This window comes from Lethenteron reissneri, chromosome 2, assembly GCF_015708825.2.
Source record: "Lethenteron reissneri isolate LAM-NWPU_2019-01 chromosome 2, ASM1570882v1, whole genome shotgun sequence".
NCBI classification, from domain to species: Eukaryota; Metazoa; Chordata; class Hyperoartia; order Petromyzontiformes; family Petromyzontidae; genus Lethenteron; species Lethenteron reissneri.
In genome coordinates this window covers 11,837,820-11,909,908 of record NC_083780.1, presented here as the reverse complement: position 1 = coordinate 11,909,908, position 72,089 = coordinate 11,837,820, and the positions used below count along the sequence as shown (strand labels likewise).

The 72,089-nt window shown below is 50.4% G+C and overlaps 1 protein-coding gene across 1 annotated transcript; it reads left to right on the top strand.

Moving 5' to 3' along the window:
• The first annotated feature begins 32,914 nt into the window (after nucleotides 1-32,914).
• LOC133343713 (fibroblast growth factor 4A-like) lies at nucleotides 32,915-59,843 on the top strand. The gene is made up of 3 exons (XM_061553476.1): nucleotides 32,915-33,951; nucleotides 55,803-55,906; nucleotides 58,864-59,843. Exons 1-3 carry the CDS (start codon nucleotides 33,423-33,425, stop codon nucleotides 59,038-59,040), a joined length of 810 nt encoding a protein of 269 aa, XP_061409460.1. The 5' UTR covers nucleotides 32,915-33,422; the 3' UTR covers nucleotides 59,041-59,843.
• Nucleotides 59,844-72,089: the final 12,246 nt, after the last annotated feature.

Here is a 72,089-nt window from a genome sequence, read left to right as displayed (position 1 = left end):
TCGCTCTTGCGCGGCGTGTCCACATGAAATTTCGGCAAGCGTCCGTGAAACTGCCCGTGGCCGTGAACATCGGTTGCTCGGCGCAAGTTCGTCCGGGTTGTTGGACAATCCTGCTGCTGTTCACATCTGGGATGGAGCGTCCCGGTTCATGACTCGCTGCTGCGCCGGATAGAAGCTCAGAGCGAAGCACCGTCGGTCGGTCCTTTCCCTGTCAATTTTTAATCGCTACCACCATCACCGAGCTCTTGAACGTATTGCTGCTGCTGTAGCTGCTGCTGTAGCTGCTGTTGTAGCTGCTGCTGTAGCTGCTGCTGTAGCTGCTGCGGTAGCTGCTGCTGTAGCTACTGCTGTAGCTGTAGCTGCCGCTGCTGTAGCTGCTGCTCCCATCATGCGCCAGAAGAAAATCGTAGCTTTCATAAATCCCAGGGAGCACGCGGCCGAGTTGAACCGCTACAACCGCGCACCACTCCGATCACACCGGCCGAGTAGTCTCGCCAGGGACGGGATTCACGAACTCCACCATCACCACCACCACCACCACGCCGCCTCTTACCTCGTTTACACATTTACTGCTCTCTCCACTCGATAAACAAATGAACTCGTGCCACGCTGTACGCGCCCGATGATTGATAAGCGCGTGCGTGGTGTGCTAAGCGATTCACGCTGTCCGCGTCAATAGAGCCGATCCAAATTAAGATCGAGATCTCGGTGTACGGGTACACGTGTCCATGTGTGCGTGCACACGAGTTTTGTGCGCGCGCGCGTTTGTACGTGCACCACGTGACGCAGACAGCGCTAATTACTATGCGTGTAACTTAAATTACAAACTAAACATTTTCATTTTTTATTTCACCGGGGTAATGCCCGCTGAGCTTACACAGCTCGTTTTCAGAAGCGACCTGCCCACCAATGATAGCCCAAAGGAAGTGGCTTATCGCGTGTAAATGTATCGTAGCCAGATGCCCGAAACGTGTGTTTGCAACTGCGGAGGACCCGGATAAAAAAAATGTCACGGGGCCACGGGAACAGAGACGGCGCAAACTCCAAATAGCACAGCAGGGCATCGTCAGGGTTGAGGTGGAACCCACGGCCTCCTGTGCACCAGGCGACGGGGTTAACATTTTGTAACCGCTGGGACAATGGTTAACAAGAATAACACTGGTCAACACACTTTTTCTGGCATAAGGTACTACAACGGTTTTAAGGTAATTTTGGGTGCTGATTCCAAATTTGGCATCAGTTTTGTCTATCACATCAGGTTTTTGAGATATCAAATATTGCATTTTCAATAAAAACTGCAGAAGAAAAGTATTAAATAAATGTGGATATCTACATAAAATGATAGTATAAACACACTATCCTAAAAATACAGCACCATATTTTAACACTAAAGCAGTCACTGACTCGCAACAACTTGCAATCATAAGTGACAGAGTTAATTTCGGGTAAAATCAATGAAAATGGGGTATGCCGATAGCATCAAAATGAGATGTGATAGAGCAAATCTGAGATCAGATTTGGAATCAGCACCCTGAAATTAGTCTAAAACAGCTGCAAAAGTCCAGGCCAGAAAAAATGTATTTTTTTTTGTTGACCAGTGTTATCGGCCACCGCTCCTAGAGGACTTCCCTAACCGCCGTTTGTGAGTCAAGGCACCTATTTTTTTCGTCTCCGGAAGGGGTCACTCTGTACGCCGGGCTCATAAATAATCGCCGCTTATCGTCCGCCACCTGAGTATTGATTTTGCTCGCGGTGCGGCGGGAGTAGCCAGGGCCTTGTTCCGTTCTCCACGTGGCCTCGGTCAACAGCGGAACAACGTAAACAGTGTACAGAGGTCATTTTCCGATCGGCCGGTCACCCGCGCCGCTGTTTCGTGGCAGAACTATAATGACCTCCCCAACCGCCCTCGTCACTCGGATGGCTAAACCGGTGGGGCTGTTGGGGCAATTGCAAATATGGAAAGCACGAAAAGCCGGGGGGGTTACGCCGTTGCTTTGGACATGCGCCGCGCACTGCGCCGGGCCGAGGCAAAACCCGAGGAAGAAATTCGCTTTGGTGTTCAGCGGGAATCGAATCTTGGCCGGCTGCGTTTGCAGCAGTTTCGGTTGCGCGAATCGCTGCGCCACCACTCGCCAACGAACTCCCTTCGCCGCAAAATGTGGCGGTGACGTCACCACGGCGCCTGTGCCAAGCTAGGTGCACCTTGAGGCCACGTGAAGTGTCGATGACTGAGATGACTGGCAGATGCACCACCCGCGTCACCCTACTATGCCACCTCCCCTGCGTTTTATCGGCCCGGCACAGGCCCATTGTTGTGAGCGTCGCTCCTCCTGCCCTCCGTTGGTGTTGGAGGGCGACTGCCTCCAACTGCCCAGTAGCGTCATTCACGAGCCTCCTCCACAGAGGCCGATCTTGACACAGCTCGTAACAGTCATCGGCAAGTCCACTCAGCTCCACATCCATCTGCACCGCATGAATGCATCTCTTCTCCAGCCCGTGCCGCGCCCGTTTAGCCCCCTCTAGTCGAAGAAACAGAAGCTGCTTGGGGCATGCGGTGGCTGAGCATGCTGGTTACGCGACCCAGCCAACGCAGCCTCGCCTGCCGGAGGAGTTCACTGCTGATGGGACTGGGCCCAGAACACCGCTCCCCCACACACCCGCTCTCTTCAGTTCAATTTATTTGTTTAGTAGGTATATAACCCTGTGAGCCATGCGGCTCTTGACTCGGGTGCGACCGCAACAAACAAAAACATGAACGAGAAAACAATCCTCGGAAAAAAACAGCAAAGTCTTCCAGAAAAAAACACACCGCATTTCAACGCTGCGTGCAAAAAAATCCCAGTGGGATGTAAGTCGTTCCCAACATCGACCCCACAATCCACGACTCGAGCGTGGGCAGCGTAAAACCACTCACTCGTTCCGTTAACTGAGATTTCGTCCGCCCGTTCTCAAGACCAGGTCTTACCCGATCTTAAATAAACACACACAACACTGTGTATTTGACAGACGTGAAGGCACGCGTGTGCTCATTTACGGTGGACATTCGTCAATGACACTTCTTTTACACTGCCCAACCTTCATAGCATATGCATGTGCTCTGGATGAGGGCCTTTGCTCGGAACGTCACCCATTATATTTCTATCGTTTTTTTCAGGTCGCGGCTTGGTTACCGTCGACAGTGTTCAGATGTTGCGTTGTTAGCTGTGCTTGTGCACCAGTGCGCACTCGTGATGACCGAGGTTATAACCTCAGTTAACACATTCCTGCGGAGGGAGCTGGTAGGAACGTTGGGTTGTTCGGTCAATGGCCAGGGTCAACGGCGGCGTGGTGTATTCCGCAAATATGGCCGACTGTGAGGGCGAGCACAAGCCGGCGTGAGTAGGTTAAACGTTGAGTTTTATAAGGGCACCACGGGGTGACCAGCCCCTTCCCACCCAGCCCCACCCCACCCTCTCCACCCAGCCCCACCCTCCCCACCCAGCCCCTCCCCAACCTCCCCACCCAGCCCCTCTCCACCCTCCCCTCCCCACCCAGCCCTCCCTGCACGACGGACTGACGGACACAATAATCCCCTGTGGGCTGGTGGAACCAGGTGGTTCCCACCAGTTATCACGAGTGTACATGGGCTACTCGATTGTCTCTGTTGCATCGCGTGACCGTGAGAGGTGGCAACTGCCTGGCAAAGGATTCCCTCGTCCAGCAGCAGGACAGACCGCGGCTGATGATGCTCCCTCGACAGATCATGTTGCGCTCCCACCGCCAGCGAATGTTCAATCGCCGCCACACCTCGTGTTGCCACCGTTCCGGAATTGACCCCGGGACGGTGCGGAAATGTGGCGCGTCGAACATTCTCGCAGTCTCACCGCTGCGGCGTTTTCTGGCACGACCGAGACATTGATCCCGTTTGGTCTTGCGGGCGAGGTGGCAACCATAAGCCACAGCTCCCCACTGCTGCTGTCGCTGCTGCTGAATGTGGTGGAGAGTGAGAGAGAGAGAGGGAGAAGAGACAGGCAATGAAAGGCATTTTACAGCCCACTCTATCTCGCGGCTACCAAGAGGACAGTGCTCTGCTAGGTGTTCAGTCTAGACGTCGGATCCTCGGAGTATACTGCGTCTAACAGCGGGACTTTGTGATCGAGTACAATGGCCCATGTTGCCACGCGGCCACCAGCACGACTGGACGTGGCACGGATGAGGGGCCAAAAATGTCGTTGGGATGGAGCAAAATTAGAATCGTCACGTGGAGACGATGGGAAGGAATTACCAACGGGGCATTGAAGGAGCGCCGAGTGAGTGCGATGTTGTGACATGCAGTGTGTTGAGTGAGTGGCTGAGTGGCTGGGTGGATGACTGGGTGGGTGAGTGGGTGAGTGAGTAGCTGGGTGGGTGAGTGAGTGGGTGAGTGATTGGCTGGGTGAGTGACTGGGTGGGTGAGTGAGCGGGTGGGTGGCTGGGTGAGTGAGCGGGGTGAGTGACTAGGTGGGTGAGTGACTGGGGTGAGTGGGTGGGGTTGAGTGACTGGGTGGGTGAGTGAGCGGGTGAGTGGGTGGCTGGGTGAGTGAGCGGGGTGAGTGACTGTGTGGGTAACTGAGCGGGGTGAGTGAGTTAGCGGGGTATTTTAGTGAGTGAGTGGGTGAGTGAGTGACTGTGTGGGTGAGTGACTGGGTGGGTGAGTGACTGGGGTGAGTGAGTGGGGTGAGTGACTGGGTGGGTGAGTGACTGGGTGGGTGAGTGAGCGGGTGGGTGGCTGGGTGAGTGAGTGAGCGGGGTGAGTGACTGTGTGGGTAACTGAGCGGGGTGAGTGAGTTAGCGGGGTATTTGAGTGAGTGGGTGAGTGAGTGACTGTGTGGGTGAGTGAGCGGGTGAGTGAGTGGGTGAGTGACTGGAAGGGTGAGTGCGCGGGGTATTTGAGTGAGTGGGGTGGGTGAGTGAGTGGGTGAGTGAGCGGGTTGAGTGAGTGGCTGGGTGAGTGACTTGGGTGGGTGAGTGACTGGGTGAGTGTGTTGCTGGGTGACTGGGTGGATGAGTGACTAGGTGAGTGAGTGGCTGGGTGAGTGACTGGGTGGGTGAGTGAGTGACTGGGTGAGTGGGTGGGTGGGTGAGTGACTGGGGTGGGTGGGTGAGTGAGCGGGGTGAGTGAGTGGCTGGGTGAGTGACTGTGTGGGTGAGTAAGTGACTGTGTGGGTGAGTGAGTGACTGGGTGAGTGGGGTGAGTGACTGGGTGAGTGAGTGGTGGTGGTGGCGGTGGCGGTGGTGGTGGCGGTGGTGGTGGAGCCGGCGGCGGTGGCGGTGGTGGTGGTGGTGGCGGTGGTGGTGTAATGTTAATCAATACAGAGGGTTTGATTAAACAAAGCAATTGCGCTTAACGTGCCCATGTTTAAGTTGTGCTCTCGATTATTTACCTTCTAAACAAAATAGGTCTGGCCACGTCTCGCCACCCACCCATAGAAGAAAAGGGGGCATCTCATGCCGCCCCAGGGTTTGGCATGCACTCCAGGGCAAGAACCACAGCCTCCGCCGTGGCCTGCCTGCCTCCCTCGCCACGGCAAACTCTCTGCGTTTTTCTCTCTCCAAGGCTTCGTAAGCTCAGACCGCCGAACAAACCCCACCACCAACCCCCCCCCCCCCAAAGTTTTGAGACAAATCTCATTGCCCGAGCGGACACTGACCCCACGCAACACCCACACACACACCACCCCCCCCCCCCCTCCGAGCAAAGCAGGGGCCGGCAATGGGACACGTGGCTTCACGCGCCTGGAAATAAATTTGAAAGAAACTCTCAAGATCGCGCGTTTCAACATCGCATCTTTGATGTCGTCATGCACCGATAACGGGAGCTGGAGGAGGATGATGGTGGTGGTGTCTGGCAGCAGCCGCAATCGTGGTCGGGTTATATTCTACGAACGTCATTCGGCGCACACGCAGCGCACAAAAACCCCGGGATGACTCCGCGGCTTCCGAAGAAATCGCAAAGAGCGAAGTGGTGGGGGGGGGGGGGTGAGTAAATAAATCATCCACCACCTCGTGAGAGTGGGGAAATGGTACGGTGTGCGTAGATTACACAACGCACGCAGCTCGAAGACATCACAGCTACACACACACACAGCACTAAACCAACCACCCCCAATCAACCCACCCTCAAAGCGCCAACAAGCCAAGCAGAGCAACAGCAAACGCCATTATTGAAGGTGTACGTAGATTAGAGCGTGGCACGCGTCCTACATTGAACAAGGTTATTGTTGTAAGAGCGTGGGGGGATGATGGCAGGAGGGAATTCACACGTGGATCAACGCGAGGGAAGAAGCAGACAGGGAATTGGTGTGCCCTGCTGTGTGGTTAGTGGGTTGATGGGTGGGTGAGTGGGTGAGTTGATGGGTGAGTGAGTGGACGAGTGTGTGAGTGAATGGGTGGGTGAGTGAGTGAGTATGTGAATGAATGGGTGGGTGGGTGAGTGGGTGAGTTGATGGGTGAGTGAGTATGTGAGTGAATGGGTGGGTAGATGAGTGAGTGGGTGAATGGGTGAGTTTATGGGTGAGTGAGTGAATGAGTATGTGAATTAATGGGTGGGTGAGTGGGTGAATAAGTGAGTTGATGGATGAGTGAGTGAATGGGTGGGTGAGTGAGTGGATGGGTGAGTGGGTGTATGACTGGGTGGGTAAATCGAGTGGTTGGGTGAGCGAGTGGTTGGGTGGGTGAGCGAGTGGTTGGTGAATGGGTGGGTGAGTGGTTGGGTGGGTGAGTGAGTGGGTGGGTGAGTGGGTGTGTGACTGGTTGGGCGAGCGAGTGGATGGGTGGGTGAGTGGTTGGTGAGTGGGTGGATGAGTGGGTGTGTGAGTGGTTGGTGAGTGGGTGTGTGAGTGGGTGTGTGAGTGGTTGGGTGATCGAGTGGTTGGGTGGGTGAGTGAGTGGTTGGTGAGTGGGTGTGTGAGTGAGCGAGCGAGTGAGTGTGTTGTTATGACCTGCAGAGAGCGCGGTGGTTGAACACGCTCCGTGTCTGTTTAGACCCACGTCCACGACACGGGTAGACTAATATACACAGAGGTGACTGACCGCCGGTGAGCGATGAACTGGAGTGACCCTTTGAGTGCTGGATCACCACTCACCCGGCCTGCCGCTGTCCCTCGGCTGAATCGCACGAACTGCACAACGGAATCACCCACGGGCTGCGCTGGGCAGCTGGAGACGAGACGCTCGTCGCGAGAGGGGGCTGATGGCAAGCGGTCGAGACGAGCGACGGCGTGGCAGACCAAACGTAAAAACGAAATACGCACTGCGATTTCTAATAAATAAAGACGCGTGTTACATTACTTTAGACCCGAGTGAGTGTGCGTGGAGTATTAACAGCTGTGCTGCGATTTGAATGGTGGTGATGATGATGCGGCGGTGATGGTGGTGACGATAAAGGCGATGATGGGACTGATAAAGATGATGATGATGCTGATGATGATACATTGGGCCGTGATGACCTCTCGACCTCGACACGCAGGGCCCGCTACAAGAGTCATTCCGTATCCCGACTCCCGCCTGCTGTTGTGTGTGCCGAGGTTGACGTCTCGCTACGACGGTGGTGATGATGGTGATGATGGTGATGATGGTGATGGTGGTGATGATGGTGATGATGGTGATGGTGGTGATGATGGTGATGATGGTGATGATGGTGATGGTGATGATGGTGATGATGATGGTGATGATGGTGATGATGGTGATGATGATGATGGTGGTGATGATGATTATGATTGTGATGATGGTGATGATGATGATGGTGATGATGGTGATGATGGTGATGGTGATGATGGTGATGATGGTGATGATGGTTGGTGATGGTGATGATGGTGATGATGGTGATTATGATGGTGATGATGGTGATGATGATGATGGTGATGAAGGTTGGTGATGATGATGGTGATGATGGTGATGATGATGATGGTTGGTGACCATCTGGTCTCTTCCTCGTTTGGGCTCCACGCTGTGGAATTCAACTCCTCTGCTAAATCAACCCCGCCACCCCCCACCTCGTTTAATTCAAATCGCGCCTTTTTTTAAAAAGAATTTTTCTATATCTTGCGTACTTTTGTTTCGCGGTTGGATTCTATTGGTGTGAGCCTGTGTGTGTGTGGGGAGCGGTAGCGTAGCCGCGCTACGAACCCGGCTACCCGGGTTCAATTCCCACTCACGACCAACACCAGGGACCATTATCTGAACCGGTCCTGGGCTTCCCCTATAGGTCGACTCAGCCTCAATTGAGTACCTGGTGCGGCGTGTAAACATCGCCACTGGGGAGACAAAGGCAGCCGGGTGTGGTGCTGGCCACCCACCTCCTCGTGTGCCGTGCCGGCCTTCATATGTGCTCGCAAACAGCACTTGCCCCTACAGCCTGTTAAGGCTACACGGGGGGATCGTTGTCTTGTGTGTTGATACATCGCCTTGTGATCTCCGAGTGAAAGGCGCTTTAGTAGTCTAAATCATTATGATGATGACCATCATGATGCGAGGTGGCGAGTGTGAGAGTCGCGGTAGATTGTACGGCGACTTCCAAAAGGAGCGAATTCACTTCCCGTGTTCAGCACCAGGGAGAGCCCTCGTAGGCCACGTCAATCCACCACGCGTGGTTGACATCACAACACCGCGTGAAGAATTACATGAAACACACACACACGTCTCGTGTCTATATACATATAAACTATATATACATTTGCATATCATTTGTGTTGGGAGGGCGTATGGAATGCTGCCATGCTGTAGTGGTTAGCAGAAATCCAGTGGTCGTCGGTTCTATTTCTTTCTCCCGGCGCGGCAGCTGTAACCCATTTAAAATTGTGTAACTCTATGAGTCTCTATGTATGTCCATGTGTCTCTGTGGGTTCAATATATGAGTATATAGTTGAAGTTGCATGTCCATAATCGCACTATCGTGGCTTGTGCATTGAGTTTCCAGAAATCGATTTTAATTTGTTCTAACATCTCCAAAGTGCGTGAATTCGATGACCAACATCGACGCGTTCGCTGTGGCGGTTGCTTCGTCCGTTCGTGCAAATTATTTTTTAGTTCAACAAACAAACAGACAGACGGAAAAAAAAGAAGACTCCAAAACGGAAACGTGGTGACGAAAGTTCGTCTCGGGCGAACGAAGAAGAGGTCAACGACCCGCGGCCAATAGCAACGTTCCGATCTCAGACTTTCACGAGTGAACCCACGTGAACCCGGGCCGACGCATCGCTCCGTCACCCAGTGGTGTTATTATTATTAAGGGACGCGGTTAATCTTTAACTCGTTCCGCCTCGCGAGAGTTGTTTACTCATATTTATTGGAGGCGCGCGCGATCGTTGATCCGATGTATTTTTGTTTGAGAGTCATCACCACAAAAAAGCCACTCTGCGTGTCCGCAATGATTTGCGGGGAGGGGAGGAGGGAGAGGATCGGTGGTGGTGGGGAGGGTGCGGAGTTCACTGACCGGATGGATTTACGAAAGTGGAAAAATGCGTTTGTCATTGCCCACGATTGCGAATGAGTGTGTGGCAGGGGGTTGGTTGGTACAGTCATAGACGGTGACGCTCATCATCTCGGAACTTGCGAGGGGGTCAAACTTCCGGTGGTGGATAGAGTCCTGGCTCCCATCGCGAACCACGACCAACGTCATCATCGATCATCAATCGATCGTCGATGCCATCGTCGCCTTCACCGACTGGCTGGAATCATACTTACGACTTACATCCCACTGGGATTTGTTGCACGCAGCGTTGAAATGCGGTGGGTTTTTTCTGGAAGACTTTGCTGTTTTTTTTCCAGGATTTTTTTCTGTTGCGCGTCGTCGCTTTAAGACAGGGGTCGGGAACCTTTTTGACTGGGAGAGCCATAAAAGCCAAATATTTCTAAATATATTTCATTGAGAGCCATATAGTATTTTTAACGTATAATTTATTAAATATGTCTTACTTTTAATGCGACTTCTGGTGCTGCATGGTTTTGCTGATGGCCTTGTAGTCTGGTTCATACGTGGTGAGGTTGAGCTTCGTGCAGGCGTGACCCGTGAAATTTATCTTCAAAACTAATTTCTGTTTACTTTAAAATGACACAGTATTATTAAGCAATATCACAAGTATTTTAAAATCAGTTCCAAACTGATTTTTTATTTTTTTATTATTATTATTATTTTTTTCAACTCAAAATTGTCTGGGAGCCATATGCCGTCACTGGAAGAGCCATATATGGCTCGCGAGCCATAGGTTCCCGACCGCTGCTTTAAGATGTTCTCTGTTCATATTTTGTTTGTCGCGGTTGCACCCGACTCGAGATACCGCATGGCTCATGGGGCTATACCGAATGAATTTAACTTAAAGTGAATAAAAATGAAACTTGAAACGGTGATGAGTTTCAGGGGGTCGTCCATAAATGACGTCATGCGATTTTGTACGATTTTTGACCCCCCCCCCCTACCGAGTCACACGGCGTCACAAAAAGTCAGACCCCCCCCCCCTCAAATCTCGCCAAATAGTCAAGAGTCCAGGTTCGTCTTCTTGGTTCTTTCGGTAAAGTCACGTAGAAGGGAAATAATAAAATAATAAAAATAAAACATAATGAAATAATTCTCACTATTTCATGTTTTACTTTTATTATTTTATTATTTCCCTTCTACGTGACTTTACCGAAAGAACCAAGAAGATGAATCCCTGCAGTCACGAAAGCTTTAAATCAAAACTAAACATGTGTTAAGTTTAGATTTAAAGCTTTCGTGACTGCAGGGATTAATCTTCTTGGTTCTTTCGGTAAAGTCACGTAGAAGGGAAATAATACAATAATAAAAATATAACATAATAAAATACAATTCTCACTATTTTATTATGTTAAATTTTTATTATTTTATTATTTCCCTTCTACGTGACTTTACCGAAAGAGCCAAGAAGATGAATCCCTGCTGCAGTCACGAAAGAAGCTTTCAATCGACAAGTCCAGGTTCGCTTCGAGCGAGCGAGCGAGCGAGCGCTTGTGAGCGGCGCGATGACCGCAGCTGAGCAACACGTGTTGGTCACGCGCCCCCCACCCACCCCCCCACCCCACCCACCCCACCCCCCCCACCCCCGGCTCTAGGGCGGCTGACTCAGAGCTCGGTGTGTTTTTGTTTTAAGTTCGATGCCCGACCCTGGCGCGTGGGGTCGGTCGTTTACGCGTGGCGGTAATTACGGTGATGAGTTTCAGGGGCCGTCCATAAATGATGTCACGCGATGTTGGATGATTTTTGACCCCCCCCACCTACCTAGTCACACGGCGTCAGAAAATGTCAAACCCCCCCCCCTCAAATATGACGTCACAAAATTCAGCCCCCCCCCCCCAAAAAAAAAAATTAAACATGCTTCAAATCGCTTTAAACTATTGTCATTGTAGTGCGTTATTTAATGCGGCGCTACACTCTGATGTTGTAGGAGAAAACATTTATTAAAACGTCTATTTAATCAAGTAGAACGTGTTGTCTATGTTTATTTAAAGTCGCGCATTTTGATGTGACGTCACATTTCTCAAACCCCGCCACCCCCCCATCGTCACACATCGTCACAAATGTCTGACACCCCCCTCCCCCCCCTTAGGTGCGTGACGTCATTTATGGACGGCCCCTAAGGGCTCCCGTGCCTGGGTCCTGCTGGTACTGAGCGAGTGAGAGCCAATGAGGGGAGCGAGCGAGCGAGTGAAGTGACACTCGTGACTCTGACTTTTTGTTAAATTGTAAAAAATGTGCGGCGGCTAAAAAAATATAAAAGTCCCGCAGCGTCAACTTGCGCACGACGGGGTTGGGGCGGTTCGTCCTGGTCGCGTCGGTGAGATCTAAGACCATTCTAGATTTGAAGCTTTCGTGACTGCAAGGATTCACATTCTTAGGCTTTTTTCGGTAAAGTCACGTAGGTAAAAAATTTTAATTAATAAAAGTAAAATAAAATAAAAATAAAATAAAAATCACGACGTTTCGGAGGCAACACAAGCTTCCGTCTTCCACTCGAAGGAAGCTTGCGTTGCCTCCGAAACGTCGTGATTTCTATATGACCGCACCTCTGCAATGGCACAGCAGGTGTGAAAGTGCTGCCCTCTACAGTTGCCGGGCCACGGCGACGAGCTCTCGGCGGTAGCTCTTCGATGTCCACTTCCGCGGAGCGTTCTCTCGACCTCGAGGGCGTTGCGTTGCCCTGCGAGGTGTTTTGACCGCTTGGCAGCGACAATACGAAGATGAACGTCGCTCCTAAGGTCGCCAGCGTCACACGAGGCCTGAGCAAGATCGACACTGGATTCTGAGGAACGCGCGTACGGAAGAATAGAAGCGAACGAGTGGCGTTTTATTTTTTACTCTCTGAGGGCGGGGACTGATGGGATGAGTGAAATAGTGTTTAGAATTGAAAATGTGCGTGTGTCCGTGTGTGTGTGTGATGGTCGACTAAGCCTCAAATGAGTACCTGGTGCGGTGTGTAAACATCGCCACTAGGGAGACAAAGGCGGTCGGGCGTGGTGCTGGCCACCCACCCCCTCGTGTACCGTTCCGGCCTTCATAGGTGCTCGATAACAGCACTTGCCCCTACAGTCTGTTAAGGCTATACGGGGGATCTTTGTGTGTGTGATGGTGGTGGTGCATCAGCCAGTCATCTCGGTCATCTCAGTCAGTCGACCCGTGGCACCTGCTGGGTCTGCCCCGTGACCTCCTGCCAGCGGGCGTTCGACACTTCACGTGGCCTCAAGGTGCACATGGCCTGGCACAAGCGTCGTGGTGACGTCGCCGCCACTTAGTGGCGAATGGCGGTTGTTGTTGTTGTGTGTGATGCTGCATGGGAGAGCGGTGGTGTAGCGGTTTGCGTCGCTGCGCTACGAACCCGGCGACCCGAGTTCGATTCCCGCTCACGGCCAACACCCAGTGACGATTATCTGAACTGGTACTGGGCTATCCCAAGGTCTACTCAGCCTCAAATGAGTACCTGGTGCGGTGTGTAAACATCGCCACTGGGGAGACAAAGGCGGTCGGGCGTGGTGCTGGCCACCCACCCCCTCGTGTGCCGTGCCGGCCTTCATAGGTGCTCGCTAACAGCACTTGCCCCGACAGTCTGTTAGAGGCTATATGGGGGAACTTTTGCTTTGTTTTGTGATACTGCATACAAATAGGGCGACACGAGTTTGATTCCCGCTCACAACCAAGGGCCCGTCCATAAATGACGTCACACACCTGGGGGGGGGGGGGGCGGGGGTCAGATATTTGTGACGATGTGTGACGAGGGGGGGGGGGTGAGAAATGTGACGTCACATAAAAATGTAGATCATTATTGTTTTGAGGTTTTTGTTGTTGTTGTGTGTGCGTGTTCCTATCGGTTGACCGTCCTCGACCTGAGTTGTGGACTCTGTCGATTTCTTCTCTAACGAGAGCTTTGTTCTGTTCTCATTTTTACGTTGGGTATTGCCAGCGCTCTGAATTATATTTGCTTACAAAGTGAGAACCGATCACCTGCTTTAACAAAATTAACTTTTACCATTTTTAACCTCAGCTCTCCCATGCGTTTTTTTGGGGGGTTGCATAGCGAATGCCACACCAACCAGCCTGCCCGCATTTGATTCCTGTGTGACACCACCTGACGGTTCCTGAATTTATCCTCAAACCGTCTTCATCCCTATTCTAGATTTGAAGCTTTCGTGACTGCAAGGATTCATTTTCTTAGGTTTTTTCGGTAAAGTCACGTAGGTAAAAAACTTAAAATTAATAAAAGTAAAATGGAAATAGAATTAAAAAATAAAAATCACGACGTTTCGGAAGCAACACAAGCTTCCGTCTTCAGGTGGAACAGTCACAGCACGATAGCTGTATCAAGTGAGATAATTTTTTATTTATTTTTTATTTTATTTTACTTTTATTAATTTAAATGTATTACCTACGTGACTTTACCGAAAAAAACCTAAGAATACGTCTTCGTCCCACTGAACCACTACGCTCCACGTGTCGCCCTTTTCCAATGCGCTACACCGTGTGACGTTATTAGCGACAGAACTGGTGGGGGGGGGGGGGGGGGCACACACTGAGCCTTGCAACAAAAATTAAAAGTGACTGTGAATGCGACGTGGGATTAAGCGGAGTTATTTCTGGGGGGTGGAGTCGCTGGCCCGATGAAGAATTCCTTGCGAGAAGCCGTCGTTCGCTGGAACTATCGAGCGTGCGCTCGCGACGCGGCGAATGCGTTTTATTTATAAAGGGGGTTCCGATGGACCGTCGTGGTTCATGACTGATTATTATTATTACAAGTAACAGCTCTTTAGCCTTCTTGGTTCTTTCGGTAAAGTCACGTAGAAGGGAAATAATAAAATAATAAAACATAAAGCATACTAATAAATTAATATTATTTATTATGCTTTAGAAGGGAAATAATAAAATAAGAAAAATAACGCATAATAAAATAATTATTTTAAAACGCTTAATTATTATAATTTTATTATTTCCCTTCTAATAAAATAATCGAAATAAAGCATATTAAAATATTTATTTTATTATGCTTTATTGTTATTATTTTATTATTTCCCTTCTACGTGACTTTACCGAAAGAACCAAGAAGATGAATCCCTGCAGTCACGAAAGCTTTCAATCAAAAAGCTCTTTAGCCCTTCCTTTCGCACGCTCCGTGCGCGCCACCGGAACGAATTCGGGCTCAACGGCCGGGAAAGCGGCGCCGCCAAACAATCGGTTGCCCAAGCTCTGCGGGCCTATACTGGGGTGTTTGGCCAACTCCCAAACAGGTCTGGAATAATGACCCAATTAAAGACGCTCCCCCTCCCCTCCACCCGCCTGCCCCGTTTGCATTAAAATACTCGCAGCTGCGCTCTCTGATTGATCGGCAGAAGCAAGTGTTGGATTTCGACGGCGAATTTTCAGTGGTAGGAGGAGGATTTCTGTTTTTATTTCGGTTGCGGTGGCTAAATGAAGGCTGTGGTCTTGCTGCTAAGAATACAGATTGAACTTATTGGTGACCGCCAACATATTTCTATCAAGGGGGGGGGGGGGGGCAAAGGATTAAAGTGCCCTAAAATGAACGGAGAACAATCAGGCGCACGCGTGGATTCCGTGCATCCCTTTCGTTGAGGTGCGTTGGCGCCCTCGGAAGTAATTTGATCGGCAAGAACGACAACACCGGTGGCTCACACGCCAGGTGCGCAGAGACCTGTGGGTCTGACGAGCGAGAGAGCGAGAGAGAGAGAGATGTTGGGGTACATAAAGGAAAGCATAAAAAAAAACTGAAATGATGAACGAAGCAAAGTGCCGACTACACGGAGCATCTTCTTGTTTCCTCTGATCGTAAAAAATAAAATAAAAATAGAGAGAGTTCATTCGTCAGGACGCATATAGCAGGAGAGGTTCACATCACGCACAGTTTTATAGGGCAATGGTGAGATACGCGTTGTTGTTTTCGGATTGTTGCTTCCGAAACGTCGTGATTCAATTGTATTTGTTTCCCTTTTTATTTATTTTATTTTCACCTACGTGACTTTACCGAAACAACCAAAGAGTGTGGATCCTTGCAGTCACGAAAACTTCAAATCTAGAATCAGTGGCGGGATATTTACGGGGACCCTTTTTGGCAATATCAAGGCGAAGTTGAACCAGAATAGGCTTCAGCCCTTCCGGCAAAACAAAAAACCAAAATCTACTGGGGGGTGTTGACATGGTTGAGACACCAAAGAGCGATGAGGCTTCGCGGGACTTTTCTGTCTGCCTTGATAGACGTTCAAACTTAATTTGGATATTTCGTGACTGCAGGAATTACTCTTTGGTTATTTCGGTAAAGTCACGTGTAAAGAGAAAATAATAAATTAAATACTAGCACACGACGTTTCGATTGCAACACAAGCAATCATCATCAGGTATAAATGAAATAGAAACACAAACCTAGTATACTTAGAAATGTAATGTAATACAACAGAGAGTCGGATAACATAACAGTCAACATCCTACCTGGTGGATTACGTTCTTCCTGAGAATGCTAAATTTGAGAGAGAGAGAGATAAAACACAGACCCAGAGACATATAGACAGACATATAAGCAGAGACATATATCACAGTGATACATAGAGAGAGAGACACACACATACATATTTCTAGATTTGAAGCTTTCGTGACTGCAAGGATTCATATTCTTAGGTTTTTTCGGTAAAGTCACGTAGGTAATTTTTTTTTTAATAAAATAAAAATAAAATAAAAATCACGACGTTTCGGAGGCAACACAAGCTTCCGTCTTCAGGTGGAACAGTCACAGACGGAAGTTTGTGTTGCCTCCGAAACGTCGTGATTTCTATTTTATTGTTATTTTATTTTAATTTTATTAATTAAATTGTTTTACTTACGTGACTTTACCGAAAAAAACCGAAGAATATGAGACACATACATAGGCACACGTACATAGACGTTGTCAGTGGCGGTGTAGGCCACGACGAGACGATGGCTGTGGCCGGGAGGACCTCTGGAGGGCTGCCGCGATCAGCGCTGCCCAGAGGTCGCAAACGGCTTTTGATTCCTTACCCGTACCCGTACCCGGCCGCACCAGGGTCGCAAACGGGGACCTCTGGGATGAAGCCATGTTGCAGGCGCGGGTGGGTTGATTCTAGGAACTTGAATTGTGAGAAGAGACAAGACGTTGGGAAATGAGTGACAAACGGTGACTCACCAGTGACTCACGGCCTACCCGTACCCGTACCCGGCCGCACCAGGGTCGCAAACGGGCACCCGTACCCGGCCGGGTACGGGTAGCCGGGTATCGGGTAGGGTACGGGTATCGGGTACCTGGTTGCGACCTCTGGCGCTGCCGTTTTTCTCTCGGGCTCCCCCCTGCCCCCCCCCCCCCCATGTCCCAACAGCGACTCAGCTCGAGACGGGAATTCGGCCCATGTTGGAGCGTCGTCGTTGCCGGACGCGCATCGCGACGTCCCCGCGTGACGGGCGGACCGAAAGCTTCTATAGTCTTAGTTCTTTCGGTAAAGTCACGTGGGTAAATGTCACTTCTATCCTATGGGAACCTCATTTGCCAGTAAAAATATGATAATTGGTTTTTTACCCTTCTATCTGGCAACAAAACTGACACTTTTTTACAAGGAGTCATGTTTGCATAGACCGCAATACCTGCAGTCGTAATACAAACAAAAGAACATAACTCACATTATAATGTGCACATTATCAGAGTTATGTTCTTTTGTTTGTATTATGACTGCAGGTATTGCGGTCTATGCAAACATGACTCCTTGTAAAAAGGTGTCAGTTTTGTTGCCAGATAGAAGGGTAAAAAACCAATTATTAAATGTCACTTGATGCAGCTAACCTGGCTGTGACGGTCCCACCTGATGACGGAGACTTGTGTTGCCTCCGAAACGTCGTGATTTTTATTATTATTTTATTTTTATTAATTGAAATTTTTTACCTACGTGACTTTACCGAAAAAAACTAAGAGTATGAATCCTTGCAGTCAAGAAAGGTTCAAATCTAGAACGAAAGCTTCTAAACCGCAGATGAAAAGCGCTTCTACGAAGAGGCCGTCGAGAGAATTTGTCGCCGTTTGAGTGACAGGGAGAGAGAGAGAGAGGGGGACGAGGCGACGTCTGTCTGGCTCGAGCGAGCTGCCTACGGGGTGGTCACGTCCCCTCTGAAAAGCGGTGGCGGAAATTCCACATTCCTATGGCGGAGGTCAGTCTATCCATAGGATGACCGCTGGCTGCCGACTTCCAGCAGAGTGGCAACTCGTTTCGGCCGCCGCGGAGTAATGTGCCTGTAACGGTTCAGGATGCAAAATGCGAAATATTTGAAGTGCTTAAATGCTGTACTAAGTTTGGGAAGCCATTATTATTTCTGGTAATAGAGATTCATTTGCCGAATGCTTTAATCATGCACAGAGTGGAGTACACAAATATCGTCTGTGACACAACTCATTTTAAAAAGCTCAATGAGAGGAGGGGGGGGGGGGGGTGGGAGGGTGGCTCAGAGGTCAGAGGACTCAGAACCTGGCACCGCTGAGATGCCTGGGTTCAAATCGTAGGTGTCAGTCGTTGGCCGGTGATTGAACCGGGCTCTCGAAGTATCGTGAGTTGAGCCGAGTCACCAGTGAGTTACACCGAGACGCAGACGTAAGTGCAGACCCGTTGGCTCACGCAGAGACAAGGGACCCATACATTAATGCAGAGTCGTCACGTGCAGTGTTGTGATACTTGATGGCATAGGCCCGGTCACTATTGACCGCACTTAAACAAAAAAAGCATCTCACACTTAATTCGACAATATTGCAACTCTCAACGGTCGGAGTGATTTCACCCTCCCCCCCCCCCCTTGAGCCGCTGGTGTTCATCACCTGCAGAGCCAGTGGTGGAAATTCCACGTTCCCATGGCATGGGCCAGTCTCTCCAAAGGTCAACCACTATTGAGTGGTAACACAGTTAGTACTCGTTTTATACCAGCTGGAAGGGATGATGGGCCGGGGCTGCCACCCCCCTTCTCCGACGTCGCTCTCCGATGACAGGATATTGTAGTTCCCATTTTTGTCTAAGTTAAGCCGCTGACATCAATGGATCGTGCCCTCCGCTGCTATTTTTAGCCACGTTGGGAGAGGGCTTTTTTTTTTCTTCTTCTTCTGTTTTGCTGGCAGCCGGGGGGACCTGCTTTACGCGACGCTGCCGCGCTTGCGATCCCGGGAACTCCGCCGGTCCATTTGTATCTCCAGGCGCGGCACCCCACTGCCCCCCCCCCTACCACCCCCGGCCGCACCCCTGCCCCCCCCCCCCAGAAGTAGAAGTTTTTTTGGTTATTTTCTTTGAACCAATTCTACGTAACTTTACTAGTGAGAGACCCACAGAATGTTAATTCCTGCAGTCACGAAAGCTTTCAGTCAAGATTTCTAATAATAAATGGGTGAACCACACTGAGTCATCAGAAGGCTGCAGATTCGAAGCCTCGTTGGAGGGTGGGGAGGGAGGGATTCTCCATCATCCCCTCCCTCCGAGGTGAATAAACTGAGTACCGCGTCGTGCGGAAGTAGCCAGCGGTTGTCCTATGGATAGACTCGGCCCCGCAATAGGAACGTGGATCTTCTAGCACCGGTTCGCGGGCCGTGTAAACAGGAAAAAGATTAATCCGTTAAAAACAAGGTTTTTCACTATAAATCCTTTATATGCGTGGCGGCTAGAGTCCTCTCGTCCTCTGGCTTGAGATGGCTGCCACCTATGGGTCAGATGATTGCCTGCCACCATTAAGCAATTGGTAATTAAATATAATTTATTTTTTCCTAAAAAGTGTAAAATTTAGGAAAAAAAATTTCACGAACATTAATTGTCACGCACAACGAGTCTATGTGCAAAATATCAGCTCGATTGGATCACGGGAAGTGGGTTAAAAAACGACCGAAAGATTTGCACGGTCGTAAGCGCGCAAGCAAGCAAGCAAGTGAACTTAATATGAAGGATTTAATGAGCGCCAAATGGCTCAATGCTCATTTGAGACGGGGGGGGGGGGGGGGGAAACGTTGACGTTCTTCGTTGAGCGGCAGGTCGCGACTGATCGGGTTAAGCGTTGGGTACACCCACGTCGTCAAAGCACGTCCGGTGAACGTGGAAGAGTAGGCCGAATACGCCATCCAGAGTTCGCCCGCGGTGGGTGGATGCCCTCCCCGCCAGCGGCGGCGAACGTGAGCAGTCGCTCTCCGATCTGTTCCGACGTTCCGCTCCGCGTGCCGTGGTTCCTGAGGAATTTCGGAGGGCTCCGAGGTTTTAGAGGTGTAAATAGCATCAGCTCCAGATTTGAAGTTTCCGTGGCTGCAAGGATCCATATACTCTTTGGTTCTTTCGGTAAAGTCACGTGGGTGAAAATTTGTAATAAATTAAAAAATACCTAATCACGACGTTTCGGAGGCAACACAAGCTTCCGTCATCAGGTGGGACAACTACTACAGTAATATTTTTGTGTTGCCTCCGAAACGTCGTTGATTTTTATTTTCTATTTTATTTTCACCAAAGTGAACTTTACCGAAAGAAGGCATCAGCTCCGTCTGTCGGCTCGGTCGCTCGCTCGCCCGCCCGCCTTGTCCGCAAGGTGTGGGGCCGCGACAACGTGAAGATGAGAATTCGAATCTGGATTTGAAGCTTTCGTGACTGCAGGAATCCATACTCTTTGGTTCTTTCGGTAAAGTCACATCAGTGAAAAAAAAATAAAAAATAAATCACGACGTTTCGGAGGCAACACAAGCGAACTTCATCACGTGGGACAACCACAGCAAGAAAAAATGCTGAGGTCGGCGGGAGAGCTGCCGTTGGCAGCTTGTGTTGCGATCGAAACGTCGTGATCTGTTTGATTTGATTTCTACCTACGTGACTTTACCGAAAGAACCAAAGAGTATGTGAAGTCGAATTGGCGTTCGGGACTCACTCGAGAGAAAAAGCGTACACATTGCACACAAGGGTTCACGGATTAGCTCAGTCCGTCTGTGTGTCACGCTCGTGAAGGGGATCCCACGCGAATGAAATCTTCAGGACAAGTCTAGTTGGTGTTCGGGGCTCACCCGAAGCACAAAGCAGACACGTCTACGCAATGGTTGTGTAAAACATGGAGGCACAATTTCGCGATGAATGAAACAAAAAACCGATTTGCAAATGTTGACGGACGAAAACAAAACAAAACACGAACACATTCGCCAATAACGCCGCTGGCCTTGAAGGAGATATTCGAGGCGATTTTTCGGGCAATGGTCCATCTTCATGGCAACATGCATGCGGCCCTTTGATTATGCGAATATGCAAATGGAATTAGTGGAAGGCACCACACGAATAAATGTAAATTATCATGATTTTTTAAAATTAATCGCTTGCTGCCTTGCGGTGGAAGCCATCAGCTTCCGTGCTGCCAATTCAAGGCCCGTTCGAAGAGCCACGCGATCTAAGCGTGAGCACGATTTGCTCTCACCCCCCCCCCCCCCACCTTAACCCCGGCTTATAAATCACAGCGGCTGAACTCTGTGCCAAGGGACGTGCATCGCGGGGCGGCGACCCACGCACGGAACCACGAAGCGATGAATTGCAACGCGGAGCTTTTCGCGGCCAACATTTGCGATTCACAATTTACGTCTTTGTTTTTGGTGGGGGGGGGGGGGCAGATCGCGTAAAAGTAACAATGCCTTTCGTCCACCCTCCTCATGCCTGACACAGCCTGGGTTTAAACCCGGGTTTCGGCCCAGCCTACCCACAGCGATGGAATAATTCACAAATCGCGAGTGTGCGTGTGTATGTATGCTGAACTACCAAACTTTGCAGCCAGCTATGGCTGCAGAGTTTGGTGGTACATGTTGTTTACGTAGTTTATTGTGAAAATTCGGTCACAGTTCCTATGACCTGCACTGTTTCATTGCTTTTATAGCTTTATTTTGGTGATTTTCGATAAGTTTTTTGGTTTGGCCATGTTTGTTTGTTGTAGTACAGAGTTAGACTAATGGCCTTAATCTAAGTTGTCTTGTGAGTGTTGTTGTTTGACTTGCATCCCACTGGGATTTATGCACATTTTGTGTACGGTGCTTTTTCTGCAATGGTTTGCTGTCTTTTCTTGGATTTTCTGTTTGCACTTAGTCACATAGTCACTTTAAGATGTTTTTTGTTCATGTTTTTGTTTTTTGTTTGTTGCGGTTGCACCCGATTCAAGAGCCGAATGGCTCACAGGGCTATACCTAATCAATGAACTTGAACTTGAAACTTGAACTTCTTTCACGCCGTACACAGCCAAGCGTGCTCATAGGGAGGTGCGGGAGTGTACGCGTTCACCCGTATCGAGGGGCAGAAGGAGGAGCCACGTGGGGTCGAGAACAACACGTGGGTCGATGACATCGTCCGAAGTTTCGATTTAAAGCTATCGTGACTGCCCGAGATTCATCTTCTTGGTTCTTTCGGTAAAGTCACGTAGAAGGGAAATAATAAAATAATAAAAATACAATATTATAAAATAATTCTCACGACGTTTCGGCCACAACGCAAGCAGCCGTCCTCAGGTGAAGAACAGGTCTGTCGGGAAGAGAGCGTCTGATTCAGACGCTGTCTTTCCGACAGACCTGTTCTTCACCTGAGGACGGCTGCTTGCGTTGTGGCCGAAACGTCGTGAGAATTATTTTATTATGTTTTATTTTATTTTTTTATTTCCCTTCTACCTGACTTTACCGAAAGAACCAAGAAGATCGTCCGAAGTGTTGAGCAAAGTGGCGCTTTGGGAGGCGGAACGCGTCGTGGCCTTGATGGGACGATGTCCCATGAAGTCGTGCCGTGAATGCACGTGACCAACTGATTGCTGATCCGCAACAAGATTGAACGACCGGGCATCAGATTCACCACCAACTGCCTGATGATGCCGGTCGTAACCACCGGCGAAACGTCGCGCCGTCTAACGGCTAAACGCACGTGCGCGGATTACTCTGCAACAGTGGCGGTAAAGGGTGAGCGTGCGTCTTATAATCCGGTACACGTGTGCGTGTGTGCGTGTGTTTGTGTGTGGACGTGACCAGATCAAACTGCATCGATACTGGGCGCGCGTGTTTTCTTTTTTTTGGGGGGGTGTCCTGCCGATCATCCGTTGAATGCAGTAAATTATTGGCGAATAACAGACGTGACCCTTCCCTTTGGAGCTGAGTTTACCATTTCCTCCTTCCTCCTCCCTCCTCCTCCCTGTGGCCACACATTTCACTCACATCCGCCTCGAGTTGTGACTTACGCCAGATAGCAGCAGCAGGAGCAGTGGCGGCAGCGCTGAGGTCAGCGGAGAGACGCTGAGGAGCCGGCTTCGCTCAGAGCCTGGGTTTGAATCCGGGTCTCAGATGAGTCCGGGTGGGTCAAAGGTCAGACACGCTGAGCCGGCTCCGCTCAGAGTCTGGGTTTGAATCCGGGTCTCAGATGAGGCCGGGTGGGTCAAAGGTCAGACACGCTGAGGAGCCGGCTCCGCTCAGAGCCTGGGTTTGAATCCGGGTCTCAGATGAGGCCGGGTGGGTCAAAGGTCAGAGACGCTGAGCCGGCTCTGCTCAAAGCCTGGGTTTGAATCCGGGTCTCAGATGAGGCCGGGTGGGTCAAAGGTCAGAAACTGTGAGCCGGCTCCGCTCAGAGCCTGGGTTTGAATCCGGGTCTCAGATGAGGCCGGGTGGGTCAGAGGTCAGAGCCGGCTCCGCTGAACGCCTCGGTTCCGCTCCGGGTCTCAGCCACGTAGCCCCAGCGATGAAATAATTTCTAAATCGTGAGTGCACGCCTGGAAATGTCGGTGAAAGGCAGAGCAATAAAACGCTTGGATTAATGACATCCATCCCAGCTATTAGAAAATTGGGCCTGGGCAGGGCATGTTGCGACGATGATGGGTCAAGGTGAATAACGGAGGACGACGCCTTGGAGCCACGCTCGGTGTGCAAGCGCTGGGTGGATCCGTTTCATCTCAGGATCGCGGCCAGTGGCGGCGGCTTGGGGAAGAGGAGGCCTTCCTTTCCGCGGCGGCTTAACCGTGGCTAATGACGACGACGGCGACGATCGCGATGACCTTGAGTGCGTTTCCCTAATTCACGTAAGATCATAACAAAACAAAACACCCGTTGACCTCGACGACCTTATGTTCGCCGACACTGGCTTCGTGCGTAGGCGCGATGCGGTGTTTGCCAATTGGTTTCGTGGGATTTCCGATTGAGCTGCGAAGTGCGCGGGTGTAAGCGTGCGTCACCAGCCGTTCCTGACATAATATCAGCCGCCCTGTGTGTCTGTGTGTGTCTGTGTGTGTGTGTCTGTGTGTGTCTGTGTGTCTGTGTGTGTCTGTGTGTCTGTGTGTGTCTGTGTGTGTCTGTGTGTCTGTGTGTGTCTGTGTGTCTGTGTGTGTCTGTGTGTCTGTGTGTGTCTGTGTGTCTGTGTGTGTCTGTGTGTGTCTGTGTGTCTGTGCGTGTTCACTTACTTGGCGAGCGGTAGTGTAGCGGTTAGCGCGCTGCACTACGAACCTGGCGACCCGGGTTCGATTCCCGCTCACGGCAAACACCAGTGACGATTATCTGAACCGGTTCTGAGCCTCCCCTAGGTCGACTCAGCCTTAAATGAGTACCTGGTGTGATGTGTAAACATCGCCGCTAGGGAGACAAAGGCGGCCGGGCGTGGTGTTGGCCACCCACCCCCTCGTGTGTCGTGCCGGCCTTTATAGGTGCTCGCTAACAGCACTTGCCCCAACAATCTGTTAAGGCTACACGGGGGATCTTTGTCTTTGTGTCCACCCACCCAAGTGGGGAGCGGTAGTGTAGTGGTTAGTGCTTGGTCCTACGAACCCGGCGACCCGAGTTCGAATCCCGCTCACGACCAACACCAGTGACGATTATCTAAACCGGACCTAGGGCCTCCCCTAGGTCGACTCAACCTTAAATGAGTACGAAATGCCCCTACGACGTTCCAAAGACTGATGAATGCGGTACTATGGGGTCTAATTGGAACATATTGCTACGTGTACATCGATGATATCATAATATTTGAAAAGTTTTTTGACCAACATTTGGAACACCTGCATTTAGTTTTTGCCAGTTTGCGGCAATATGAATTAACTTGTAAGCTACAAAAAATGCTCATATTGGACGAAATAAGTGGAATACCTAGGGCCATATCTTGACTCTGCAAGGAATCCATACGGATCCTGCAAAGGTTCAGGGGGTGCAAGACTTCCCCAAACCTACAAATCTAAAATAATTGCAGATTCGAAGGGCTGTGCCAATGGTTTTGTGCAGCACTTTACCCGGATCTGTGCCCCGATGAATGGGTTGCAGAAGAAAGGAGCCAAATGGGGTTTGGACGGAGGAGTGCGAGCGCGCATTTGTCCGGGCTAAGCGGGAGATGTGTGATCGGACGCAGCTGCACTACCCTCGCCCAGAAATTCAACTAGTCGTGCAAACGGATGCTAGTCAAATTGGGCTGGCTCCATGCTCTATCAGGAGGAAGGGTCAGACCCTGGTAGTGATAACGTTTGATCGTCGGTCTGTCAATGATACAGAGCGATCGTTATCATATCAACGATTTGGAATGCTACATCATGGGATCTCCTTTGCCAGTACCAAAATATACTAATAGGGGTTTCTCCCTTTTTTTCTGGCAACAAAACTGACACCTTTTGCAAGGCATCATGCTTACATTAACCACAATACTTGCAGTCAAACGCAAACAAAATTATCAGAGTGTTGTTTTTTGTTTGCATTTGACTGCAAGTATTGTGGTTAATGTAAGCATGATTCCTTGCAAAAGGTGTCAGTTTTGTTGCCAGAAATAAGGGGAAAACCCCTATTAGTAGATTTGGAATGCCTCGCAATCGTATGGGCCCTACGCAAGTTGAGCGGTTAATCTTGATTTGAAGCTTTTGTGACTGTAGGAATCCAAACTCTTTCGTTCTTTTGGTAAAGTCACGTGGGGGTTATTTGGAGGGCCAAACCTTCAAATTGCGAACCTGACAGCATGGCTTTACAATGGCTGCACACAATGAAAACCCGTGCTGCAAAACTGCTCCGCTGGTCGTTGCAGTTGCAAAGTTTTAATTTTGAAGTGGAACATCTATCAGGGAAACAGAATAATTTTGTAGATTGCCTGTCAAGGGCAACATGGGACTTACCTGTTGATGAGCCTGGGTGATCAGGATGAAGTACTATTGCACGGCCCATGACCAACCACACAGTGGACATTTTGGGTGCCCGAAAAACATTGGCTAGGATTAAACAAAGATTTACGTGGAAGAGGATGAATACAGATGTGAAGAAATACATACAAAACTTGTGAATGTTGTCAACGAGCGAAATACAGTAATTTATCACCGAATGGGAAAATGCAGTCCACGCCGTTGTCCAGACCTTGGCACCGAATCTGTTTGGATTTAAAGGGGCCTTTGTCAAGGAGCGTGCAAGGATTTGAATATTTGTTGGTCGTTGTTGACCATTTTCGCAAGTGGTGTGACATTTTTCCGATGCGCCAAATTTCCTCTCGATCTGTTCAAACAGTCTTGGAAAAGGAAATCCTTTGGCGGTGGTGCACTCCCACCTTCCTCAATACAGATAATGGGCCTCAATTCACCAAATGATGTGGGGACCGTGGCATTCAACATGTTAGGACGCCACCGTATCATCCACAAGCGAATTGAACGGAAATAATACATCGCGACATACGTGGCTTTTTGAAGATGTTTTGCCATGACCATCGAAAGAGCTGGGAGAAATGTATCCCTAAACTTGCATGGTCCGTGCAAACAGCCGTTCAGGAAACCACTATCTCTTCGGTGTACCACATTGTCCTGGGCCAGGACCCAACCTCTCCTCTGGAGGTAGATTCCCAGGGAAAGGGTCCTACAGACATCCCTGGGAAACTAGGTAAGCATCAGGCCATTTGGGAAAAGGTGACATTGAAGAGGAAACGTGCGACCGAACAACAAAAAGCTAAATACGATTACAAACACAGAGAAGTTGCCTATCAAGTGGGAGATAGAGTTCGTTTGAGGACAGCTCGGGGGAAAGGAAAAGTGGTTGGACATCTCGTTTATGGGCATTTTGATGTAACTGTTGTGGCTTGGCTCTCCAACACACCGGTGTGCTGGTACTAGTGACGAATTGGCTATGTCGGGTGGTGGCGGGTTTAACGACACATTTACGCAATCTAACCCCCCCGCCACCCACCCTCCCTGTATTATGGATGATATTGGTCGCGAATTCCCCTACGACGTGGTAAACGTGACGATGACGGCCACGCGGGCGCTGCTGCGAGCCGGGATCGGCAGACGAGGCGATATTTACGAATCGAGATCGGGTTTCGCTCCGCATGCGGGCGGCTCTCCTTTGCCACCGAGAGCGAGAAGAAGATGATGGAGATGATGGAGTGCTCGACTGGAGTGGAGTGGAGTTCGGCGTGCGGTGCTGGTCGCAGCAGGTTCCAAGCGCGTTGATGTTCATCGACTTTTTTCTTCCGATGTCTGACGTTTGATTGTTGAGCGACGGCTGTAGTTGTACATTGAGGATGCGTAATCTTAGTTCTTTCGGTAAAGTCACGTAGGTAAAAAATGAAATTTAAATTAATAAAAAATAAAATAACAAAAAATCACGACGGAGACTTGTGTTGCCTCCGAAACGTCGTGATTTTTATTATTATTTTATTTTTTATTAACTTCAATTTCATTTTTTACCCACGTGACTTTACCGAAAGAACTAAGATTATGAATCCTTGCAGTCACGAAAGCTTCAAATCTAGAATTGAGGATGAGGTTGATGAGCCGGGTGATTGCTTCGGTGGAGTAGCGCAGTGGTCGAATCGTCGTGACGATGCCGCCTCCTGCAATTACCAAGGAGCCCTGGGGATGACTTTGGAGGCTCCTCCTGGAACCGCAGACCCGCGCGCAAAACAAAACGTTGCAGACGACGTTGTCTCTCTCCATTCTCGCTCTCCCCTCTCTCTCTGCCTCATCTCCTGCCGCTTCTCTCCCTTCCCCTCGGAGCGGCCTCGCTGCCCGATGGAGGCATCCACACCGTCGGTGTTCCTGAGATGCGATCTCAAGGAGTCTCTCTCTGTAGCGTATCGTCTGGCCACCACCACTATCACTATCATCATCACCATCATTATCATTACCATCATCATCACCACCATCATCATCATCACCATCATCACGACCATCATCATCACCATCATCACCATCACCATAATCCTGCAGTCCCTCGCCCAAGGACGAAGACGTCTCTCGCATATGGAGGAGTCCGGTGATCCTTGGGGCCTCCGCACGCGGTAGATGTGTTTGCTTCCTGTGAGTTCGCTTGTGACCGAGCGAGACCGGGTGCTTGAATGACACCCGCCCTGCCGCAGAGATCACGCGCACAGCGGGCTGCAGGGTAGCTGCCGATATTCAGCATCACCGGACGACGCTGCGAGCCACCGCTTCTCACCCTCGTCTCCTGCCTTCTTGTTGTTGTTGTTTCTCCGTGTCTTCAAGACACGCAGTATTTTGTTTAACGGTTAATATCACACCGCAGGATTAACCAGTGCGGGCTACCGGGTTTGAACCGCGAACCTCGGCAACGAGCGACAAATGCGCTACCGCTGGCTCGCGTGAACAACATGGGGATGATGATGAGGATGGGGGTGATGGTGATACGATGCTTGCAATCGTGATGATGATGATGTGCATTCTGCTGGCAATGATGACGACATTAATGACGATGGTGGTTCTGCCAGGTGATGGTGCTAGAAATGATGATTGTGACACAAATAGGAATACTGATGGTGGTCATGATGATGACGACACTCGGCATGATGCTGATAATTATCTTGATGATCCTGACAGGCCATCGCGACGCAAGTGGTCATCGTGATGCTGACAATGATACCCGTGGCCCCGCGGCTTGCCACACGTGAAGGGTGTCGAGTCGCTAAATCTGGCACGCGTCTGCCCGAGTGAATGCGCGGCCTCTAATTTATTGGCCACGAGTAAATATATCTGTTCGCGGGCCCCTCTATGAGCTCATGGCTCGAGTCGGGGTGGCTGGCTGACGCGCCCGGAGCGCGCGCAGCCATCAACACGTTCACTCGCACATCAAGCAGATGGAATCAGCAGCAGCAGAAACAGCAGCAGCAGCAGAAGCAGCAGCAGCAGAAGCAGCAGCGAGCAGCAGCAGCAGCACCACACTCGGACACACAATGCAGAGATTTCGCCGCCGATTACACAATGGTGCAAATCCTCCAACGGCCCCCTACACTCACCCACACAGCCCGCCGCTCCTCTGTGCACAGCAGCAGCAGCGGCGGCGTTAAGGGTAACACATCGGTTGAGTTCTAATGATCGGGCAAATCGCGCGTGCGGTGGAGGTAGCGCGTGTGGGAGACTCCTACACCGTTCCAACACGACGCACCGGCCACCGTGCACGGCTGCTCCCACAGCGCTGCCTACCCTTGCAGGCTCTCCTCTCGAGCTCGTCTCGAGCCGAGCAGCGTGCAGGCCCCGCGTGCTCCCCCCCTTTGCCTCGTGCACGGCGAGTGACCGGCGGAAAAGCCCTGGGCTCCGAGAGACGCCGCGCGGGTTTTGCGTCGGCGCTAAGCGCGGCGGTTCCCGGATGAACGGTGCGGCGCTGCGACTGGGTCGACGCCGTTGGGATGATGGTGCACGGGGGGGACGACTCGGTGTCCACAATTACGCAGGGCGGCAGCGAGGATGTGCAGGAGCCGAGGTGCCGATGTCGAGGCCTGCTGTTGGTCACGACGAGAGGGCTTCAGGAGAGGAGGGGAGAGTTGGTGTCGTTTTGCTGTTCCCCCTACGACGGAGGAGCGCAGACTGCTGCTGCTGCTGCTACCACAGTGGTTTGCTGTGCGGTCCACAGCATACGTTGCATGGCCACAGTGGCACCACTGCAGCTTGTCTTTAATGTGTCTCGGTGTATCTGCATGAGTCTCTGTGTGTCTCTGGGTCTCCATGTGTCTCGGTGTATCTGCATGAGTATCTATGCATCTTTATGGGTCTCCATGGGTTTGCGATGTGGCCCCATAGTTTTGGTTGATTGGCCACAGTCACACCACTGAAGCCTGTCTTTAATGTGTCTCGGTGTATCTCCACGAGTCTTTATGGGTCTCCATGTGTCTCGGTGTATCTCCACGAGTCTCTGTGTCTCTATGGGTCTCCATGTGTCTCGGTGTATCTGCATGAGTCTCTGTGTGTCTCTGGGTTTCCATGTGTCTCGGTGTATCTCCACGAGTCTCTGTGTCTCTGGGTCTCCATGTGTCTCGGTGTATCTGCATGAGTCTCTGTGTCTCTATGGGTCTCCATGTGTCTCGGTGTATCTGCATGAGTCTCTGTGTGTATCTGGGTCTCCATTTGTTTACGATGTGGCCCATAGTTTGGGCTGTATCGCCACAGTGGCACCACTGCGGCTTGCCTCATCGAGGCGACGTGGACGCCGTTAATAGGTCACGGTTGTTGACGGCGATCTAAATAATGTATGCGCGAGTATAAATAAAAAGTATCTTCCGTTACCGTGCCTCCTCCATACGTCTCTAATTACACACGTAAGAAGATTAGGCATATTTAGAAAGAGGCGGTGTTAGATTAAATGGGTCGTGAAATGATAGCAACAAGGGAGTTCGTATAGATACGCGGGGGGTAAGACTTGGCACATTGCAGGAGCCACACGCAACCGGTAAGAGAGAGCGAATCGACTTCCACGAGCGATGCGAACGATCGGAGTTCACTGGTGATGCTGGACTGTTGAGCAAATATCCTCAGAGCCGAGTGGGTTGCAGGCAGCGGTCGCCATCGTCTCTGGGAAAGGACGCGGCTTGGGGAGAGACAGCGAGAGAGAGACACGTGCGTTCTAGCGGAGCGCGCACAACGCACGCACGCACCCCCCCCCCCCCTCTCTCTCTCCAACTCAGCACCACGAGACGGAGAGAATTTATTCGGAAAACTCGCAAGAATGAGACGGAGCGAACCCACCCACCACCCCCGAATCTTCACGCGATGCTTCGGTCCGCAGGGAGAGGGAGGAAGGGGCGGCTCTCCCACAGCCGTTCTGCCCAGCACGAGAGAAAAATGTTCGCAGTCGCATAAATGTTCAAACTAATATTGGAGCTCGACTTGAAGTTTTCGTGACTGCAGGAATTCATATTCTTTGGGTCTTTTGCTAAAGCCACGTAGATATATTTAAAATATATCAATATCACGACGATCGCAACACAAGCAATCGTGAGAATATGGGTTTCTCCTTTTATCTGGCAACAAAACAGGTGTTAAGGTGTGAAAACACCAAACTGCATTAACCACAATACTTGTGGTCGAAATGCAAACCAAAAAAAATATACTCTGATAATGATGCATTGTCCTTGAAACTGATTGGTCCGCACCAGAGACAGCTTTCTTTTGAGCCTCGTCTCAAACGGTGTTAGACCAGAGGACGCCAAAAGGCGTACAGACCAAAAACAATGCACTATCAGAGTAACGAGAGCTCGGGGTGAGCATCTACATCATGGGACCTCCTTTGCCACTACCAAAATTAGAGAATATATGTTTTCCCCTTTTATCTGGCAACAAAACAGGTGTGTTAAGTTGTTAAAACACCAAACTGGAACCTTTTAACAAGGAATCATGTCTGCATCAACCACAATACTTGTGGTCAAAATGCAAACGAAAAAACATATGCATTGTCTTTGAAACTGATTGGTCCACACCAGAGACAGCTTTCTTTTGAGCCTCCTCTCACACGGTGTCAGACCAGAGGGCGCCACAAGGCTGTACAACCCTCGTCTTCGTTCACCTGAAGACGACTGCTTGTGTCGCGATCGAAACGTCGCGATATTGTTATTATCTTGATTTTTTTTCCTATCCACGTGGCTTTACCGAAAGACCCAAAGAATATAATATTGTAACTCTCAGAGCTGAAATGTATCCAAGGTAAGGCGAGGAGGGTGGAGGAACACATTTAATGACATTGGATTTTATATGTCCGGTGTCAATAAAGTTACACAAATCTGATCACACACACAGACACACGCGCGCCTACTGAAACTATACACGCACCCCCCAAAGTTTGATTTAAATACTGCCGGGGGGCGAGCGTGAGACTTGTTATCATGGCAGTATCAGCATCATATTGGCACTCGTCACAGAGAGCAAACCCGATAAGAGGCTGTTCTTGGCCTACTCTTCCGTGCTTGTCAGGAAGTTGTGGAAGGGGTGGGAGTACACAGAAGATACCCCCACCACACGCCACCGTAGACGCACGTGGTGGTGGTTTATGGCGGTGGTGGTGGCGGTGGTGGTGGTGGTTGGTGGTGGTTGGCGGTGGTGGTGGTGGCGGTGGGTGGTGGTGGTTGGTGGCTGTGGTTGGTGGTGGGTGGTGGCGGTGGTTGGTGGTGGTTGCTGATGGTGGTGTCGATGGTGGTTGGTGGTTGCTGATGGTGGTGTCGGTGGTGGTTGGTGGTGGTGGTGGTTGGTGATGGTGGTGGCGGCGGCGGTGGTGGTGGTTGGTGGTGGCGGTAGTGGTGGTGGTTGGTGGTGGTTGGTGGCTGTGGTTGGTGGTGGTCGGTGGTGGTGGCGGTGGTGGCGGTGGCGTTGGCGGTGGTGGCTGTGGTGGTGGTGGTGGCGGTAGTGGTAGTGGCGGTGGTGGTGGCGGTGGTAGCGGTGGTTGGCGGTGGTGGTGGTAGTGGCGGTAGGTGGTGGCGGCGGCGTACCCAAGTCGTTTAGACCGCTGCAGGGTGACAAGACGCGTCGTGGAGGTGTTCGAGACATCTGGTGACCGCAGCAGAATCTCCCTGCCGCGCCTGGAGACCGAACGTAACGGCGCTGGCCGCATGGAGTCTCTCCAGGCGTGAGCGCGTTATAACAGACGGATTTGAATATTAATAGCCGCTTCTTGCGTGGGGCTTCGAGGCGGCTGCGGGTATTTTTAGAGAGGAGGGTGGCGAGTAGGAGGAGGGTGGTGGTGGTCGTGGGAAGACACTCGCGCTTGCGACAACTCAGCTGCCGGTCACAGCTCTGAGCGCCCTGAGTTCAGTGTTTGGTCGCCTACGCACACACACACACGCGCGTGTACTTGCGTACACACACGCGTGTACTTACATACACACACGCGTGTACTTACACACACGTACACACACGCGTACACACACACACGTGTGTACCTACACACACGTGTACTCACACACGCACGTCTACACACACGCGTACCTACACACACACACTTGTAATTACACACGCACGTCTACACACACACGTGTACCTACACACACACACGTCTACACACACACACGTGTACCTACACGCGTACGCGCTCACTGGACACCCGCGGGATGTGACACTGAGGCCACGTGCGGCTGTGGTGGCGGTGGTGGTGGCGGCGGTGGTGGCGGTGGCGGCGGTGGTGGTGGTGGCGGTGGTGGTGGCGGCGGTGGTGCTGGGCACGGGAGGGGCCTCCCATTCGCACCCGGTGGGATGCGCCGTGTGCCCCATGACGAGGCTGAGCGAGGAGGTTCTTCGCGCGCGAGGTTCGATCCCGAGGTCGCTGCGAGTGGAGGAGGGAGACGGATCCTCATCATGACCGCTCGGAGATAACCCGCCTGCCATTTGAACTGCTTCGAGATAAGGGCGCCTTATCCATCTTCATCATCATCAGCAGCAGCAACAAATAATAATAAGAATACTAAGAGCAAAGAAGAGTCTTGGAGGTTTTTGTTTTTGGATAACAGAAGATACTGAAAATCCAAGTTGATTCGTTGATTGTTCATTGTTACACGTTATACGTCTAATTTATTTCAGATATAATTATTAATAGCACGTGGTCAACGAATGACATTTACCAGGGCGTAATAACCCACCGTCATAAGTTTTAAACAGCAGCAGCAGCAACAGGCGGCGAGCGAGGGACAGCTTTTGGAGACTGGATCACAGAAGGGTGGCGGTGCTGGTGATGGCGATGATGGCGGTTGTAGCGGCGGCGACGATGATGATGATGGCCGTGATGGTGACGATGCCATCACGCTGCCGCTCGCTGGAGCGATGGTGGCTCATCCTGCAGGTCTTGCTGCTGGCTTCTTCCGAGGGCCTTCCCAGAAGACCCCCGTCGACCCCGGTGCTGGTCCGTCGCCTCCACGTGGCCCCGCCAGAGCGAGCCAGACCATGGAATCCCACGGGGCAGCAGCAGCAGCAGCAGGCAGCCTCCTCGAGGTCGCTATCCCAGCAGCCTGGTGGATTCTGGGGGACCCCGGTGGCCAGGAGCGGCCAGGGAGTCGGCCTCGGGGGTCTGGGACCGTTCGGGGGTCTCGGCCTGGCGTTTGGACTTCACGTGACACCCCTGAGGTCACGGGAGAGTGGAGCGGCCTACCTGGGCGGGGTCATCAAGAGGTTGAGGAGGCTCTATTGCAACGTGGGTATCGGCTTCCACCTGCAGGTCACGGCCGAAGGCAAAATCAGCGGCGTGCACAGCGAGAGCCCATACAGTGAGTGGCGGGCGCGTGGTGCACGTGGATGGTGGCCATTGTGGTGGTGGTGGTGGTGATGGTCGAGGTGGTGATTGTTGTGGTTATTGTGATGGTGGTGGTCGTGATTGAGGTGGTGATTGATGTGACCATTGTGATGGTGATTGAGGGGGTGATTGAGGTGGTGATTGTGGTGGTGAATGATGTGGTTATTGTGATGGTGGTGGTGATTGAGGTGGTGATTGTGGTGGTGAATGATGTGGTTATTGTGATGGTGGTGGTGATGGTCGAGGTGGTGATTGTTGTGGTTATTGTGATGGTGGTGGTGATTGAGGTGGTGATTGTGGTGGTGAATGATGTGGTTATTGTGATGGTGAAGGTGGTGATTGGTATGGTTGTTGTGATGGTGGTGGTGATTGAGGTGGTGATTGATGTGGTCATTGTGATGGTGGTAGTGGTGATTGAGGTATTGACTGTGGTGAATGATGTGGTGCTGTTGATAGTAGTGATCATTGTGATGGTCATGGTGATGGTAATGGCGGTGATGGTGGTGATTGTGGTGGTGGTGATTGAGGTGGCGCTGGCGATAGTAGTGATGCTCATTGAGATGGTCATTGTGGTGGTGGTGGTGATGATGGTAGTGGTGATGGTTTAGGTGGTTATTGCGGTGGTGATTTGAGGTGGTACTGGCGACAGTGGCGATGGCCATTGAGGTGCTCATTGTTGTTGTGGTGGTGATTGAAGTGGTCATTTTGGTGGTAGTGCTTGGCATTGTTGCTGTTATCGGTTATGCTAGTTGTGGTGATGGTAGCAGTGACGGTGTTGCAGGCAGTGGGGGTATCACAGCAGGTGTCGTCTGCTTTGACACGTGGATCATCAACACGGTCATGGGCAACATATATGGAGCAACAATTGACAAATGCACCAAGGAATTGCGCGGAGACGCACGCTTGGAATGACACGCGGGCGAATGGCATCATCATCACCCGCAGTGCTGATACAACAACAGCAGCGACAATAAACGAGTGGGGCTTGGGCAGGGAGACGCGTCGTCACGTCCAGAAGAGACTCGGGTGGTCGAGAATCATTAACGGAGTGCGGCAGGCGAGGAATGCGGCGTGTCCTGGACGATGTCGGGACCACCGTGGAGGAGTACGGAGCGACGAGGGAACGGAATCGTCGCTCCTCGTGTGTAGAGCGGTGACGGGCGGATCGCCGCGCGAGAGGCGGCGGTGACTTGGGAGGGAGGAAACCTTCATCCAGCAGTGGATTGACCACGGCTGGTAACGGCGATGATGATGATGATGGTGATTCTAAATATGATGGTGGTGGTTGTTATCGCACGGTTAGTGCACTAAACACGGAGCGGTGAGCTTCAATGGCTGTGCCTCTGCATGCCGAGAGTGAGCGGTTCGTGATTAAGGAGGAGGTGATATTGATGATGATGATGATAATATTGATGATGATGTTGCTGATCATGCAACTTGCAAACGTCTGACATGAACAGAAGCAATACTTCTTCTACAAGAACTTGAGCAAGGTGCACTTCGTAAAACACATTGTAGATCAATATAGCGGTCTCTAAATGCGACTGCATTTCAAACATTGCACAAAATTAGTGGCCATGTGCATTTGAGAGTCACTAATTGGGGTCTATGGGTTTCTGTATGAGTCTATGGGTCTCTGTGTCTATGAGTCCCTGTATGAGGCTGTGGGTTTCTGTGTGAGTCTGTGGGTCTCTGTGAGTCTATGGGTCGCTGCGTGAGTCTGTGGGTCGCTGCGTGAGTCTGTGGATTTCTACGTGAGTCTGTGTGTCTCTGTGTCTATGGGTCTCTGTGTCTATGGGGCCTATATCAGGCTGTGGGTTTCTACGTGAGTCTGTGGGTCTCTGTATGAGTCTGGGTTTCTTTGTCTATGGGTCCCTGTACGAGGCTGTGGCTTTCTACGTGAGTCTATGGGTCCCTGCGTGAGGCTATGGGACTCTGTGCGAGTCTATGGGTCGCTGCGTGAGTCTTTGGGTCTCTGTGCGAGTTTATGGGTCTCTGCCAGAGGCTATGGGTCTCAGTGTGAGTCTATGGGTCTCTGTGTGAGTCTATGGGTCTCTGTGCGAGTCTGTGGGTCTCTGCGTGAGTCTGTGGGTCTCTGCGTGAGTCTATGGGTCTCTGTGTGAGTCTATGGGTTTCTGTGTGAGTCTATGGGTCTCTGTGAGTCTATGGGTCTCTGTTCGAGTCTATGGGTCTCTGCTTGAGACCGTGGGTCTTTGTGTGAGTCTATGGGTCTCTGTGTGAGTCTATGGGTCTCTGTGTGAGTCTATGGGTCTCTGTGCGAGTCTATGGGTCTCTGCGTGAGTCTATGTGTCTCTGTGCGAGTCTATGGGTCTCTGCGTGAGTCTATGGGTCTCTGTGTCGGTCGATACTGAAGCGAGCCGGATGCGAGTTCGTAGAGCGATTTGATTCGACCGCGGCTCAGAGCAAAGACCAACCACGCGTCAGTCACCACCGCGAGTGAACCTTTGTCTCGAACTCGAGACGACGGCGTTCGTAGCGCGGCGCGCTAACCGAAGCGCCACCGCTCCCCGTAATTATTTGACAGATTGAATGGCATTTAAAAAAATATTTTATTAGCACGTGCACGCAAAAGCTCAACCCCCCCCCCCCCCATCAAGCCCCGTCTCAAGCGAGCAAGTGGTTATCTCAGTTTTAGCGGTCCCCCTGAACCAGTAGTGGGAACAAATTCCACATTCCCATGCCGGTGACCAGTCCATCCACCGGACGAACTACTTCTTGAAAGACATCGTCGTCGTCATCGTCGTCTGGCAGCCCGAGTTGCCCATGGTGCCAGAAGATGATGCCAGGGTTGCTTGCTGGTCGCAGGCGACTTTCCCCGAGTCGGTGTCACGGCAGATCTCGAGGGTCACGCGATTCACATCGTGGACGGCCTCGAGCCACGGTGGAGTCCACGGATTCGGCCCCCCCTCCCCCCCTAATGCGCGTGTGGGTGTGTGTGGGGGGAGAGGTGGAGGAATGGGAAGAGGCAATAAGGAAACAAATTGGCCACACCAATGCACACAGAGAGAGAGAGAGCGGCGGAGTGGAGTGTTTAGGCGGTAGCTACGAAGATAAAGACAAAGGCCCCCACCATCGATAGCTTTCACAGCATATTGGGGCAAGGGTTGTTGTTGTTTTGCGGGCAAACGATGATTGGATGGATCGGCACGGTGGATGCGTGAGGGCGGCAAACACCACGCCCGGCCGCCTTTGTCTCCCCAGTGCTGATGTTTACTGCACACTGCACCGTGGGGGGGGGGGGGGAGGTTCTCGTGCCACGAGCGGGAGTTGAACTCGGCTGGCCGGGTTCGCAGCGCGGTGCGCTCACCATTGCGCCACCGCTCCCCACAAATACAAAGATTCCCCCCCTCTCCGTGTAGCCTTAAGGGACTGCTGGGGCAAGTGCTGTTAGCGAGCACCTATGAAGTCAACACAAAAACAGACAAAGATCCCCCGTGTAGCCTTAACAGACTTTTGGGGCAAGTGCTGTTAGCGAGCACCTATGAAGTCAACACAAAAACAGACAAAGATCCCCCGTGTAGCCTTAAGGGACTGCTGGGGCAAGTGCTGTATAGCGAGCACCTATTAAGTCAAACACAAAAACAGACAAAGATCCCCCGTATAACCTGAACAGACTGTTTGAGGCAAGTGCTGTTAGCGAGCACCTATGAAGGCCGGCACGGTACACGAGGGGGTGGGGTGGCTAACACCACGCCCGGCCGCCTTTGTCTCCCCAGTGGCGATGTTTACACACCGCACCAGGTACTCATTTGAGGCTGAGTCGACCTAGGGGAGGCCCAGGACCGTTTCAGATAATCGTCACTGGGTGTTGGCCGTGAGCGGGAATCGAACCCGGGTCGCCAGGTTCGTAGCGCAGCGCGCTACCCGCTACCCGCTACACTACTGCTCCCCATGAGGCATACACTCTGACACAAACACATAGTGAACACGTGCACACGGACGCAATGTCGCACACAGACACACGCATATACCTACACGTGGAAGCAAAGATTCCCCGAATAGTCTAAATAGGCTATTGGGGCAAAGTGCACACCCACACATTAACAGACCCACGCACACTTACACACACACACAAAATACTTGCACACACCCCTACACATAGATGTGCGTACACACACACACCTACACACACGCGCACACCTACAAACACACACCCGCGCACACACCTACACTTACACACCCCCACTTACACACACACCCCTACACACGCGCACACACCTACACACACCTATACACACACCTACACACACACCTACACACACGCACACACACATACCTACACACACACACACCTGCACACACGCACACACGAACCTACACACACGCACACACCTACACACACGCACACACACCTACACACACGCACACACACCTACACACACGCACACACCTACACACGCACACACACACCTACACACACACACACACACCTACACACACACACACACACCTACACACACACACCTACACACACACCTACACACACTCCTACACACACACCCCTACACATACACCTACACACACGCACACACACCTACACACACACACCTACACACACGCACACACACCTACACACACAAACACACACCTACACACACGCACACACACCTACACACACGCACACACACACACGAGGCATGTTCAATTTTGGATCCTCAACTCAGCTCTTTGAGACCGCTAAGAATGTCAAGACGCGCTCTCCCTTCCTCCCTCCCTCCCAGCCCCATCTCCAATCTCCGTATCCCCTCTCCTGCCTCTCCTATTCTCATAGCGCACACTCACACCTCCTCCTCCTCCCCCCCTCCCTCCTCCCTCGTCCTCCCTCTCCTCCTCCCTCCTCCTCCTCCCCCTCCCTCCTCCCTCCTCCTCCTTCCTCTCATCCTCCTCCCTTCTCCTCCTCTCTCTTCCCTCCTTCTCCTCCCTCCTCCTCCTCCCCCTCCCTCTCCTCCTCCTCTCTCCTCCTCCTACTCCCTCGTCCTCCCTCCTCCTCCTCCCTCCCGCCTCCTCCTCTCTCCTCCTCCTCCCTCCTCCCTCCTCCCTCCTCCTCCTACTCTCCTCCTCCTCCCTCCTCCTCCCTCCTCCTCCCTCCTCCTCCTTCCCCCTCCCTATCCTCCTCTCCTCCTCCCTCCTCCTCCTCCTCCTCCTCCTCCTCCTCCCTCCTCCTCCTTCCTCCTCCTCCCTCCTCCTCCTTCCTCCTCCCTCCTCCTCCCTCCTTCCTCCTCCTCCCTCTTCATCCTCTCTCCTCCCTCCACCGGTGCACCTGCGCGCACGCGTGCGCACACATCGCGACATCCGATTGCGAGCCGTTAAAAAACAGTGCCGCTCCCGGATTACCAGGAACACGCTCGCAGTGCGTAATCCGATTACAGTAACGAATTACTGCACAACACCGTCTCCCGTTACATCTCCAACCCTCCCCCTCTCCCCTCCCCTCCTCCACCACCAACCCCGCATCTCCCCTTCTCACCACACCCACGGTCACTCTCGCGGTCACAAACCTCAATCACTCTTCTCGCATCGCCCCGACCGTGAATACTGTTCCCCGGTGAACTTCACTCGCTGATTGTCTCTAACACTTGAGCGAGAATTCGGTCTGTGCCTGGCTATTGAATGTGTTCAGCCACCACCGCCACCACCAGACTGCAGGTCACTCACCCACCCAACCACCCACCCAGTCACCCACTCACCACACTTGCAGGTCATCGCACTCGCTACTCCTGCTGCTTCTTCCCTTGCACTGATCCACTCACCTCGTCTTCGTGGTCTCATTTCACCTCCAAGCTCTTGTAACAATAATCAACACCAACCTTGCTTATCCACCCATGTATTCGCTCACCTGCCCTCTCACATGTCAATCTTATGTCCACCTATTCATGAATTCACCCACCCGCTCACTCTACCACTCGCTCACTGTTCTATCCAACCACTCACCCTCGATCGAACTCACCCATCTATCCACCCACCCACTCGCCTAACCACCCGTTTATCCACCCATTCATCCACTCATCCACCTAACCACTCACTCAGCCGCACGCTCACTCTTCTATCCGACCACTCACCCACACACTTTCTCACTCACCTATACTCTTTCACCCTCCCACTAACTTGATCTCTCACCCACGAGCACAGCATTCACGCGCCTACCCACCTACCCACCAAATCACCCACTTACCTACCTACCAAACCACCCACCCACCAACCCGCCCACTCACTTACCCACCAAACCACTCACCCAACAACCCACCAACCCACCCAAACCACCCACCCACCAACCCGCCCATCCACCCACCAACCCAACCCACCCACCAACCCCCCAACCCACCCAAACCACCCAACCACCAACCGACCCAAACCACCCACCCACCAACCCTGTCCACCCACCCACCAACCCAACCCGCCTACCTACCCACCAAACCACCCACCCACCAACCCACCAACCCACCCAAACGACCCACTCACCTACTCACCAAACCACCCACCCACCCACAAACCCAAACCCAACCCGAAACCAACCCCGCCCGCCTCCCCGTCTCTCATCGGCGCGCGCCTCCTCCCCAAGGCCGCTCCGTGTGTGCCCACAAACACGGCTCGGACTGCGCGCCACGTGCCGGGACTCGGGGTGCCCCTCGCCCCCTCGCCACTCGGCCCCGCGTGGGTCGGTCGCTAAACCTCCCACACCACCCGATCACCACCACCCCACCACCACCAACAACACCACCAACATCACCATCACCACACCACCACCACCACCCCACCACTCCTCCACCCCACCACACCACCACCCCACCACCACCCACCACCCACTACACCACGACCACCACCACCGCCACCATCCCACCACCCACCCCACCACCACCACCACCACCACTACCACAACCCCATCACCCCACCACACCACCACCACCACCACCCCACCACCACCACAACCACCCCACCCACACCACCACCGCCACCACCCCCGGAATTTATCGCGTGAGGATCTCTCAGGCGTCACGCGTGCCACCTGTTGGGCCACGGTGAGCTATCGTCATCACCTCCACGGGGAGGTGGCGACTGGGAGCACGCGGGAGGGGACCCCAGTGGGGGGAGAGGTGGTGGGGAGGGGGAGAGGTGGTGGGGGGGGAGGTGGTGGGGAGGGGGAGAGGGGGAGACGCCACTGCTCTGGGATGTCTCAGGTGCGGCGACTTTGATGGCCTCCGCCCGGCCACACGCGTCGCTATCGCGGTGATGGTTGGACGCGGCGACTTGAGTTTGACGCGGGGGACGACCTCGGCGAAGCGGCGATCAAAGAAAGAGTGGGTTCCGATTGTCGCCTACGACTTTGCTTCCCCCACTCGCATAAATATGTGAGTCTACGTGTCTCTATGTGAGTCTATGAGTGTCTATGGGAGTCTATGGGTGTCTATGGGTGTCTGTGAGTCTCTATGTGAGTCTATGAGTCTCTATGTGAGTCTACGTGTCTCTATGTGAGTCTATGGGTATTTATGGGAGTCTATGGGTGTCTATGGGAGTCTGTGGGTCTCTATGTGAGTCTATGAGTCTCTATGTGAGTCTACGTGTCTCTATGTGAGTCTATGGGTGTTTATGGGAGTCTATGGGTCTCTATGTGAGTCTATGGGTGTTTATGGGAGTCTATGACTCTCTATGTGAGTCTATGGGTCTCTATGTGAGTCTATGGGTGTCTATGGGAGTCTGTGGGTCTCTGTGTGAGCACAGTGTAAGTCTACGGGTCTCTATGTGAGTCTATGAGTCTCTATATGAGTCTATGGGTCTATGTTTATTGGTCCCTATGTGAGTCTATGGGTCTCTATGTGAGTATATGAGTTTCCATGTGAGTCTATGGGTCTCTATATGAGTCTATGGGTCTATGTCTATTGGTCTTTATGTGAGTCTATGGGTCTCTATTTGAGTCTATGAGTTCCCATGTGAGTATATGGGTCTCTATATGAGTCTATGGGTCTATGTCTATTGGTCTCTATGTATGTCTATGGGTCTCTACGTCAGTCATTGGCTCCTGTGCTGAGACCACCACCAACTCACGACACAGCTTAATCACAGGCAGTGCCTGAGACCCGAATTGGGACCCATTCTCTCATCCCGCACCAGCCCCCTGCCCTCTGACCTCTGTGCGGCTAGCCGGGCCTCCTCTTTTTATGTTTCTTGTTTAAACTTGTGATTTGAAGCGCATCAATGAATCACTTAATCTAAAGCGGGATCGATGACTCACGCACGATTGACGTTTGTTCGCTTCTCCGCCGCTCTGGCCAATGACTGAGTGGCCGGCGATAAACCTCCATTGGCCGAGGCCGAAGCCGCTGGTGGAAATTCCACGTTCCTACGGTGGGTGCCAAGTAAGGAATACCGCGCGGTAATAATAATGATGATGATAATAATAATAATCGCAGTCCTGTAATAATCCGGGAAAGCCTCAGCCTGAGTCACACGACTGTTTTTAATTCAAGCGAGTGATGAGCAACGCCCTAAGGGAGGGGTGGCGCTGCAGTTGGCGCGCTGCGCTACGAATCCAGCACCCTGAGTTGCATTCCCCGCTCACGGTTGACATCAGTGGCGAGTGCCCTCGAAATAACCGGTCCTGGCACCCACGGCAGAGAGGGCCTCGGACTCACACAGAGAGCCACAGACTCACAGAGACCCACAGACTCACACAGAGAGCCACAGACTCACACAGAGACCCACAGACTCACACAGAGACCCACAGACTCACACAGAGACGCACAGACTCACACACAGAGCCACGGACTCACACAGAGAGCCACAGACTCACACAGAGAGCCACAGACTCACACAGAGACCCACAGACTCACACAGAGAGCCACAGACTGGCACAGAGACCCACAGACTCACACAGAGAGCCACAGACTGACACAGAGACACACAGACACACAGAGACCCACAGACTCACACAGCGACCCACAGACTCATACAAGAGACCCACAGACTCACACAGAGACCCACAGACTCACACAGATACCCACATTCTCACACAAGAGACCCACAGACTCGCACAAGAAACCCACTCACTCGCATAGAGACCCACGCACTCACCATGGTCACATGACCAAGACAGCTCCCGCAGAGAGCAGTGCACCACCCGGTGCGGGGTTCGCTGTTCGCTGTCCCTCACCACGTGACTCGTGACTCAGTGTAGCGTGACTCCACTCACGGTGTGGTCTCGTAACGACAAATAAATAAATGCGAGTACTATTTATTAAACAACTGCGGGAGCAGAGCAGACACGACGTTTCAGTCGGCATGCATGTATGTTGAACTTCTTTCGCACCCTACCTAGGCAACCTTGACAACAACAACAACAACAGCAACAACAACAACACGAGGGGGAGATCCCAGCACCGCTGCTGAGCGCCCCGAGGTGCGGCCTCGCAGGAGCCAGGCGGGTGACCTCTTGACCTTTGACCTCTTGACTTTGACCGCGCGCTCTCGGCGGATTTCGTTCCCGCGGCCCTAGCGAGGTCGCTCGTCCCCCAGCCTCCCCCCCAGCCCCCCCCCCCGCCCGCCCACCCTCTATAATTACCTAATGAGGCGACGGACAGGAAACTCATCCACTCGCCCGTCAATCGGCGGCCACTCGCCCGCCCGCCCGCCCCGTGTATTTAGGGAGCAGCATGTGACATTGCAGCCCGCGTGTCACAATTCGGCCACCACGGAGGGACGAGTCCCAAACCCACGAACCCGGGAGGGCTGCCGCCGCTACGCCGGGGATAGGTAGCCACGAATTACATCGGCGGCGAGGGTTTGGCTTCGTGAGTGGCGAAGGAGGGAAACCCCCCCCGTGCAGAGAGACAACCACAGCGCTGGCGCTGTGCACGAGGGGACACACCCGTTGTAATGATGGAAGTTCCACATTTGTGTGGCGAGGTCGGTCTCTCTGAGCGTAATCGACGGAGGCAGTGGTGCGGTGCAGGGCACCTCTCCTGCCTCCGCGTTCTCTTCGTCGCCTCCCCTCGGGGCCAATCCCGAGTTGTCTTCCCGTGCCTTTGACTGCCACTCCGAGCTGCTCTCGACCACCGGTGCTCCATCATCGTCATCATCATCGACATCATCGACATCATCATCATCTTACGCATGGACTTTCACGATCAGTTAGTCGCGATTCGTAATGAGCTAATGTTGGGTCAAATCGTCGTGTAGAGGATGATGTCAATGTTCATCAGTAGCCCTCCTCCACCACTACCATCGCCATCATCATCACCATCATCGCCATCATCGTCACCATCATCGCCATCATCGCCGAGCCAAGCGAACGTTTTCTCTCAACCCGTCTGCATTTGCCAACAAAAAAAAAGTGTAAAAATAAGTCGTGAAAAATGAGGGTCTGCAAATACACGCACTGGAGCGTCCTTGCCGAGCGGATATTCGGAGGGATGTATAAATACAGCGGTCGATATTCACGCGCAAATTTAGAAATCGCAATATGAATCACGAGGTGGAGCAAACTGGGACGCTGCCCTACAGCGTGGTGGCCAACAGAAGCAGCAGCGCCCGGCCTGGTATGAGAAACGATGGCTCTTGAATCGGCCTCGTGTACAGCTAGTTGAGTTTCTGTGAGTCTACTGGTCTCTGTGTGAGTCTACGGGTCTCTGTGTGAGTCTGTGGGTCTCTGTGTGAGTTTGTGGGTTTCTGTGTAAGTCTGTGGGTCTCTGTGTGAGTTTGTGGGTCTCTGTGTGAGTCTACGGGTCTCTGTGTGAGTCTACGGGCCTCTGTGTGAGTCTACGGGCCTCTGTGTGAGTCTATGGGTCTCTGTGTGAGTCTATGGGTCTCTGTGTGAGTCTGTGGGTCTCTGTGTGAGTCTACGGGTCTCTGTGTGAGTCTGTGGGTCTCTGTGTGAGTCTGTGGGTATCTTTGTGAGTCTATGGATTTGTGTGAGTCTACGGGTCTCTGTGTGAGTCTGTGGGTCTCTGTGTGAGTCTGTGGGTCTCTTTGTGAGTCTATGGATTTGTGTGAGTCTATGGTTCTCTGTGTGAGTCTACGGGTATCTGTGTGAGTCTACGGGCCTCTGTGTGAGTCGATGGATTTGTGTGAGTCTATGGGTCTCTGTATGAGTCTATGGGTCTCTATGTGAGTCTATGGGTCTCTGTGTGAGTCTACGGCTCTCTGTGTGAGTCTACGGGTCTCTGTGTGAGTACATGGATTGTTTAGTAAGTCTATGGGCATCTCTGTAATCAGGGGCAGGCAGTCGACACCTCCACAGCAGCGCACGTGAGAAGCTGCAGTGTCATGTGATGTGGATGAGAGGCAATTGAAGGTGACCTCAGAAGTAGATCTGTGACGTCAACTTCCACGGGCCGTTCTCTTAACACGCGGCGGCACGAGACTTCCACGTTGGGTATTTATTCATCCGACCAGCTTAGGTGAAGTATGGTCAATCGACCTCCATGACCGACATCGAGTGTGGAGGCCTTCATCCAGCAGTGGATTGACAAAGGGGTTTACGCATAACGACCCCCACCACCCACCCCACCCGCCTGCCCGACTTGACCAGACCACAGGCCGCTTCGTGATACAGGGTGGTGCACTACCTTCTACGAGACAGCAAGACGCCAATAATGACCAGGTTGTTAAGTATATTAATTACCAATCTAGATTTGAAGCTTTCGTGACTGCAGGGATCCATAACTCTATGGTTCTTTCGGTAAAGTCACGTGGGTAGAACATAAAATTAATCACGACGTTTCGGGCGCAACACAAGCGTCTGCCATCAGGTGGAAAAGCGTGATCTGCTGCTGATGCAGACTGTTTTAAAAATGGTTTGAAATGGGTGTAAAACAGTCTTAATCAGCAGCAGACCAGAGGTCGCAATCGGGTACCCGATACCCGTACCCTACCCGATACCCGGCTACCCGTACCCGGCCGGGTACGGGTACGGGTAGCCGTTTGCGACCCTGGTGCGGCCGGGTACGGGTACGGGTAGGCCGTGAGTCACTGGTGAGTCACCGTTTGTCACTCATTTCCCAACGTCGTGTCTCTTCTCACAATTCAAGTTCCTAGAATCAACCCACCCGCGCCTGCAACATGGCTTCATCCCAGAGGTCGCAATCGGGTACCCGTACCCTACCCGATACCCGGCCGGGTACGGGTAGCCGGGTATCGGGTAGGGTACGGGAATCGGGTACCCGTTTGCGACCCTGGTGCGGCCGGGTACGGGTAAGGAATCAAAACCCGTTTGCGACCTCTGCAGCAGACCATGCTTTCCCACCTGATGACGGACGCTTGTGTTGCGCCCGAAACGTCGAGATTTATTTTATTATTTTATTTTCTACCCACGTGACTTTACCGAAAGAACCAAAGCGTATGGATTCCTGCAGTCACGAAAGCTTCAAACCAAGGACTCAAGTTACTGCAGTAACCACACACGCGGTGTTTGTAGCGAAAATGCAAACGAACACGCTCTGATTATGTATGGCATTGTCTTTGGGGCCGTCCATAAATGACGTCACGCACCTAGGGGGGTGGGGGGTCAGACATTTGTGACGATGTATGACGAGGGGGGGGGGGGGTTGAGAAATGTGACGTCACATCAAAATGCGCAACTTTAAATAAATATAGACAACACGTTCTAATTAATTAAATAGACGCTTTAATAAATGTTTTCTCCTACAACATCAGAGTGCAGCGCCACATTAAATACGCACTACAATGACAATAGTTTAAAGCGATTTGAAGCATGTTTAATTTTTGGGGGCGGGGGGGCAGAGCTTTGTGACGTCATATTTTAGGGGGGGGCGGTCTGACTTTTTGTGACGAAAGGGGGGGGGGGTCAAAAATCTTACAAAATCGCGTGACGTCATTTATGGACGGCCCCCTAATCTCGCCATCGGTGTCAGCCCAGAGACCAACGGCAAAAGGCGAACAGCCACAAAGCCACAATGCACGTCTCGAAGTGAGCACCTGCATCGTGGGTTACATTTGTGTTTATATTCTTAAGTTTTTTCGGTAAAGTCACGTAGGTAAAACATTAAAATTAATAAAAGTCAAATAAAATAAAAATCACGACGTTTCGGAGGCAACACAAGCTTCAATCTTATTTGACAGACAACTGTTACAGGTTTACTATGTTCAGTTGTTTTCTCCTTGTCACAGGTTGAGTCACAAACCGTACCTCTCCATAACAAAGGCTCACCCTCTTAAGCCTCACCTTACCATATGAATAAAAAGTGTGCTTTACTTGGCCCTTCCTCCCTCTCCAACAATTATATATACGGAGTGGTAGCTCCTGCAATCTCTCATTTACTTGATACAGCTGTCGTGGCTGTGACGGTTCCACCTGAAGACGGAAGCTTGTGTTGCCTCCGAAACGTCGTGATTTTTATTTTATTTTACTTTTATTAATTTTAATGTTTTACCTACGTGACTTTACCGAAAAAACCTAAGAATATGAATCCTTGCAGTCACGAAAGCTTCAAATCTATAAATACATTTGTGTTTGTTTTTCCGCCTGTGTCAGCGGTGACGCTGCGCGCGGTGTCACAATCCAGCCAATTGGAGGAGGCCTCAACCCCACCTGCGAATTCTAGATTTGAAGCTTTCGTGACTGCAAGGATTCTTATTCTTAGGTTTTTTTCGGTAAAGTCACGTAGGTAAAAAAGTTAAATTTTAATTAATAAAAGGAAATATACAAGGACTCATCTTCTTAGTTCTTTCGGTAAAGTCACGTATTTTATAATTTCCATTCTACGTGACTTTACCGAAAGAACCAAGAAGATGAATCCCCGCAGTCACAAAAGCTTTAAATCGAAATATACAAGGACTGTTTTCTTGGAATTTCTCATACTTGATACAGCTATCGTGCTGTGACGGTTCCACCTGAAGACGGAGGCTTGTGTTGCCTCCGAAACGTCGTGATTTTTATTTTATTTTTATTTTACAACGTGACTTTACCGGAAAAAAACTAAGAATACCCACCAGCGAACTCTGTCGAGATTTCACGAGACGACAAAAAGCGCGTGCGCTCATTGGCTGAGCGGGCGCGTGACGTCGACCCAGAACCCAGCCCCGCCACCCGTTCAACGAGAGCTAAAATTCCACCTCGTAGCAGCGCCACGTGGCAGAGCGCCCTGCCCACTGGACGCATTCGCAGGAAGTCAAAATAAAAGTTCATCGGGCCAGGAGGGTGACTTCATTGCCTTTGTGCCTGAAGATGCAGTAGTTAACAGAGGTCGCAACCGGGTACCCGATACCCGTACCCGGCCGGGTACGGGTAGCCGTTTGCGACCCTGGTGCGGCCGGGTACGGGTACGGGTAGGCCGTGAGTCACTGGTGAGTAACCGTTTGTCACTCATTTCGGGTAGGGTACGGGTAGGGAACGGGTACCCGTACCCGGCCGGGTACGGGTACGGGGTACCCATTTGCGACCCTGGTGCGGCCGGGTACGGGTAAGGAATCAAAACCCGTTTGCGACCTCTGGTAGTTACCCACCTCCCCCCCCCTACTCCCCCCACAATTGTTTGATTCTATTCTTGCGCATGATGGCGGCGGCGCGATGTTTGAAGGTGCCAGTGTCGAGATCTGCCGCTGGACACGACAGTTTCAGTTTTCAGTTTAATTTATTTGGTTTTACCCTGTTGAGCCATTCGGCTCTTGATTCGGGTGCAACCGCAACAAACAATAAAATTACAAGATACATTTAAAATTTACTGCACGCAATTTTAAACATCCTCTATAAAAAACATTTTCTTTTTTCAAACAAGCGGGCTTCAGGAGAGGGAGAAAGTTCGTGTCGTTTTTGCTGTTCCTCCTCTTCCTCCTACGGCCCCATAGTTCGAGTTGCATAAAGCGTCACCTCGGCTGGGATGATTCACGCTGCACGCTCGATAGATTTAACGAACGAGACTCTCCTGTTAAAATCTAAGAATACGCGTTTATAAGTTGGGGCCAGAACTCGGGCACACGCAGGGTCAGGGAACAGGTGTCGAACTTATTTACAGGGCCAAGCCACTCGATCAGCCGGCCTGTGTGTGAAGTCGCGACAGAGAGACAGAGCTGACCCCGCCATAGGAATGTGGAATTTCAATCGCTTTGTAAAATATTAAATCATCTTCAGCGGCAGTAGCAGCAGCAAAGATAGCAGCATTGTCTCAATCGTCATTGTCGTCGTCAGCAGCAACAGCATCATCATCTACAGCTGTTGAAGCCACAGCAGCAGCAACAGCATCATCAGCAAACAGCAACGCCATCGTCATCATCAGCAGCATATTTAGCATCATCGTCATCATGAGCAGCACCAAAACAATTTACCATCGTCCAACATGAAGCCAAACTCTCTTGTTGTGGAGTTGGCCCAACATCTCAATGTGGCAGTAAGGACTCTCCCACCACGTTGTCGTCAAATCATCAGATGATGTTAGAAATATTACGGCAGGGTACGGGTTAACCAATTTGGAGGTTGGGAATAGGAGGAAGTGGTGGTTAGTGGTGGTGGTGGTGATGGGTGGGACACGTGGTGTGCAGGGTGGTGGAGGAGTGCATGGGGAGCGAGACCGACAGTGGGTTGTAGACCGATTCGAGGAGGAGACCGACATCAGTCTCAGAGCTCGGCGTTCAGACACATTAAGCGCAGAGACGAATTGGATCCGATGTTTGTGTGTGCAGCGGTTATTGGCGACCGGTTTGAGACCGTCAAACTCGCCGCACTTGAGATTGCCGGTTTCATCAGGAGTGGCTGAATCCCGGCTTAGAACCCAGGGTCTCAGCAGTGCTGGATCGGTATCTCTGACCCCCCGGCTTCCCACAAATGTAGGCTCTTAGTCCTCGCCATAGGAATGTGGAATTTCCACCACCGGCTCAGGGCTGCAAACAGGACATGAGCTCCATTGCCTTAATGCCCATTTGAACGGGAACACAGTTTGAGGTTTAGAAGAGAGAGAGTTGACCCTTTGACCTTTAGGCCGAGGGGTCAGACAATATTCATCAATCGCTCATCTGCCACCAGGTGTGGTTTTGCACTCACAACGTCTGTGACCTATCTTATTTGGAGGCAAGGGTCGGTGGATCACACGGCGAAATGCCCACACCTTGCTGGCCGCCTGATGTGGCGCTAAGAAGAACAAGCGGGTTTGTGAAACCATTCGTACGGCTCTCTTTGAGTGTCCGCCTCTCGTATGCAGCGTGGCGCTGAATCTTCTATCGGGTTCTCGAGGTTTCTGCCACGCTGAGCCACGCAGGTTGCCTGCGATCCAGCAACTGTGGAGGCAGCAGAGAGGGTTGGCAGATCACCGCACAGCGATGTCACGTGACTTCTTGTCCATCGGCGTCGATCGCCAGGAGAAGACAGGACGGCAAAATGTGGACTCCACCTGTTCCATCTGTGTGGGATAGAGTGTTGTCCCCTTCTCAACGCGTGGATTGACATTTTTTTACCGGGCGCTTCGATTTCCTCCCGCATGTAGAAATATTTGTGAATTGGCTGCTGAAGGAATTTTAAGATAAGCGGAGGTCTGCAGAGCTTGGGAAATCGTTGGTAGCGCCGGCGCGCTGCCGTTCCCGCTCCGCGTCTGTGGTTTCTCCTCGCATCTCTGAGTCGTCCTCGCCATTTATTTCTCTCTCTCCACGAGAATGAACTTCCATTACAAAACAATATACCGGTTCTAGATTTGAAGCTTTCGTGACTGCAAGGACCCGTACTCTTAGTTCTTTCGGCAAAGTCACGTAGGTAAAAAATTAAATTAAAATTAATAAATAATAAAACAATAAAATCACGACGTTTCGAGGCAACACAAGCTTCCGTCTTCAGGTGAAGCTGTCACAGCAAAAAAATCTGTATCAAATACCGGTGTTAATTGTAGAATTTCGTCGTCAAAGTGTCCTTTGCAAGAAACCCGTTGCCGATCCAGTCGAACGCCGCGGTGTCGTTGGTCAGCAGCGCACTGGACGTGCACATCCAGAGGGCGCCGTTTGGACTCCATGTCCCCGGCGTGGCAGGCGATCAAACAACGGGGCAGGGCTCTCAACCCCTCCCACCGCAATCTCGATTTGAAGCTTTCGTGACTGCAGGAATCCATTCTCTCTGGTTCTTTCGGTAGAGTCACGTAGGTAGAAAAAAAGAATTAACCCGTTAAAACAAAGTTTTTCACTATAAATCCTTTATATGCGTGGCATCGGTTTTATTTTATTATCCATTTCTGTTTTTCTTGAGTAAGAGTTTCATTTTTATCACATTGGTATTTTAAATTAAATATGAATTTTATTTTTTCTAAAAAGTGGAAAATTTTGGAAAAAAAATTTCACGAAAATAAATTGTCGTGCACAACGAGTCTGTGTGCAAAATGTCAGCTCGATTGGATCACGGGAAGTGGGTTAAAAACGACCGAAAGATTTGCACGGTCGTAAGCGCGCAAGCAAGCAAGCAAGTGAACTTAATATAAAGGATTTAATAACACTGGTCAACAAAAAAAAACATTTTTTTCTGGCCTGGACTTTTTTGCAGCTGTTTTAGACTAATTTCAGGGTGCTGATTCCAAATCTGATCTCAGATTTGCTCTATCACATCTCATTTTGATGCTATCGGCATACCCCATTTTCATTGGTTTTACCCGAAATTAACTCTGTCACTTATGATTGCAAGTTGTTGCCAGTCAGTGACTGCTTTAGTGTTAAAATATGGTGCTGTATTTTTTAGGATAGTGTGTTTATAATATCATTTTATGAAGATATCCACATTTATTTTATATTTTTCTTCTGCAGTTTTTATTGAAAATACAATATTTGATATCTCAAAAACCTGATGTGATGGACAAAAACTGATGCCAGATTTGGAATCAGCACCCCACAATTGCCTTAAAAGCGTTGGAATACCTTATGCCAGAAAAAAGTGTGTTGACCAGTGTATTATATAATAAAAGAAACCACGAAGCTTCTTGGTTCTTTCGGTAAAGTCACGTAGAAGGAAAATAATAAAATAATAAAAATAAAACATAATAAAATAATTCTCACGACGTTTCGGAGAACACGTCTGTCGAGAAGGCATTCAGACTCTGCCTTCTCGACAGACCTGTTCTCCACCTAAAGACGGCTGCTTGCGTTGTGGCCGAAACGTCGTGAGAATTATTTTATTATGTTTTATTTTTATTATTTTATTATTTTCCTTCTACGTGACTTTACCGAAAGAACCAAGATGATGAATCCCTGCAGTCACGAAAGCTTTAAATCGAAAGAGAATTATTTTATTATGTTTTTTTATTATTTTATTATTTTCCTTCTACGTGACTTTACAGAAAGAACCAAGATGATGAATCCCTGCAGTCACGAAAGCTTTAAATCGAAAGAGAATAATTTTATTAGGTTTTTTATTATTTTATTATTTTCCTTCTACGTGACTTTACCGAAAGAACCAAGCAGATGAATCCCTGCAGTCACGAAAGCTTTAAATCGAAATAAAACACGAAGCGTCGGTCGCAACACAAGCCTCCTCTGCTCTTCCAGCGGCACAGCAACAACGTGGCCTCACTACAGTCGATGGGCAGGCAGTTCGTGGTGGGGTATAGTGTGGGCGCTTCCACCGTCTTCATTGGCGTTAAAAGAGTAGGCCAAATACACTCGACGAGAGTGGACTCTCGAGAGCTCCGCTCAAGCGGAGGCCCTTCCATCAGCAGAGCCGCGGGCGGGCACTTTCAGGGGCTGCGCCTTTTTCCCCCTCGGAACGTGACAACGGGATGAGGTGTGCAAAACTTCGGTGTACGTGCGAGCGCGTTGTGCACCGTGACCTTAATCGCATAGAAAATCTGTGGAGGGAGCTGAAGGTTCGAGTTGCCAAGCGTCAGCCTCTAAACCTTAATGACTTGGAGAAGATCTGCAAAGAGGAGTGGGACAAAATCCCTCCTCTGAGATGCGTGCAAACCTGGTGGCCAACTACAAGAAACGTCTGACCTCTGGGATTGCCAACAAGGGTTTTGCCACCAAGTGCTAAGTCATGTCTTGCAGAGGGGTCAAATACTTATTTCCATAATTAAAATGCAAATCAATTTATAAAATTGTTGACATGCGTTTTTCTGGATTTTGTTGTTGTTATTCTGTCTCTCACTGTTCAAATAAACCTACCATTAAAATGATAGACTGATAATGTCTTTGTCAGTGGGCAAACGTACAAAATCAGCAGGGGATCAAATACTTTTTTCCCTCACTGTATATAACCCTGTGAGCCATGCGGCTCTTGACTCGGGTGCAACCGCAACAAAACAAAACATGATCAAGAAACATCTTAAAGTGACTACACGCAAACAGAAAAATCCAGATAAAAACAGCAAAGTCTTCCAGAAAAAAACCCACCGCATTTCAACGCTGCGTGCTAAAAATCCCAGTGGGATGCAAGTCGAACAATAACAACCGTAAGACAATTTAAATGAAAGTTATCAGGCTCGCTCTGTACGACAACTAACAAACATGGCCAGACCAAACCGTCCTCAAATTCACCAAAACAAAGCTATAAAGACAATGTAACAGTGATCACAGGAACTGCGACGGTGCTGGTGACGATGGCACGTGTCTGTGGGCCCTCTCGGTGTCGTCCACGAGAATTGATGTTCGACGTTCGGTGCCCAAGCCTTGGAGGGAGCGCGCGGGCCAACACGGCCCGCCGGACTCTCTGGATGACGAGACGAGTTTTCTTTACACCCCCCCCCCCCCCCATCTCTGGTTGCGGGCAATCTGTGGCTTAATCTTTGGTTGCGGGCAATTTGTGGCATAATCTTTGGTTGCGGACAATCTGTGGCTTAATTTCTGGTTGCTGGCAATCTGTGGCGTAATTTCTGGTTGCTGGTAATCTGTGGCTTAATCTCTGGTCGCTGGCTATCTGTGGCGTAATCTCTGGTCGCGGGCAATCTGTGGCGTAATCTCTGGTCGCTGACAATCTGTGGCGTAATCTCTGGTCGCTGGCAATCTGTGGCGTAATCTCTGGTCGCTGGCAATCTGTGGCGTAATCTCTGGATGCGGGCAATCGATGGCGTTACTCTGGTTGTGGGCAATCTGTGGCTTAATCTCTGGTCGCTGACAATCTGTGGCATAATTTTTGGTCGCTGGCAATCTGTGTTATAATCTCTGGCTGCTGGCAATCTGTGGTGTAATCTCTGGTTGCTGGTAATCTGTGGCATAATCTCTGGCTGCTGGCAATCTGTGGCGTAATCTCTGGTTGCTGGCAATCTGTGGCATAATCTCTGGTTGCTGGCAATCTGTGGCGTAATCTCTGGTCGCTGGTAATCTGTGTTATAATCTCTGGTCGCTGGCAATCTGTGTTATAATCTCTGGTCGCTGGCAATCTGTGGCATAATCTCTGGTCGCGGGCAATCTGTGGCGTAATCTCTGGTCGCTGGCAATCTGTGTTATAATCTCTGGTCGCTGGCAATCTGTGTTATAATCTCTGGTTGCTGGCAATCTGTGGCATAATCTCTGGTCGCGGGCAATCTGTGGCGTAATCTCTGGTCGCTGGCAATCTGTGGCGTAATCTCTGGTTGCTGGCAATCTTTGGCGTAATCTCTGGTCGCTGGCAATCTGTGGCGTAATCTCTGGTCGCTGGCAATCTGTGGCGTAATCTCTGGTCGCTGGCAATCTGTGGCATAATCTCTGGTCGCTGGCAATCTGTGGCGTAATCTCTGGTCGCTGGCAATCTGTGGCGTAATCTCTGGTTGCTGGCAATCTGTGGCTTAATCTCTGGTCGCTGGCAATCTGTGGCGTAATCTCTGGTCGCTGGCAATCTGTGGCGTAATCTCTGGTTGCTGGCAATCTGTGGCATAATCTCTGGCTGCGCGGGGCGATGAGCCCTGACTTACGTAACGAGCGTTGGGGTCGTGGGTAGAATCCTGCGCCGGGCTCAGTGTGGGGTGTTGGATGGGGGGGGGGGGGTGCCAGTGGCACTGGGCCAGGCTGCGTTATCGCCGTCCAATGGGAACACGGGGGGGGGGGGGGGGTTGGGAGAGCCTCGAGGAACGACCCAACGCGTCAACGTCACTACCGCAGCGTGGGGGGGTGCGTCCCGAAAATTAGATACGTAACAGGCGGTGACGTTTCGGGCAATGGGCCACTTTCCTAGCACGTGGATGGTGAGGCCAGAGACAACACATGGTAGATGTTTGATGAGCATAGGAGTCGGAGGCTGCGCTTGTTGACGCAATAGGCAGAGGGCCCGATGAGAATTCGTTTTTCAAAAAGTAGTTTTTTTGGTGACCGGTTATTTTAGCAGGAGGCCTTTCGCGAGCAATATTACCATTAAAAAAAAATCACCATTCGCAATTAATTTTTGGGTCAGGTTTGTGCAAGTGGAATTTGTGTGTCGTACACCCCTCCCCCACCCGACACAGCCAATTAATAAAGTTGTCACGTGATGGACAAACGCGCCACACCGGTGGTGATGCTGCTGCTACTGCTGCTGCTGCAGCAACACTTTGGCCCCGTTTTGATCAGAATCAGAAATAAGAATCAGAAAGGGTTTTATTCGCCATGAAAGTTTGCACAGACAAGGAATTTACTTTGGCCGGAAGGTGCACACATTCAACATATAGGAATCTTAAATCTTAAATAAGTGATTCCCGTGACAACTATATCCATGCGTCGGGTGGAGGAGGGTGTACGACACAACGACGTTTTGGTTACTCGATGCGAGCCAAACAATGAATTATGAATCATGGAATGGGCTGGGCGGGGGGGAGCGCATTAGCTCACAGCCCGTGGTGCCCGCCATCACCGCCCCCCTCTCGCTCTCCGTTCCGCCCTTAATAGGCGCTCGCTAACAGCGCGTGTACCCCTGCCTGTACGTGGCGTGCGCGCGTGTTTGTGACGTAGGTGTCCTGGAGATATCCACGGTGGAGCGAGGCGTGGTGAGCATGTTCGGCGTGAAGGGCGGGCGATTCGTGGCGATGAACGCACGTGGGAAGATGTACGCAGCGGTAAGGCTCACAACCACCACACGCGTGTCCACCTCGACGACTCGCCCCCCCATCCCCCCCCCCCGTGCCGGATGAAGCGAGTGCGGGGCCTGTAGCATGATGTTATAAAGGTGCCCGAAATAAAAAAATAAAAAAACACGTAAATATTAAAATACATAAATGTTTAACTTGCACGGTAAAATTTCGATTTAAAGCTTTCGTGACTGCAGGGATTCATCTTCTTGGTTTTTTTTTCGCTAAAGTCACGTAGAAGGGAAATAATAAAATGATAAAAATAAAACATGATAAAACAATTCTCACAACGTTTCGGCCACAACGCAAGCAGCCGTCCTCAGGTGAAGAACAGGTCTGTCGGAAAGACAGTGTCAGAATGTAATTTATTTTATTTTATTATTTCCCTTCTTCGTGACTTTACCGAAAGAACCAAGAAGATTGCACGGTAAAGTCATTGTATTTTTTCATTTGCTACGCAGCCAGATAATACGACAAATCGCTAAACTTAAACACCGAGTCGTTCGTTAAAGTTGAAGGCAGTATAGTACTAGAGTAATAGAGCAAGTGCAGAATCACTGAACCGGAATTGATAGCTTGAAAGCATTTAGCGCGGGGCCCTTGAAAGTGCGGGGCCCGTAGCTACTCCACATGTAGCTACTACACGTGTAGTAGCTGCTACACGTGTAGTAGCTACTACACGTGTTGTAGCTGCATGTGTAGTAGCTACGGGCCCCGCACTTTCAAGGGCCCCACGCTAACAGCTTTCAAGCTATCAATGCCGGCTCAGTGATTCTACACTTGCTTTATTACTATAGTACTATACTGCTTACACGTGTAGCCAACTTGCACAATCTACTCAGCCGCGAAACAATCGACCGCTCACTCGCTCAACCACCCATCCGCTCAGCTACTCGTCCACTCGTCCACTCATCCACTCACTCGATGACTCAAACACAACCACCAGGTAAGGCCCTCGGAACAATTCGCTCATTATCAGAAGCGACCAGGCCGCAAATGATAGCGGCTTATCACGTGGAAATGTATAGCAGCCAAACACTCTGACCGTGTGATGATGCTTATAAATGTGGAGGGAAAAACCGGAGGAGCCAGGGAAAAAATCCACGCGAACTCCAAATATACAGCAGCAGGCGTCAGGGTCGGGATCGAACCCACGACCTCCAGCACTCACCCGTCCTTTCAACGTCTGCAATGCAGCTAAATCCAGTGAAACCCCACGTTTAGTGTGATGGTGATTGATTTGTGTGTGTGTCCAGCCATTGATGACCAGGCTATTGTCATCAACTCAGGACACCTGAGAAACCCGTTTAGTCGAGATCTCTAAAATCCCTGCTCAGTGTCTCTGACACGGCCATGATGAACCCTGTGTGAGAGAGAGAGAGCGAGAGAGAAACTTGCGGTAAACACCCAGACCCAGGGCTCGGACCCACGATTGCAACGGCGCCAGATCAATGTCTCTGACACGGCCATCACGAGCCCCTTCAGAGAGTGAGAGAGAGACAGCGAGAGAGCGAGAAACCCACACCCAGAGTTTGAACCCTGGATCTCAGCAATTCCAGCTATGTGTCTGTAACACAGCCATTGTGAACCCTGCGAGAGAGAGAGAACTAGACACCACCCAGAGCCAGGCCTTGAACCCCGAGATCTCAGCGGTGGATGACCCAGAGTCTGTGACGCAGCCATCGCGAACCTTCCGTGAGAAAGCGACAGAGACTCCAGCGTAAACAGCCAGACCCAGTGCTCGAACCCAGGATCTCGGCAGTTCTGGCTCAGTGTCTATAACGCGACACGGCCATTATGAGCCTCCCACTCCGCCCCCCCCCAGAGCCCGTACCACCACCCCGACCAGAGCCGCTTGCGTCGTCTGTCCTTCTTGCACCAGCCTGGCCGGCGACATTTTCAAAAACCTCTCTCGCTTTTAACATGATCCTGACAGATGGGCGCCGTTAAAATAGCGCCCTGCCTCTCTCAAGGCACGCGGTGACGTGAGGTCAGCTGGTGCAGCAGCAGCGCGCACGGTGCCTCGCGCGCGGGAGAGAGGGGGAGGGAGGGGAGGGTGGGAGGGGAGGGAGGGTGGGTGGAAGGGAGTGAGGGTGGGTGGGAGGGAGGGAGGGAGGGTGGAGGGAGGAGGGAGGGGAGGAGGGTGGGTGGGAGGGAGGGGAGGGAGGCATGGGAGGGGAGGGAGGGTGGAAGGGAGGGAGGTAAGGGAGTGAGGGGGGGGTGGAAGGGAGGGGATGGGAAGGGAGGGACGGGAGGGAGGGAGGGAGAAAGGGGAGGGAAGGATGGCGCCTTCGCGTGAGCCGTCGGGATCTTAGCGTCGGCGATCAGGCGGGGGGGACGGGGGGGGGGGCGCCGTGGGTGACACCAAAAAGGGGGGCCCTGGGTTCGACTCCCCGGCTCCGTGGAGGTGGCTGCCGCCAAGCGATTTCCCCGATCGGGTCAAGGTTGTCAGATTCGGAGCGCGACGCGAGCCGGTGCACTCGATGCGCACGATGCTCCTGCTCTTACGAACGACGCCACGTGATGTTGAACGTCCACTGTGAGTGAAGAAGCAGATGGCGGTGTAGTATTATTAACAACATGTATATATATTTTTAACAAACACATCAAGCAGTATTAACCAGGTCGGCCTGCCGGAACACAACCGCGGACCTCTGCAAACGAGCGGCGAGCATCACGGTCCCTCGTGATGACCGTACCGTCGTCCTCTTTCTCTCTTTTTTTTACGATCAGTGGAAACAAGAAGATGCTCGGTGTATTCGGCACTTTGCTTCGTTCATCATTTCGTAATTTTTTTTTACTTGGCTTTATGTAAACCCCCCCCCCTCTAGCTCACTCTTTCGCTCGCTCGCTCGCTCTCTCTCTCGCTCACTCTCTCTCTCGCTCACTCTCTCGCTCCCCCTCCCTTATCCCCTACCGCCTCCCCCCCCCTCCACCTTTCTCAGGATAAGTTCGGCACGGAGTGCAAGTTCCGGGAGCACCTGCTCCCCAACAACTACAACTCGTACGAGTCGGACGCCTACCCGGGCATGTACATCGCTCTCAACAAGGGCGGCAGGACTAAGCGTGGCAGCAAGGTGTCTCCTCGCATGAGCGTGACGCACTTCCTGCCCAGGATATGACGCGGGTGGCGATGACGATGTTGATGATGGTCATGATGATGATGGCGACGACGCTGCTGATGATGATCACGGTGGAGGTTGGAAACCAACCGCACAGCCTCTCCACGCTGCGTCGCGAATATTCGTTTTGTTGGAATCTTACATCCAGGATCTGAAATCGACGGAATTTGAAAATCCAGGGGATCTGAAACCCAGAATCTGAAATCCAGGAATTTTATTCCGGAAACTGAAATCCAAGAGATCCATGGATCTGAAATCCAATAATTTCAACGCAGAATCTGAAATCCAGGAGCTGAAATCCAGGACCTGAAATCCAAGAATTGAAATCCAGGATCTGAAATCCAGGAACTGAAATCCGGAGGATCTGAAACCCATCGCTTGTCGTGCCCCGGCACGTGCGGGTGAAGCTCTCGGGGGCCGCTTGGACTCTGCGAAGGAAATAACTCGAAGTCCTTTCCGGAAAGAGGGCGGAGGTGACGCCCAGCGCGACGGTCCCGCGGCGGACAGAGTTCTGGCGTCGAGGGAAGACGAACCGAGCTGCGAAGAGAAGCGACGAGGAGAGAGACACAGACACAGACAGAGAGAGAGAGGGACGAGTGATTTTTTTTTTGTCGAGCGATGTGTACGGGAAGTCGAGATGACAGCGAATAAATGTTGTCTGCGGAACGCACGCTACATACTCGGGTCATCGTCAATGCCATCGGTGTTGGCCTTTTTCAAAGATGGGATTGTTAAATTTCGATTTAAAGCTTTCGTGACTGCAGGGATTCATCTTCTTTGTTCTTTCGGTAAAGTCACGTAGAAGGGAGATAATACAATAATAAAAATAAAACATAATAAAATAATACAATTCTCACGACGTTGTGGCCACAACGCAAGCAGCCGTCTGAAGACGCTGTCTTTCCGACAGACCTGTTCTTCACCTGAGGACGGCTGCTTGCATTGTGGCCGAAGCATCGTGAGAATTGTATTATTTCATTATGTTTTATTTTTATTATTTCATTACCTCCCTTCTATATGACTTTACCGAAAGAACCAAGAAGATGGATGGGATTGTTAGTTCCGCAAATCATTTTTTATTTCGTTTCATTTCACCAGGTAAGCCCCACTGAACCAAGCGAACAACCGCCGGTGGCCTCATCTCCGTGAGCCACTGGTGACTTCCCAGTCTCCTCGTTCTATTGCTTGGTGATTCCGCGCGGCTGTCAGCTGTGGGCACGCCGCGCCAGGCGATCGGTAGAGACGGCGCGTCTCGCGATCTCGTAGTTCTTTCAACGACGAGACTTCACCGAGGTTATATTCTTAGGTTGTTTCGGTAAAGTCACGTAGGTAAAACATTAAAATTAATAAAAGTAAAATAAAATAAAAATCACGACGTTTCGGAGGCAACACAAGCGTCGTGAGTTTTTATTTTATTTTACTTGTATTAATTTTAATGTTTTACCTACGTGACTTTACCGAAAAAAACCTAAGAATATGAATCCTTGCGGTCACGAAAGCTTCAAATCTAGAATTCACCGAGGTTACAAAACAGCAGCAGGACGCACGCACGTGGGTGGGCCCCATCCCTCGACTCGTCACAACAAGCATGCGTGAGCACGTGTTCTGCGCGTCGAGAGGGGGGGGCGGGTCAGAGGTCAGAGACTCTGAGCCCGACAAGCGCTAAGATCCCGCCGAGATCGAATCCGGCTCTCAGCCCGCACTGCCTGCGATCGAACCGGGTTCTCGAGCGGGGCCCAATCGTGACACTATTATATAGGATTGCGATGCGCTGCCACTTCGAATTCCCCACTGCAACAATTATCCTCAGTAGCGAAAGGTTGGAGGTGCAATGATGATGATGGTGGCTACGCCGTGCCGATGAGTCCTAATGATAAGGGGCCGTCCATAAATGACGTCACGCACCTAGGGGGCGGGCAGGGGGGGAGGGGGTCAGACATTTGTGACGATGTGTGACGAGGGGGGGGGGAGGTTTGAGAAATGTGACGTCGTATGAAAATGCGCAACTTTAAATAAATATAGACAACACGTTCCGCTTAATTAAATAGACTTTTTAATAAATGTTTCCTCCTACAACATCAGAGTGCAGCGCCACATTAAATACGCACTACAATGACAATAGTTTAAAGCGACTTGAAGCATGTTTTATTTTTGGGGGGGCGGGGGCAGAGCTTTGTGACGCCGTGTGACGAGGGGGGGGGGAGGTCAAAAATCGTCCAAAATCGTCCAAAATCGCGTGACGTCATTTATGGACGGGCCCCTAATGATAATGCAACCGGTGTGGGTTTAGCTCCTCCTTCCACCACTTACATTGAGAAGGAATAGCCACAAATCTCAGCTATTGCGAGCGTAATGTCTGTGCAAGAGCGCTGATACCATCTTGCCGTGCAACGCATGCCAAGTTTCCTGTTGGGGTTTGCTAACGATGGCACCTTAATACGTGTGAATGTATGTGTGGTGTGTGTGTGTGTAGTGTGTGTATGTATGGTGTGTGTGTGGTGTGTGTGTGTGTGAGGAGCGGTGGTGTAGCGGTTAGTGCTACGCTGCGCTACGAACCCGGCGACCCGGGTTCGATTGCCGCTCACGGCCAACACACGTGACGATTATTTGAAACGGTCCTGGGCCTCCCCTAGGTCGACTCAGCCTCAAATGAGTAACCGGTGCAGTGTGCAAACATCGCCACTAGGGAGACAAAGGCGGCTGGGCGTGGTGTTGGCCATCGACCCCCTCGTGTGCCGTGCCGGCCTTCATAGGTGCTCGCTAACAGCACTTGCCCCTACAGTCTGTTAAGGTTATACTGGTAGGAACGAAGTGGACCAGACCACCAATAGATTAATGTGTCCGTCCGTCCGTCCGTCCGTTCGTCCGTCCGTCCGTCCGTCCGTGGGAGGGGTGGTGTTGAGGGTGGTGTTGGAAATGAAAGACTACGAGTCTTTAAATCTCACAGCGTTTCTTGTCAAAACAAACACTTTTAATTAACGTTACACTAGAATACAGTAATTTTTTCTTTAACTCCTCTATACCCGGTCGATATCTCTGTACCGGTACTAAGTATTATTCCTACCAGCCCACCCCGCAGGGTCCTGTTACGGGGGATCTTTGTGTGTGTGTGTGTGTTTGTGTTTGCAACGTATTCTCCGTATTGTAAGACGTTCGCAAAGTGAGACACACGCCCAAACTTGTGCCCGGCGTCGATAACTTTGCACAGATTTGGTCTAGCACACACAATCACACACACAATCACTCACTCACACAATCACACACACAATCACGCACACAATCACTCACACAATCACACACTCACACAATCACACACACAATCACTTACACAATCACACACACAATCACTCACACAATCACTCACACACAGTCACTCACACACAATCACACACACAATCACTCACACAATCATACACACAATCACTCACACAATCACTTACACACAATCACACACACAATCACTCACTCACACAATCACTCACATAATTACACACACACTCTCACACACACACAATCACACACACAATCACACACACAATCACTCACTCACACAATCACTCACACAATCACACACACAATCACACACACAATCACTCACACAATCACACACACAATCACTCACTCACACAATCACTCACACAATCACACACACAATCACACACACACACACTCGCACAATCACACACACACACACAATCACACACACAATCACACACACAATCACTCACACAATCACACACACAATCACACACACAATCACTCACATACAATCACACACACACTCGCACTATCACACACTCACAAAACAACAATAACTTATATTCTTGGTTCTTTCGGTAAAGTCACGTAGAAGGGAAATAATAAACTAATAAAACAATACAATTCTCACGACGTTTCGACTGCAACACAAGCAATCATCATCAGGTGTGAAATCCACGGCAATAAAATTTGAAAAAGTGGCGGTTTTTTCTTAACGCCACTTTTTCAAATTTTCTTGCTGTGGATTTCACACCTGATGATGATTGCTTGTGTTGCAGTCGAAACGTCGTGAGCATTTTCTTGTCTTATATTTTTATTATTTTATTGTTTTCCTTATACGTGACTTTACCGAAAGAACCAAGGACACGAATCCCTGCAGTCACGAAAGCTTCAAATCAAAACAAGAACTTAGTCCTCCTCTATTCCATAGTGAGCCAGACGGTACCGGTCCAGCTCCCGACAGAGCGATTGCAGCCTCTCCTCTGCAGCGAGGATTCGGGCATTCCTCTGTGGCCAAGCGCAGTGGTTTTCTATTGTTTCTGGAGGGACCCCGATTGGGGTTGGGTGGAGGGGGTCTTTGACACGAGCCGACTTTTGGTCTCTTCCTCTGTGGACTAATTCATGGTGGGGGTGTGGGGGGGCCCCCACTCCCCTACACCAGTCCAATGCCCCCCCCCCCCATTGGTCACTGATGTGGCTGTGAGCGCCGTGGGGCTCAGCAGCTGATTGACATCGGGACGACTTCCCTCCCATTGGCACTGCTCAGCGATTCAGCAGCAGCGGCGGCGGTGGTGGCGTTGCCATCTGACACCATCGAGGTGATGAGGGTTGGTTAGCCAGAAATACACAAACACACACACAAATACAAACACACAAATACAAATACACACATGCACACGAACACACACACACAAATACAAACACACACACACAAATACACACAAACACAAATACACACGAACACACACACACACAAACACACACACGAACACACACAAACACACACACAAATACACACATACACACACACAAACACACAAAAACACACATACACACACACAAACACACACACATACACACACAAATACACACACAAACACACACACACAAACATACACACACAAATACAAACACACACACACAAACACACACACCAAAGACCCCCGTATAGCCTCAGCAGACTGTTGCGGCAAGTGCTGTTAGCGAGCAGCTATGATGGTTGTGGGAGACCAACACCACACCCGGCCGCCTTTGTCTCCCGAGTGACGATGTTTACACCCCCGTACCGCGTACTCATTTAAGACTCAGTCGACCTAGGGGAGGCCCGGGACCGGTGGGGCTGGGTTCGAGTCTCAGTCGCGACCACAACATCGGTGACGAATATCTGAACGGGTCCTGGGTCTCCCCTGGATCGACTCAGCCTTAAATGAGTACCTGGTGCCATGTGTAAACATCGCCACTGGGGAGACAAAGGCGGCCGGGCGTAGTGCTGTCCACCCAAACCCGTGCCAGCCTTAATTTGGACCCGCTCACAGATACCCCCAACAGTATGTTAAAGGCTGTACGGGGGAGCTTTGTCTTTGTACGTGTGTGAGTGTGTGTTCGTGTATGTTGTATGGGGAGCGGTGGTGCAGCGGTTAGCGCGCTGCGCTACGAACCCGGCGACCCGAGTTCGATTCCCGCTCACGGCCACCAACACCCAGTGACGATTATCTGAACCGGTACTGGGCCCTCCCCTAGGTCGACTCAGCCTCAAATGAGTACCTGTTGCGTTGTGTAAACATCGCCACTGGGGAGACAAAGGCGGCCGGGCGTGGTGTTGGCCACGCACCCCCTCGTGTGCCGTGGCGGCCTTCATAGGTGCTCGCTAACAGCACTTGCCCCTAAAGTCCGTTAAGGCTATAGGGGGGATCTTTGTCTTTGTGTGTGCGTGTGTTTGTGTGTGTGAGACCAGATCTGTGCGTTTTACTCTCCAGAGCGTCTCATAATGCGGACTATTCGTTTGAAATGATGAATGCGGCAGTGTGGCTTAATGCGTCTGTTCCCCGGCAAGAGGCCTTGCCTCGAAACGTCTGACAAGTTCGGCCCAGCACTGGCTCGGGATGTGGACAGCGAGTCGTGGCGTGAAGCCGTGGCTCTTCGCCTGGGGGGCACGAGACGATGCCAATTGTGGGGGGCGGGGGGGGGGGTAGCGAGGCGTAGCGAGACTTGTTTTAGAAGGTAAATGATCAAAAACACAAATTAAACACTGGCACGTTAGGTACAAGGACTTTGTTTAATCAAACCCTATTTATGTGTTCGCATTAAGTTAAATTTTTTGTTACGATTGAATACCAAAGGGGTGCCCGGGCTGTAATAAAGGTTAAGAATCACTCTACACTACACTATACACTACTATACACTATACACTGCACTACTATACACTACACTATACACTACACTATACACTATACACCACACTACTATACACTATACACCACACTACTATACACTATACACTACTATACACTATACACTACACTACTATACACTATACACTACTACACACTATACACTGCACTATACACTACACTACTATACACTACACTATACACTGCACTATACACTACACCAGGGGTCCTCAAACTACGGCCCGCGGGCCACATGCGGCCCGCCGAGGACATTTATCCGGCCCGCCGGGTGTTTTTGCCGCCGCTGCCTGTCTGTTACTTTTTTTCTGCATGAGAAGGACGGTCATTGGTGGAAGAGGGAGAGGGGGCGGAGTTTCCCCCAATCAGACTGCATTGATGGGCAGTGCAGTCTGTATGTCTCTGTGTGGGCAAAGTTATTACTGGTATATTGTTTTTGTAGCGCTGTATATATATTGGTATTTTACTAATAGCAATTTTGACTCCCTAGGAAACAATGATGTCAAGAAAGAGAAAAATTAACTCGGAGTGTAGGATATTCAAAGAACAGTGGACTTATGATTACTTTTTGATGCAGTACAAGGAAAGAGCTGTGTGTCTGATATGCCAGAATATAGTGTCTGTGTTCAAAGAATACAATTTACGTCAACACTATAAAACTCAACATAAAGATAAATATGCTTGTTTGGTCGGAGAAGTGAGAAAAGATAAAATATTAAAACTGAAAAATACATTAACAATTCAGCGAAATAGTTTTGTGAAGCAGAAGCAGCTAAATATTTCATCACTGCGAGCAAGTTTTCAAGTTGCCAAGCTAATAGCGTGCACTGGCAGACCATTCGTGGAGGGAGAATTTGTTAAAGAATGCCTTCTTTCTGTTGCCAAAGAGATGTGTCCAGAGAAGGCCGATTTATTTAGTACAGTGAGTCTTTTAGGACCTACAATTACACGGAGGATTGAAGAAATGGGAGACAATTTGCATCAGCATTTGCAAAACTCCACAAAAAAACTTTCCTATTTTTCCTTGGCACTCGACGAAAGCAATGATGTTCGTGATTCTGCACAACTTCAAATTTTTATTCGTGCGACGAATGACTATTTCGAAGTCACAAAAGAGCTTGCTGCACTGCAAAGCATCAAAGGAACAACTACAGGAGAGGATATCTTTCGATTTAAAGTTTTCGTGACTGCAGGGATTCATCTTCTTGGTTTTTTCGGTAAAGTCACATAGAAGGGAAGTAATAAAATAATTCTCACGAGGTTTCGGCCACAACGCAAGCAGCCGTCCTCAGGTGAAAACCAGGTCTGTTGGGGAGACAGCGTCTGAATGAAACAGCACACGAGCTTGGAGCATATATAAGCTGGGTTGGAAGCGGGAGAAAGAGCGCCTTGACAAAATAATTTCAATATCAAGAGGAATTTAGCATATTTATGGGAAATGCAGGAATGTGATTAGTACTACATATGCCCGTGCTGCATATGTAGTACTCATCACATTCCTGCATGTCCCATAAATATGCTAAATTCCTCTTGATATGCAAAGTATTTGTCAAGGCGCTCTTTCCCCCGTTTCCAACCCAGCTTATATATGCTCCAAGGTCGTGTGCTGTTTCATTCAGACGCTGTCTCTCCGACAGACCTGGCTTTCACCTGAGGACGGCTGCTTGCGTTGTGGCCGAAACATCGTGAGAATTATTTTGTTATGTTTTATTATTTTATTACTTCCCTTTTACGTGACTTTACCGAAAGAACCAAGAAGAGAGGATATCTATGAAAAGGTTTGCCAAACTGTGAATGGTTTGGAGCTGAACTGGGCTAAACTAGCCAGTGTGACAACTGATGGTGCTCCTAGCATGGTGGGGTCTAAGAAATGAGTAATTGCTCGCATTAACCAAGAGATGGACAAACATAACCATTCTCATCCAATAACCATACACTGCCTCATCCACCAACAAGCGCTGTGTAGTAAATCACTGAAGTGGGACTCGGTTATGAAATTTGTGGTATCTTGTGTTAACTTCATTAGAGCTCATGCACTAAACCACAGACAATTTCAGGCATTTCTGTCTGAGCTAAATGTTGACTATGAAGATGTTCTGTATCACACAGAAGTCCGTTGGCTGAGTCGAGGGAGAGTTTTGAAACGTTTCTATTACTTACTTCCACAGATTACAGCTTTTCTGCTTTAAAAAAACAAAGAAGTACCAGAGCTCAATGATGCAGAATGGAAATGGCACCTTGCCTTTCTGACAGATGTAACAGAGCTACTCAACAGTTTCAATGTGCAACTTCAAGGAAAGGGGAAGCTCATCTGTGATATGCAATCACATGTCAAAGCATTTGAAGTAATATTAGGCCTCCTCATCAAACAAGTGAAGGAGAAAAACTTCTGCCATTTCCCCACAACTCAAAATCTGTTAGCGGAAAAACCATTGGTTGCATTCCCAAACAAAACGTGTGGATTCACTGGAAAAATTGCAAAAGGAGTTCCAATTTGGATATAAAGAGCTTCATCTCCATGAACAGGACATACAGCTTTTCCGTAACCCATTTTCTATTGACATTGAAAATGTGGATACAGTTTACCAAATGGAACTGGCTGAACTGCAGAATTGTGACTCTCTGAAAGACGCATTCAAGTCAAGCAGCCTTCATAATTTCTATGCATCTCTCCCCTCTGAGACATATCCTCATCTCAGGAACCATGCACTCAAAATGGCAACCATCTTTGGCAGCACTTATGTCTGTGAACAGACTTTTTCCAGTATGAAACATTTGAAATCTCCAACCAGATCTAGACTAATGGATGCACACTTGCATCACTTGTTACGACTAGCAGTGACAAATATGGAACCGGACATTGACCATCTCATTAGCCAAAAGCAGGCCCATAGTTCCCATTGAAATACTGGCAAGTTTGTTGATTTAACTTTACTTGTTCTTCATTTTAAATATTGTATTTATTCCCGTTTGTTTCTTCACTTCAAAATAAGATATATGCAGTGTGCATAGGAATTTGTTCATAGTTTTTTTTAACTATAGTCCGGCCCTCCAACGGTCTGAGGGACAGTGAACTGGCCCCCTGTTTAAAAAGTTTGAGGACCCCTGCACTACACTATACACTACTATACACTACACTATACACTGCACTATACACTACGCTACTCTACACTACACTATACACCACACTACTTTACACTACACTATACACTACACTATACACTACACTATACACTACACTATATACTACACTCTACACTACACTATACACTACACTACTATACACTACACTATACACTACTATACACTACACTATACACTGCACTATACACTACGCTACTCTACACTACACTATACACCACATTACTTTACACTACACTATACACTACACTATACACTACACTATACACTACACTATATACTACACTATACATTTGTTTAATCAAACCCTATTTATGTGTTCGCATTAAGTTAAATTTTTTGTTACGATTGAATACCAAAGGGGTGCCCGGGCTGTAATAAATGTTAAGAATCACTCTACACTACACTATACACTACTATACACTATACACTGCACTACTATACACTACACTATACACTACACTATACACTACGCTACTCTACACTACACTATACACCACACTACTTTGCACTACACTATACACTACACTATACACTACACTATACACGGCACTATACACTACACTATACACTACACTATACACTACACTATACACTACTCTACACTACACTATACACTACACTATACACTGCACTATACACTACACTATACTACACTACACTATACACCACACTACTTTACACTACACTATACACCACACTACTTTACACTACACTTTACACTACACTACACACTACACTACACACTACACTATACACTACACTATACACTACACTACACACTACACTATACACTATACTATATAAGACACAAGTGGTTCTTAACCTGGACTGCTCGCCAATGCCCTTTGTGTGGGGGCGGGGGCGGGGGGGTAGCGAGTCGCGGTCACATCACATCACATATTTCTGAAAACGAAATCACCGAAAACGCAAACGAAGCACGTGCACACCAGTCCCAACTCGCTTTGTTTCATCAAAGCCTATTGTATTTAATAACAGCGTTCAATTTTTTTTCTAACGATTGCGAACAAAAATGGGGGGGGGGGGGGGTTCAAGGGCTGAGGTCGAGGTTAAGAGCCACTGACCGTAGCGGTATGCGAAGGAGGCACGTGTTGTCTGCTCGACCACCACGTGTTGTCTGCTCGACCACCACGTGTCTGTATGTGCTGTGCGTTTCCACGTACTGCAGCGGGCGTGTTTGTGTTAAATTCGTGAAAGTGTTATATTTGTTTACATAGAAGTTGGAGACGAGAGGGGGGGGGGGGTGAGGTCGGAGTTGCGTTCGGTGGCATGTTCATGCGCCCTGGTAACTGTCAGAGGATATTTTAAATTTATGTTATAGGCGAACCCGTCAAAGCTACGGATTTAGCATGCGCCGGGAATGTGTCATCCTGTCAACTATGTCACCCGTGAACACGCACACAGACACACACACACACACGTGTGTAGGCGCATACGCACGCGCGGACAGACACACACAAAAAAAGATAAAGATGCCCCCGTGTAGCCTGTAATAGACTAATGGGGCAAGTGCTGTTAGCGAGCACCTATGAAGGCCGACACGGCACGCGAGGGAGGGGTGGGTGGCCAACACCACGCCCGGCCGCCTTTGTCTCCCCCAGTGGCGATGTTTACTACCCACTGCACAAGGTACGGATTTAAGGCTGAGTCGACCTAGGGGAAGGCAGGCCCAGGACCGATGTTCGCCGTGAGCGGGAACCTAAGCAAGGCCGCCAGGTTCCTAGCGCAGTGCGCTAACCACTGCGCCACTACTCCCCTCTGTGCATATACAGTAATGTATATTAACACTCATGCACAGAGACACGCAAACATGCATCATTACACACACACACACGCGCGCCCACGCATATTCACGCAGACAAAGAAATGCACGGAGAGGCGTGGTTGTCATGTGGATATTCTCGTCCCTGCCATAGTAATGAGGACGTTCCACCGGTGGCTAAGGGCCTGTGCTAACGGGAGGTGCGCGCCAGTGCCTCGGGGTGCCCGTTTGAGTTGGACGACAAGCTCTCTCTCTCTCTGTTTTGATTTGGTTCCTGCCCTGTTCTGCATCCCCGTGACTGTCCCGGTGTTCTTCCGCGGTGTCGCGTCGTGTCTCCGTGGGCTCTAGCTTAGCGAGCGCACGCGCGGGGCGATTAATTCCCTCCATAGAATGTGTATATATATTGCAACGCGGAATAGACAAAGAATATTTTTTATACTTCTACAAAACTCTGCAGGATGTTTCGGTGGCATTTGTGGCTTGGGGTAAAAATATAATCAAAACGACGTAAGCGTTAGGAACGTGTTCTCGAGGTATTTATTAGATTGCTGTTATTTTGATTTTTCCTTGATATGAAACTGTAATCTCAGACACCACTAGAGTTCGGTCCACGCCCGAGCATCAGTCACGCAATCTAGATTGCTCTCGAGATAATCGCTGAAACTCAGTTGCGGCCTGCAGCTGCTTTGTCCACATCATCTGAGCGAGAAGTTGCGCTGTGAGGGCGTGGTCTGGGCGTGGCTACAGCTGTCTGGTCACGCCCTCTACGGTCACGTGGTGGCGAGGCGTTAAATGCCTCGCCTGGTATGCAGGAATTATTCTTTGATTCTTTCGGTAAAGTCACGTATAAAGATAAAATAATAAATTTAATTAAATACGAGTATTTATTTAATTTAATTTATTATTTTATCTTTATATGCAGGAATTATTCTTTGATTCTTTCGGTAAAGTCACGTATAAAGATAAAATAATAAATTTAATTAAATAAATACTAGTATTTAATTTAAGTCACGTATAAAGATAAAATAATAAATTTAATTAAATAAATACTAGTATTTAATTTAACTTATTATTTTATCTTTATACGTGACTTTACCGAAAGAACCAAAGAATAATTCCTGCAGTCACGAAAGCTCCAAATTCAGTTTGGTATGCAGGAGGTCGTGGGTTCGATCCCGACCCTGGCGCCTGCATATTTTGAGTTTGCACGTTCTCCCCGTGATCGTGTGGATTTTCTCTCTGGGTCCTCCGATTTTTTCACCTCCCACATTTAGAATCAACATCACCACGCGTTTCCAAAATTTGGCTGCTTTACATTTCCACGCGATAAGCGTGGAAATTTGGCCAGGTCGCTTCGGACGACGGGCCGCATAGCTGATTAGGCCTTACATGGTCAAATTAAACATAGTGTATAGTTTAAGAGCTTAACCCCTTTCCTGCTTAACTCCACCGCACCCACACCTCAACCACATCGGGATCGTAACGACCAATCACAGCTCGCTAAAGGTATCACGTGGTGATGAAATGCGTCGCCTCTGCTAAGAGCAACCAGTGTGAGTGCGACTGATCCCTGCAACCGGTTGGAGCGACGTCCACGATTGGAGATGCACGCACACGTGTTGTGCAACTGATCGCTTTTGAGGCGTGGACCCGCTTGTAAGGAAACGCGGCGAGGAATATTTGTGAGCTTTGAGCGTTTCACAAGGGGCGTGTTCTCGACCATAACCGCTATCTATGGCTGGGAGCTGAAAGAGTGACTATTTAAACACATCAATGTTGTTTTATATCTGTACACTTTATTTATGGGGAATGTCATTATCATGATTGTTGTTGTAGTTCCAGAAAACTAAAAATTGCGTCGACACGTGCTGCTTTGTTCCAAAAACTCAGAATTCTGATTTCACTTCTGACCTTTGACCCTTGAACTCGTCGTGCCAGATGCTCGTCCCGAATGTCTC

Bases quoted from the DNA above. Each gene is read 5' to 3' on its own strand.
- LOC133343713 (XM_061553476.1), top strand. From the start codon at position 33,423: ATGGCGATGATGGCGGTTGTAGCGGCGGCGACGATGATGATGATGGCC. The intron at 33,952-55,802 runs GTGAGTGGCGGG...TTTGTGACGTAG, and splicing joins GCACAGCGAGAGCCCATACA to GTGTCCTGGAGATATCCACG. The intron at 55,907-58,863 runs GTAAGGCTCACA...CACCTTTCTCAG, and splicing joins GTGGGAAGATGTACGCAGCG to GATAAGTTCGGCACGGAGTG.